At 36.2% G+C, this 72,089-nt stretch overlaps 1 pseudogene; it reads right to left on the minus strand.

Annotated features, from left to right (window-relative positions):
* Window positions 1-18,927: 18,927 nt before the first annotated feature.
* LOC137772253 (cytochrome b-like) lies at window positions 18,928-46,753 on the minus strand (annotated as a pseudogene).
* Window positions 46,754-72,089: the final 25,336 nt, after the last annotated feature.

Below are 72,089 nucleotides of genomic sequence, written 5' to 3' on the forward strand. Positions count from 1 at the left end.
CCACAAATAATTTAAAGATGACATTAAGGAGAGAGATCACTACCAACCCGTTAGGAAAATATTGATTGAACACTGACCAGTATTTGGCACGTTCTGTGCTCTTTGCTTGTACTGTACTATCTCATTTAATCCTTCACACTCTCATGGATTAGGTACCAAAGATAGCATCATCTTATATATGAGGAAATTAGGGCAAAAAGAAATGAAGTAGCTTATGTAAGAACACACTGTTACTAAGTGTCAGTGCTGAGATTTTAACCCAGGAATTTGGCCTCAGAGGCCATGATTTTAACCACTACACTCCTGCGTTGGAGTTTCAGACCTCACACTCAGAGGAGCATGGATGAGGAATAAGGGTGTGTCTCAGGGAAGTTGTGCAGATGGAGGATGTGTCAAATGCAAGGATTTGTGGACCATACCAGTGTCCAGCCCACAGTGAACATTCCTAAGGTAAGGGTTCAATTTTAAGATTCATTGAACTCACTTTTTGCTAAGTTAAGTAAGATATTAGATGAGAAGAAATGCCTCATGTAGCGTATGTAGAAAGACAAGAGGAATAAGAATAGAAAAAAATGTAAAGAAATAGACATTTCTCTCCTATTCAAAACACATCTCACTTACCACATAAAATCCTATCATTTTTTAATGTATGGCATGCATTTTAATAGCATGGAAGGCATTCATGCAGGGCCAGCTTCATGGGCACGTGTCTTATGCAGTCTCATAAGACCCTGCATTCAGAAGAGCCCCACACTTGGTTTAAGACTCTGGTGTCTCTATCATGAGTAAAGTCAGATGGGGCAATCGAGCATGCAAGTGAGCAGAAGAGATCTGTCCAATGCATGCCTGCTACCATTCCTGCCACCGTCTTCACGGAGAGCATTCGCAGTGCCCCAGGAGCAGAGAAATCTGGTGGGCTCACAATGTGTAGGGGTCCATCAAGGCTCAAAATGAGTACAAGGTGTGTTTGTATCACTCAGTGAGTAAGCTAATAGCCCCAAGAGGCTGTGTTTTCTGTTATAAACAGAACTTTCTTCAAATGCAGTAAGAAGACAGTGGAGCACTGAGAAACACAAGCAACAAAGGAAACTTGCCTTAGTCTTTCTTATTTTTTGTTACTTTTCTGTGTTAGCCAATCATGTACACTGAGAATGATGATCAAAGAAAGGGAAAGATAGCACAACTGAAAGTTCCTTTTCCTTTAAGTCCTTCCTTACTCATCAGTAGGGCAAAGGTAGAGTGTGTTGATGGAATGTGTGTGTATTAAGACATGAAATAAAAACATTCTAGTTACTTCTATGCAGTGTTTTCATGGTTCTGGTAAGAACAAAATATGTGTGTTTGTTGGAACTACTATGTACAAATTGTAATATTGGTGATTCCGCATATGAGTTAAATTCTCTTATATTTGCACTTAAAACTGACCTTACACAGTGTAAAGATAAACAGTAAAATTCATGTTAATAATTTAAAATTTAATGTTTTTCTTTACTTACAACGACATTAAATGAAAAATAGAAAATTCCATGGCCGTTAGAGAGAGGTCACAAAGAAAGGAAAAATCTTTATATTTTTGTACCTTTAACAGAAGGTTTTTTGTTTTTGCTTTTGGGATTTTTGTTTGGTTGGTTGGTTTTCTGTTGTTGTTGTTGTTTTGCATTTTGAACATCTTTATTTTGCACCAGGCCCCACAAATTATGTAGGTGGATTTGCATCCAGGGAATGCTGAGTGGCCCAACAATCTTGGGAGAATACCTACTCTAGTAGGTCTTTCCATGGTCATGAGGAAACTGCAATGAGTATTCAGAAAAAGGAATTCTGAATGAAAGAATATTCTGCATTTTTAGCCACTCCCACAGAGGAAACAAACCAGCAATTTGTAGGCATGGGGATTCACACAGCAGCAGAATTGGGAGGGCTTGATCAATGGGAAAGAAGGGGGGGAAGGAAGGGGTTTCCTAGCCACCTAGTAGGTTTAACAAGTTTTTTAAATCTTTGGTTAAGTTTATTAATATAGTAATATTTTGCAAGTATATAAATATGTATATATGATGGGAAAATATCACCAGCTTTAGTGATATGGAATTTCACTAAATTAATTCATTACACGTAAATAGCTTGCCACAAAGTAAGTGCTTGATAAATTTCAGTTATCACACCATGGTCATTATTATTTAACTCTCAAAATAACTCTGAGGAAATTATCATCATTATCTTCATTTTATAAATGATAAAGCTGAAGATTAGAGAGATTAAGTACCCTATCCACAACTCCATGTCTAGTCACGGGCAGAACTGAACATGAAACCCATATTCATAAAGAAGACTCTTTTGTGTTCCTTAAATGCCTCATTTCTAATGATGTTGTCCTTCATGCCATCTTAGCCACTGACATCTATGTTCATATTGTAGATCTTAATAATAGCAGATTGCACCTCCTCCATAAGCAGGATTTTAAGTACCTCACTCTCTGACCACTAATTTCTAATTTCCTGCTCTTTCGCTCTAGGTATTACTAAAAATTCTTTGTAACCACCCTACTTGATAAAATTTAGAGACAATTCTATAATCTTTTCCTGTTCATTCGCAGCCTCATGGTCTCACCTCTTTTTTGCATACAATTATAGTTCACTTACAAATTTCTCCCTCAATTACACTCAACCTCACAAAGTTTCAACTATCTTTTAAATCTGAGTCATTGCTGCTACACACATGCAACATAACCCTAACCCTAACCCTAACCCATCATGCTTTAAATTTGTTTTCTTGAATTTCAAGTTTCCCCTCAGTGACTTCTGACAATCTTCGTTTCCTTAGTTAATTCATTCTCCCACGCTCCAGAGGTGATCAGTTCACACCTTGTGTTTACTCCTCAAAATTCCAAAGATACTCCCATTCCTGTCTTCTTTATTCTTGGTTGTTGACCTTGATTCTTGAAAGAAAATATGAGCAATTAGAAGAGCTATTCCACATGCTGCCAGGACCGTCTAACCTCCCTGCATCTAGCCTGTGCCCCGTGCCACACCTCCTGCTTCTGTGGATGCTGCTGTTCCTCTTCCCTCCATTTAAAAAGGGAGGAGCCCTTCCCTCCAGGGCTTTATTTCTGAAATAGTTGAATCTCTTTTTTCTCTTATATTAACTTATTTTTCCCTTTCTACTGGATCGCCTCTATCATCAAAGCATTAATCTCTGTATTGTAAAAATAAAAACAAATTAAGAAAATGAAACAAACCCCTTATTTAACCTCACATCACCTTCCAGTTACTACTGCATAACTCTTTCCTTGTCTACAGTATAAGACTTTGAGTTTGAAAGTCCACTTTCACACCTCCAGGTCGATCTTGAATCCACTATGATCCAATTCTTATCTGCAACATTCTACTAAAAGAGCTTTTGTAAGAGTTATTGGTAATCTCCACGTTAGTAAATCCAAGGTACGTTTTGTCTTCATTTCTCTAAACTTCTCATCAGCAATGGAGAGAGCCGATCATTTTCGCATGTGATATTCTCTCTTCCCTTGAATTCTGGGTTCTCTTCCTACCTCTCTGGCTTGTCTTTCTCAGCCTACTTTCTTGGTTCAAATATCAAATTGCTGGAGGGCCAGAGAGCTCATTCTTCAGAACACTTCTTCTATGTATTCACTTCCTGCCTAGACAATCTGATCCAGTCTGCTTATTGTCTTTAAAGATTATCTTTATGTCGACGACTCCCAATTTGCATCTACAGTCTCCTCCTTTACCCTGACCTACAGAAAAACATATCCATTGCTGACGTGACCTTGTATTTAGATGTCCACACAAACCCTGTGAGTGTGACCTCATTTGGAAATAAAATTTTGCAGATGTAATTAGATAAGATAAAATGAGATTATACTGGATTAGGGTAGGGTCAAAATCTGATGTAACTGATGTTTTTATAATAGGAAATTTGGACACAGAAACACAGACTCTGAGGGGAGAAAGGCATGTGAAGAGAATGGTTGGAGTGATGCATTTACAAGCCAAAGATTGCCAGCAACCACCAAAAGCTCGAAAAGGCAAGGAAGAATTTTTTCCTGGATCTTTTAGAGGAAAAATGGCCCTGCTGATACCTTGATTTTAGACTTTTAGCCTCCAGAATTGGGAAAATACCTTTTCTGTTGTCTTAAGCCTTTCAAGGTTGTAGTAATTGTTATGACAGATCTAGGAAAGTCATTACATCTAGATATAGATATAGATAAACTAATTATATATATATGTGTATAAACTAGTTATATGGATAGATAGATAATCTGTATATCTCAGGTTTAACCTTCTGTGACTTTTTGAACATTAGTTTTTAAAAATTGTTAATAATAGTAATTAGCAATAGCAATTAATAGTTAATAAATATTAAACATACCAGGTTTTTTGATAAGTTCTTTTACATGTGAATGTTACTTAAAGGTAACATTGTCAGCTAGAGAAGAAGCTATTATTTTCACTTTTTAATTAACCAAATTGAGATTTAAAGTAGTTAAAGTAATTTCAGAAAACCAGCAAGTGGCAGAGCATGGACTCATATTCTGGTCTCTGTTGTTCCAAACCTCAGCTTCCCTATAGGAACACTCCATTTGAAGTAAGATTTTCAAGGTACAGTTAAATATTCATTTTAACTGCAGCATGTTTAAATATATTGCAACACTTAACTTTTAACAAAAGTTAGGCACATTTAGGCAGTCTGTAAATATTTATTGAATGAAAAAATACACCCAGCATTGCAGGATTTTTTATATGATAATATTTCTTTAAAAAATTATTTTGGCTGAAATGTGTAAAAGTACATTTTAAAGTGGGAAGAAAAACTGATTTTATGTCATCGTATCTGTTACCCCAAAACCAGACTTTTTTCCTAATGAAAGCAGCTGCTTCCAAAAAGTACAGAAATCAACACAAACATTTATAGGGGCCTCTAAGACCCATAAACTACTCACCAAGCACGAAGAGCTTTTCTTCTAAGAATGCTCAAATGGATTATAAAACAATACATTACTTTTATGTTCTCACGGCCCATTAAATCTCCTCTAATGCAGTATTCTTTTGAATCAGTAAGTTTTGAGTATGCAGAAGCAGTGGCACTCGCTCTGGTTTTCATTGCAGTGGAGGGTTATTGCTCATTTGCTTCTATCTTTGATTGTTACCTCCATAAACAGTATTAATTCCTCAGTTTATAAACATTGAAATAAGAATATCTATCTCTTTTTACTAAAGCAAGGAAAGAGTTTTAGTCTTGTTCCCTTGAAAAAAATGTGAACTCTGACTCTATGCTTAAGCCTATGGTCAGAAAAAGTAGCATGCAACTGATCAAGTGCTTGACTTCCTGAACATCATGGATTCAAGAATTTGCAAGTATCTCACTTGGGAATTTAACATATAAAGGAAATATCTGATGTGAGGTGAATTATATCCCCACAAAATATATATTGAAGTCCTAAGTCCCAGTACCTATGATTGTGACCTTATTTGGAAATGGAGGTTTTGCTGATGTAATTAAGATAAAGTTATGCTCCACTAGGATGGACCCTAATCCAAAATGACTGGTATTCTTATAAGAAAAGAAAACAGAGACAGAGGTGAGTGCCATGTGAAGACACAGAGACATAGAGGGAAGATGCTTATGTGGAGACGGAGGCAGGCATGGAAGTTATGCTGCCACAGACCAAGGAATGCTCGGGGCTCCAGAAAATGGAAGAGGCAAGGAGGGATCTGCCTGTAGAAGCTTCAAAAGGAGGAGGGTCCTGCCAAGACCTTGAAATTGAACTTCTTGCCTCCAGAATTTTGAGAGAGTAAATCTCTGTTGTTTTAAGCCACTCAGTTTGTGGTACTTTGTTATGGCAGCCCTAGGAAACTAAAACAGCATCTAAATTTTTGCCAGTATTTCCAGGCTGAAGTGATTATACACGTTAAGAATCTTAGTGTGTATGTTTCCTATCATTCTAAGGAATGTGGGGCCTTAAATCTAACTAAAAGAGTTTGTAGCTGCTGAAGAATTCTTGGTTTTCAATAAATGAGTAGATACTTATTACACAATATTAAGGCCTCTGGATTGACTTAGCTGCTACGAGGGAGCAAATATAAACCATGGATCACATTCCTCAGAAAAATCATGAGAGGCATACATGAAACACTTGAAACATGCTAATTTTTAAAAAATCAGTTCCCTTAGGTAGTTGTTATTCTGACATATTACATGTGGACACTGCCCTCTTCCTGCAATCTGGGCACCATCTGCAATCTAATATATTGAACATGTGGTATTACTTCCAATTCAGTTAGTAGAAGATACCTATTGCTGTTAATATCAATCATATTATTTGAATGTTGCAGTAGACCCCTAAAGAAGATGTCAAGGTGATTGTGGCTTGGTAATGCCAGCTACTGATGTCCAAGGAAGACAAACTGTATACAAATTTCAATCTTTGACTAAGCTAGACACATCTTCCAATCTTCCAAACAATGTGTTCCCTACTTCTGATCTTCATATGGCATCTAAGAAGGAGGCAAAGCCAGCCCTAAGTCTTAAACAAATGGTTCACAGTTCTTAGTAAATCTGCAGGACCTTAGCAAAGGCACATGGACCTCAGCAAAATCAAGGGCAGAGGCACTCTTCGAAGGTGGGGCTGAGCAAAAGTAAAGGCTAGCTTAACTGTACACTACAGTTTAGAGAAAAGGCATACTTTTTGCTGTTGTTTTTAATGTAGTTGACCACCATGGAAGTTATCTTTGCAGAAACAGGACTTGGAAACAATAAATACTAAAGCAGTTCTTTCCACGGTTAACATGCAAGGCATCTGAGTCTCATGTGCTCAGTCTATAGAACACACCGAGTTTTAGCAAAGTTTTAGGTTTGAATTTTATGACTATTCAAGATAAGTAGCAATACCTCAGCTGATCCAAACTTAATTCTTTATTTAGGATCATAGTGGAAACTTTCTAGAGATAAATTTTGCATTCAGGTTGAAGAGGCAACCTCACAACCTGATTTTAAGATAGCTCTTGATTTAAGTTAGCTTGGATGGAAAAATCACCCTTAAGATGTAGGTTTCTTAGGACTAAAGAACTGCATAGCAAGAAGTAATAGAAACACTCTGTGGCATGGGATGGAAAATACCCCCTCACAATCTAGTCATAGTGCAAAGCAGAAGAATTGAGGAATTTGACTCACAAGACAAATATGGGGGAAAAGCATTCAGTCTTCGACCGTTAAATATGATGTTGGTCCTGTAACTTCATAACTTGATGCGTGCTTATTTCGTTGTTGTTGCTTTTGTTTTGTTTATAAAAGGGTTTTAGATTTTGTCAAATGCCCTTTTTTTAACCAATTTCCTAATCATTACATCTGAGAAGATGAGTAGCTTAGCTGATTATTGGGTTTGGAAGGAGAAACTATGCATAGCAGCCCATGCCTCTTTTTTATCCTTCCTTTTAGAAACAGGCCTGCCTCTAGGAATCAAGATCTGTTCCCTTCCTCCAAGCTGTGAGTTTTATTAGAAAGTTACTCCTTGGTAAAGCCCCTCAGGAGTGAATAAATGGTTGCCTCATTATTACTTCCTTCTGTATTAATAAGTCTACTTGGCTTTAGACGAAACATTACATTCTTATATATCAGTGTTAGTTTTCAGTCTATTCAGAGGTTGTGCAAGAAAGTGGGCCATTTGTTTTAGACCTCTTCAAAGTCCCACTGTTAGAGTCTGTAGTCAATATGAAAAATAAAAATACAGAACCACAAGCAACCAATGTTATCAGACTTCATAAAAATTACAATAATCTAGGAAATCTTCTGTTCACAAAGATATAAGCTTGAGAACAAATTCTGCATCTTACTAGTTATGTGACTGAGCAGTTCATAGGAACCCTTCAAGTCTCCAGTTTCATCATCTTTCACATAAGAATATAGTGACACTGACTTTATCACATTTGGGGGTTATTAAAATGAGATAATGGTTCTAAAAATATGTTTTCATATTTAACAAATACCACAAACAAGCATATTGGCTCTGAGAGTTGGTGGATAGAATATACCTGGCCACAAATGAATGAAATGGAGAGTAGTCAACAAAAACATTGATTATGCATGAACAGAGGATATGAAATGGGAATGGTAAATCTAGGTAAGTTGGAAAAGAGGCATAGGTCTTAAGGAATAATTGTCCCATTGAACTTTAATTCTTTTTTTAATGTTTCTCTTTCCTACTAGACTATGAGCACGAATGTCTTATTTATCATTATTTTCCCAGAGCCTGGCACAGAATAAGCACTCAGTAAATATGGCTTCATTGAATTGACTGACTGAAGGTAAATAATCTGGCTAATGAATGCATGCCAGATCCTCTTTACCTGTAGGTTAAGCCAGGTAGAGAAGCAATTATGAAAGAGACTAGAAATAATGCCAAGCTTCAAAAAAAACAGGTAGGAGAGGACTCATTTATCCTGTGCTCTTATGCTGCCTATTCTCCGGTTTTAATTTATTTTAATTATCTATTATATTTTAGATACTGTGTCAGGTACTGAACATACAGAGAAGATTAAAAGGCATCTTTTGACCTTAAAAAGCTTAGATTCTTGTGATATAGAAATTGTTCTAAATGAAATATCCAAAATATGCATGAGAACAGCAATTTACCAAGCAGTTTTTTTGTGCCACACCTGTACATGGACATTTAGAGGATTATCTCTTTAAATTCACACAATAAGCCCATGTGATTGGTAGTTAATACAGTATTTTACAGATGAGGAAACTGAGGCTTAAAGAAGTTATTTAATTTTCACCTAGGGTATGAAGTTTTGGAAATAGCTTTGCCAACATTTGAAAGTAGGTTTGTTGAACTCTAAATTTTAGTGCTCCTTCGAATGCTACATACTATTTTCCATGAAGAAATCATGAAGTGCCTTGGGAACACAGAGATGAAAATGGGAAAATATAGGTTGATAAACTCAATGATAGGAAAAAATAGCATGATTATATGTAATCATCCTCAAGGAATATGCATTTTAAAACAGGATCATGGAGAAATGTCAATAAATATGATAACTATAGATATATTTGTGATAGAGCTTCCTTGATGAGGCTGTCAAACCATTTCATATGTAACCAGGCCCTATCATAGACCAGCCCTCTGGGAAGCAGTGGTGGTAGAGAGCATGAGGGGAAGTCACATTGCCTCCTACATGGTTCTGTGCCATAGAGGTGGCTCATAATCCCTCCTGGGAAATACTGGTAGTCAGAGAACAGTGCCAGAGACAAGAAAAGTCTCTTTCTGAGCCCTGTATAGAGGATTCCTTCCTGGATTTCCTATGACCATAGCTGCCCCATGGGATAAATTGCCCATGCGGTCAAAGAACCATGACCATCTTGTCACATGACTTCTGCTTCTAGACTTTTAGAGGACACCCAGAATTCCCAGCATGAAGAATACTTAGCTCGCTTCCCCAGAGCCTCTTCTGAGAAAGTAGGCCGTCAAGCACATCTCTAAGCATAGGAAATGGCCAAGGAGCAGTTAGGCATTTGTGGAGTATGTGAGCTTGGATGAGTGGGCTGTGGTATCCATGCATATACCTGAATCCCCTTGCAGTATTGAGTACAGTTCATGAATAGAAAGAGAAGGGGGCAGTTGAGTCAGGGGCTAAATTAGCTGTCCTTGTGTTACCTACAGAAGACTTTGAGAATTCTAATCTTGGCCTTTCAAGTGATTTTTAAGATGTGTTTTTGAAATATTTTAAGATTATTGAGATAAGATTACATTAAGAGAGAAGAACATTTTATTAGAATAGTTTTGAACATTTTATGTATATTTTATATAAATATATGTAAATATATGTAGATATTTATATGTATATATACACACACTAGTTCCATGTTGTCCTACAAATGTCAGGAGCAGAACTATTAGAAAGGATTCTGTGGAGTCCACTAAGGAAATCTTGCCCTGAGCCCTAGAATTTGAATTGGAGAGCCATTGTATTGAACTGTTAAATGCCTGAAGGGGGACTTTCTTAATTCTTCCCTCCCTCTAGGGCCTAAAATTTAAACCTATACCGGGGCAGAATTTCTTGTAATTTAGGTTGTACCATTTTACGTTTATTTCACTTCTACATTCTAAATTACTCTTTCCTCTGATTAATTTTTAATGTTATTTACTTGAAAATTAAGTGCAGTGTAATGTAGTTGCCAAGAAGTAGGCCAAGGGATTGAGTGAGTAGTAGATTTTCTGTTAACAATTCTGCATGATATATAGCATGGAAAAGTAATCAATTTTGATTGGAGATATTGTCTCCAGGGAAGCTAGTAAAAATGAGCTTTCTTTGCTTCTTGAAGCTACTGAGATTGGGATCATAGAGGTTGTTAGTTATGCTTTGGGGGCTTCCTCCTCATTACATCTAACTCTACATATCTGTTCCAAATGTGTACTTGCTACATTGTTTCAGAAGATTTCAGCATGTCTCAAACAGAATGTGAAAGAGCTTGTGCCTTTTGTTTTTATTTCCCCTTACATATCAGAGGCAAGGACATATCAAAACGGAAGTATTTACTGTAGCATAATTTGTGACTAATGCTTGAGTTATTGCTGTTAGAGTACAAAGATTTTACAAACGTGAAATTCATAACATCTAACATTAAACACAACCATAAAAATAAGCGAATAGTTACATTCGTTCCAGTTATCTGTCTGGTTAGTGATTATCCATTTAGGCAGGGTCTGTACATTGAATCTTGCACTTCTGTGGAGACTTGGTCAGCATCAGCTTCACCTCATATTATACTAAAAGGAGGCTCTTTCTTTGCTTATGTAGCATCACATATCTTCCAGTTTTCTTTACGTCATAAGACCTAAGATACAAAGATTTGTCTGAAATATATAAAAGACCTAGGCTTTGTCTCTGACTATAGTGTGAGCAGTTTGGGGGACCAGGTTTTTACTTCACTGTACTCCCCATCTCCAATAGTAAAATCAGGGAATCCTCTAATATTACCTTCTAAGTCTCATCTAGGTAGAAATATCTGATACCAATATTTTTTTCTCTCTAGATTAAGTAACAGATCTTGAGATGAACTTATGCATACCTACGCATACCTTGAGAGTATATTTTTAAAAAGCTTCTGTTACACAGTTTTAAAACACGTAAAACTGAATTTGGGCTGCATTATTGTTTCCACTTGTCACGTGAAGAAACTAAGATGAAAGAATAAATGATTTACAGATCACTCAGATCCATAAGAGGCAGAGCAGAACTTGTTTTCAGATTCTAAATCAAGTATTTTTTTCTATTTTACTATTATTTCCCATTTTGTTTGTGCATGTCATGTATCCTGATTTATTTTACAAATTCCTTAGTGGCATTAACTTAATTTCTTGATTTTATAGTATATATTATGACATATACTATAGGTTATAATTTATTATAATAATATGTATAACAATAAATATAATAATATATTATTAAATATAAATATTTAATATAACTTTTATAATAATTATAATACTGATTTTCAATATGTTTATAAGCATTGCATCAAGATAGCTGCCCAGCCGTGGTCTACTCCTCACCTTATTTTGATATACATCAAATATTTACCTCAGTCTAAAGATATGGTCCAAGTTTGATGAAGGTGGGAATATATTCTTACATTTGGGTTGAATTTATAAAGGAAACAGTTTTCAGATGGCCATAAAGGACTAAATTTTGGAGACAAACCAAGAAAATTCCCTAATGGTGTCGGGCATCACAGTCAACCATAAGCCATTATTATCATCTGATGGATCACGGACACGCCTTATTTTAAGCTCTTCAAGGCCTTCCATGCTGCCCAGTACCCAAAAGTTTCCCTTTTATTCCTCACTACTTTCTTACATTATTTAGTTCACAGATACTCTTTATTAAAATAACTTAAATACTTCCATGTATACTCAAAGTGAAGCTCAGGGCCCTTATTATGTTCCACCCACACAAAACTTCTTGAACTTCTTTTTATTCCTGGGACACGTTAAATTCATTCTCACTTTAATGCTTAACGCATACCTTTGCCCCTGCCTGGGGTGCCCTTTAATCAGAATTTCATGTGTCTATCTTCTTACTGTCATTCAGGGTTGAACTCATATGTCCTCTTTTCAGTGAGCCCTTCTCAACCACTTAATCCAGAGTAAAGCAATTCTCTTTTACCTCCTATTACTGTCACTCCTATGCATAATCCTCTTTTATATTATTTATTTATTTGTTTACTTGTGCATTGTATGGCTCCTGCATCCTCTACCTTTCAAGAATTTGAGCGTCATTATGGATGAGATTTTTTCTTATTCATGGTTATATTTGCTGCATCTGGAAAAGCCTGCCAAATTGTATGTGCTCAAGAAATATTTCTTGGATGAATGCATTAGGTTAAGCAGATGTTTAGCCTTTTTTCTATTCACACACACACACACACGCACCCTTCACATATCCTTACCAAAGGACAAATAGCACTCTTGAGATGAGGAGACTAGGACAACAGTATTACTCTCTCTGTAGAATTGTAAAAAAGTACATTCTCTAAAGTCATCTTACCACTCTTCTCATAAGAGAATGCATTTCTCTCATTGTGATGAAAGGGAGAGACACTCTTTCTTTTATGTACTGGTTGTGTGATGTGTCCAGTGATGATTCTGTAGATACTACCATGTTTTTACTTCACTGTACTCCCCATCTCCAATATCTAAAATCAGGGAATCCTATAATATTACCTTTTAAGTCTCATCTAGGTAGAAGTTTCTGATACCAATATTTTTTTCTCTCTAGATTAAGTAACAGATCTTGAGATGAATTTATGCATACCTACGCATACCTTGAGAGTATATTTTAAGAAAGCTTCTGTTATACAATTTTAAGACATGTAATAATGTTTGATTTGCATTCAATTGATGTAGGATATAGTCTTGCAATCCTTATTAGGCAGGAATTAAGTAAATTATACTTGCTTAGGGCTTTAAAGGCTCTTGGTCTGGTTTAACCTAAATTCCTATTCCAGTACTGATAGTATTGGTGTGAGGGGCAGGAGTATTGTGGATATTACCATCATGGTTGGTAGGAGGGTTATTTGTTTTGTAGAGTCAAACTGCCATTTTATTTTCATGTTGTTTGTGGAGGGGCACATGGTCAGTGCTGTGGAGTATGTGAGTCACATGTAGAAGTACAGGTTAAGTAGTGCTGTGATGGCTATAAGTGTGGGTAGAATAATATTATTGTTTTTTGTTATTTCTTGAATAACTATTCATTTAGGCATGAATCTTGATAGCGGTGAGAGTCCCCCTATTGATAGTAGAGTGGCTATGGTAAGGGTTGTGATAATAGGTATTTTGTTTCACGTGTGTGATAGTGACAATGGTAGTGGTGGCCGAGCTGTGAATGTATAATATGAATATAGTGAGGGTTATTATAATGTAGATTACTAGGTTTAGGGTTGTTATAGTTGGGTTGTATAGTAAGACAGCTGTTACTCATCCTATGTGGGCGATTGATGAGTAAGCCATGATTTTTCGGAGTTTGGTTTGATTTAACCCACCTCACCCTCAGATTAAGATGGACAGTATGGATACGGATAGTATTAGGCTTAGGTTGATTGATAGCGAGATTTGATAAAGGACTGATAGAGGTGCGAGTTTTTGTCATGTCAACAGGATTAGGCCTGCCATTAATGGGATGCCTTGTGTTACCTCGGGCACTCAAAAGTGAAAGGGGGATAGTCCTAGTTTTATGTCTAGGGCTAATACTTTTGTAATGGTTCATTGGCCGGAATATAGAAAGTTAATGATGACTGCTATTATAAGTAATATGGATGCGGTGGCTTGTGTTAAGAAATACTTAGTGGAGGCTTCTATGGCTCATGGGTTAAAGTTTTTTATTATAATGGGGATAATGACTAGTATGTTTATTTCAAATCCAATTCAGGCCAGCAATCAGTGGGAGCTGGTTATTACAATCATAGTCCCTAAAACGACAGTTGTTAAAATAATGGCAGAGATAATGGGGTTTATTAGTACGGGAAGGGTATAAACCAGCATTTTCGGGGTATGGGCCCTATAGCTTATTTAGCCAACCTTACTATAGAATGGGGTGTAATATGGTAGCATGGAGAATTTTGAATTCTCAAGGGTAGGTTCAATTCCTATAATTCCAGAAATAAGAGGGCTTGAACTTCTATTATTTATTCTATCAAAGTAACTCTTTAATCAGACATGTTTCTTATGTTTGTGGGGAGATGCTTGCTATTATGATGGGTAGTGATACGTGTCATATGCACAGGGCTAGTGTTAAAGGCAGGACATTTTTTCAGAGTAGGTGTTTTAACTGGTCATACCGGAATCGAGGGTAGGATGCTCGAATTCATAGGAAGGATATTGTTAATAATAGTGTTTTGATGGTGAAGTTGACTGTATACAGCTCTGGTGTCTGTGGGTTGTGAAATGCTCCTAGGAACAGGATTGTTGTGAACAATTTATTATAATGATGTTAGCATATTCTGCTAGGAAAAATATACCAAAAGGGCCTGCTACGTATTCTACATTAAAGATGGGTAAGAGTTCGGATTGTCCTTCTGTCAGGTCAAATGGGGCTGGGTTAGTTTCTGCTAGAGTAGAAATAAAGCATATCTTGGCTAGTGGCCATGATGGGAAGATCAACCATAGTTGTTCTTGTGTTGTGGTGAGGGTCGATAGGGTGAAAGACCCATTTATTAAGAGCACAGATAAGAGAATAATTGCTAATGTTACTTCGTATGAGATTGTGCTACTGTTTGTAGGGCTCCGATTAGTGCATATTTTGAATTGGAGGCTCATCCGGATCATAAGATAGAGTATATGGCTAAACTTGATATGGCTAGTATGAATAATACTCCTAGGTATATTAATGAGTGGATATGGCATGGGTAGAGGGATTCATATTGTTAGGGCTAGAGTCAGAGCTAGGATTGGTGCAATAACAAATATGGAGGTGGAGGATGTAGCTGGTCGTAGTGGTTCTTTAATGAATAGTTTGATTTCATTGGCAGTGGGTTGAAGTAGACCATGTGGTCCTACAATATTTGGTCCTTTCAGAGTTTTTGCTCTACTAATGTTAAAAATGCTACGGCTAAAAGAATAGGAATAACAAGCATTAGGATATTGATTATAAACATTCTGTTAGGGAGAGGGTTTGAACCTCTGAATATAAAGGCTTAAGTTTTATGCAATTACCGGGCTCTGCCACCCTAACTAAACCCTGGTCTCACATGGGCATTTTGTGTTTGCTTATGAAATTGAGATTACATCATTAATTGTTCTGAAGGCACTTGTTCAAAGTGGGCCTTATTTCTCTTGTCCTTTCGTACTGGGAGAAATACATAATAGATAGAAACCGACGTGGATTGCTCCGGTCTGAACTCAGATCATGTAGGACTTTAATTGTTGAACAAACGAAGCTTTAATAGCGGTTACACCATTGGAGTGTCGTGATCCAACATTGAGGTTGTAAACCCTATTGTCAATATGGACTCTAGAATAGGATTGCGCTGTCATCCCTAGGGTAACTTGTTCCGTTGATCAACTTTTTGGATCAATAAGTAATATTATGCTTTGACTAGTGGGTCTCAGCTTTAATCACTCGGAGATTTTTTGTGGTCTGAGGTCACCCCAACCAAAATTGTCAATCCATGTGAAATTTTGTTACCCCTTGGTGGTTTAACTATGTTTTTTTGGATTGATTAATTGAAGCGCCATAGGGTCTTCTCATCTTATTTTGTCATCCATGCCTCTTCACGGGGAGGTCAGTTTCACTGATTAAAAGTAAGAGAAGTAAAACTCTCGTGTGGCCATTCATACAAGTCCTTTTTTAGAGAACAAATGATTATGCTACCTTTGCATGGTCAGGATACCGCGGCCATTTAACAATTCTCACTGGGCAGGCGGTGCCTCTAATACTAGTGTTGCTAGAGGTGACGTTTTTGGTAAACAGGCGGGGTTTGTGTTTGCCGAGTTCCTTTTACTTTTTTAAAATCTTTCCTTGGGTGCACACGTGTGTTGGATTAACAATATGTTTAATAAATAGTGTTGGGTTATATTTATTTACTCCTAATTATCAGTATATTATTAGTTGCTGATGTAAACTTGTGAAAGGAGAAATACTTCCTGTTACTCATATTATTAACAGTATTGCTTCTATAATTTTATAGATTGGTCCGGTAATAAGACTATGAGCTGATTTATTTAATATTGAAATTAAGATATATTGTCGAGCTTGAAGGCTTTCTTAATTGGTGGCTGCTTTTAAGCCAACTATGGTGCTGTTTGTTTTTACTCTCTAGTTAAGGTTGTACCCATTTCTTAAAAGCTGTACCTTTTTAGACTAATGTTTAAACATACATTAAAACTTATAAGGGGTTCTTAGTATTATTTAACATTGAACTGAAATTCTTTTCCTGGACAACCAGCTATCACCAGACTCGTTAGGCTTGTCACCTCTACTTACATATCTTCTCACTATTTTGCCACATAGATGAGTTTTTTCTAGTAACTGTTCATAAGTAGCTTGTCTGGTTTCAGGTAGTTTAACTTAAGTTCTCTTTTTAAAAATTTTGCTAGTTAAATCATTATGCAAAAGGTACAAGGGGTAAGCTTTGCTTTTTGCTACTTTTAATGTTTCCTTCATCATTCCCTTATGGTACTTTCTCTATGGCTCCATTAGTATTTAAATTTCTATCTCCTATACTTTAGATGTTAGGTGAATGTTTTATTTGATTGGTTAGTGCTAGTATGATGGAGGGTTGTGGGCTAGATTTAGTACAAGGCATTCACAGGCTATGAAATCTTCTAGGTGTAAACTCGGTGCTTTATTTAAGCTATGCTTTGGTTTATCCAAGCACACCTTCCAGTATGCTTACCTTGTTACGACTTATCTCCTCTCATATAATCGACTAGCATCTGTTAATAAGTTGTGGTTTTGTCATAATACTTGAGGGAGGGTGACAGGCGGTGTGTGTGTCTTCATGGCCTTATTTAATTAAGCACTCTATTCTTAATTTACTGCTAAATCCCCCTTTGGTTTTTAAGGATTCATAAAAACTTTCGTGCAGATAAGAGAGTGTTCTTTGTGTAGAAAATGTAGCCCATTTCTTCCCACCCCATGGGTTACACCTTGACCTAACGTTTTTACATGCTATAGTTGTGCTTACTTTTGCTCCTTTTTAAGGTTTGCTGAAGGTGGCGGTATGTAGACTGGATTAGCCAGGGCTGCTGAGGTTTACCGGGGTTCATCGATTATAGAGCAGGCTCCTCTAGAGGGGCGTGAAGCACCGCCAAGGCCTTTGAGTTTTAAGCTGTTGCTAGTAGTACTCTGGTGAATAATCTAGCTCTTGTAATTATTTGGGTTTAGGGCTAAACATAGTGGGGTATCTAATCCAGGTTTTGGCCTTAGCTGTCGTGTAATCAGGATATGCTAAAGTCACTTTCGTAGTCTATTTTTACTTTAATTATGGCTTTTTACAGCTTAATTACGGTTTAACTTTATTTTGTATTACTCTTTAACACGCTTTATGCCGTATTTCTATTAACTTGGGTCAATCGTATGACCGCGGTGGCTGGCACAAAATTTACCAACCCTAATTAATATGACTTAGTCGAACTTTCATTTATGGCTTAATTTTTATCACTGCTGTCTCCCATGGGGGTGTGGTTGAGCAAGGCGTTGTGAGCTACTGACATAGTGTGCTTGATACCTGCTCCTTTTAATCTTAGTGATTTAGAGGGCATTCTCACTGGAGTGCGGATACTTGCATGTGCAATTCTATTAAAAATTAATAGAAAGGCTGGGACCAAACCTGTGTGTTTGTGGGGCTAGTAGGCCCATCTAGGCATTTTCAGTGCCTTGCTTTAGAGGTTGTTTAAGCTACATCAACTTGCTGTGTACAGGTGGTATTTATATGGCTGTGTTGTGCAGTTTGTGTCAGATTTAGTATTAAATTTTTGATAAAATGGCTAATGAATCTGGGGGATGTCTGTCTATATGGGTGGTGAATATCTAAGTAGTTTATTGGTATGATGGGAGTGTTTTTGAGGCTAATCTGTTTTGATGGGAGTTTGCTTTAGATGGGGGCGGGGGGAAGAGTGGAATGCTTTGCCTCTTGTACATGTATACACATATAATATTGTTATGTCCTGTAACCAATGACTGAATTACACACCATGAATTATTGATGCTAGTAAATAACTTTCAATTGAAGTCCAGCTACAGTTGGCTTGACTGTGTTAAGACCTTTTAAGGTCATAGCTGAGTCCAAGCATCCCCCCTAAAGATTAAAAAATACCAAGTGCATGAAATCACAGTTATGTGTGAGCATGGGCTAATTAGCCATTGGTTCATCGAGATGTCTTATTTAAGGGGAAAGAGTGGGCGATTTTAGGTGAGATGGCCCTGAAGTAAGAACCAGATATCTGATAAAGTTCATTAATAGAAACCCCGACAGATTTTGGGCCCAGAGTGAGAAGAGGGGTAACTGCCAAGCGGGTTGATGGTTTCACGCAGCCTGGTGATTAAGCTTGTGGTCTAATGGACGGGAAATGCATGTTGACTGGAATTGATTTGACTTAATGTACTATGTACGATTAATTATCTATATGTACTATGTAATACTAATAATAGGATGTACATGCTTATAAGCATGGGGTAAGTAATGTAATGTCTGATTATACATATAATGTAATGTACGTATAAGATGTATGTACTTATTAATGTGGTAATACAGGTATGTACTGTGTACATAATAGTTTATGATAAAATGGGCTGTTTTGATACTGATATAGTACTTAACAATTCTGTAAATGTCTTATAATATAATTTCAGGGAATAGTTTAAGTAGAATTTCAGGTTTGGGTGCTGGTGGCGAAGCTCGGGGCTTCTTCCTTGAGTCTTAGGGAGGTGTGTTGTTCTCCTTTTCTAGTTTACAAACCAGGGTAATATGATATATTACAAAAACTCTTCTTTTCAGGAGATTGTTTTCAATGACGCTATTTACTGGTATTAGTACTAGAATTAAAAGAAAGTATAAAATAGATGCGAGTTGTCCAATAATGATGAAGGGGTGTTCTACAGGTTGTCCACCAATCCATGTTAGTGTTAGTAGATCTGCCACTAGCACTCAGAATAAGAATTGGCTAAGGGGTCGGAATGTTACACTTCGTTGTTTGGATGTATGGAGTATTGGGATAAATGCTAGAATTAGGATTGAGAGTAATAGGACTAAAACTCCTCCTAGTTTTTTGGGAATTGATAGTAGAATTGCATATGTGAATAGAAAATATCACTCTGGTTTAATATGCAGTGGTGTGTTGAGTGGGTTTGCTGGGGTGTAGTTGTCAGGGTCTCCTAGCAAGTCGGGTGAAAATAGGACTAGTATTAGTGAGGCTAGGATTAGTAGTAGAGTGCCTAGGATGTCGGGTGGAATGGAATTTTGTCTGTGTCAGATGGGATTCCTGTGGGGTTGTTGGATCCTGTTTCATGGAGAAATAGTAGGTGGACAGCTGTTAGTGCTGTAATGATGAAGGGGAGGATAAAATGAAAAGCGAAGAATCACGTGAGTGTTGCTTTATCTACGGAAAAGCCACCTCAGATCCATTCGACAAGAGTGGTACCAATATATGGGATTGCTGAGAGCAGGTTTGTAATGACTCTTGCCCCTCAGAATGACATTTGTCCTCATGGTAGTACATAGCCTATAAATGCAGTGGCTATAACTGTAAGTAGTAGAATAATTTTCTACTTAACAATCCCTGCTTTAAGATGAAACATCAATCTCAAGGACAAAAAAAAAAAGAGAGAGGAAAATAGTAGCAAGCATGCTCAAAAGCATATAGTTAGGATATGAAAACAAGGAATTATTATTAAGAATAAATGAAGGGCTTCCCTGGTGGTGCAGTGGTTAAGAATCCGCCTGCCAATGCAGGGGACACGGGTTCGAGCCCTGGTCCGGGAAGATCCCACATGCCGCGGAGCAACTAAGCCCGTGCGCCACAACTACTGAGCCTGCGCTCTAGAGCCTGGGAGCCACAACTACTGAGCCTGTGTGCCACAACTACTGAAGCCCTCGCGCCTAGAACCCGTGCTCCACAACAAGAGAAGCCACCACAATGAGAAGCCTGCGCACCGCAACAAAGAGTAGCCCCCGCTCGCCACAACTAGAGAAAAGCCCGCATACAGCAACGAAGACCCAACACAGCCAAAAATAAAATAAATAAATTTATAAAAAAAAAAAAAGAGTAAATGAAATCAAAGTTAACACAGAGCATTTCTGCAAAAATATCTGAGAAAAAGTTGATAATGGAGATTAAAAAAATCCCACTTAAAAAATTGGAGGGGACGTGAAATCCATAACTATACTAAATACTGATGGTATCAAAGAGTTTTCAAAAATTTATCATCAGTTAAAATGTCAAAAATATGCTTTAAAATAAAAAATCTATCTTTCCCAATTATAATGAATATGGTATGGATAAAATAACATAGCACATTTAGAAAATTGAAAAGAAGGCCCACATCTCTGGTAAAACTAACATTATGACCTATTAGGCAAAGAAGGCCTAAAATAATTAAATCAATCATTTAAATATCTAATTGACATTGGATAAATAAACTAGGGTTATGTCTATACTTAGGACAATTTAATATTAGTCTTTTCAAAATAAACATTATATATTTATTTTCCTTTTTGAAAAAAGATGTCCACTCATTCATACTTAATTCAAGCATTTATTCAACAAATATTTTTCAAAGACCCAATGGGTGTCATGAAATATGAAGAATACTGAAAATTCAGAAGTACGTATGATTATGACAAAACCATACCCCTAAGAAGTTTCAACACTATTAAAGAAGGAAAGAAAAACAGAGGATGATAAAACAAAGCAGAAAAAAATGAGAGAAGTGCCTCCACAAGGAGGTTCCACCACAATATTACAGAAACTTAGAAGATGAGTAGCTAATGAAGAAAGCAATTTTGAGGCAGAACACTTTGAAGGATGAGAAGTCAAGGTGGGGATTGGGGGTGGAAGAGTAGAGGTAAGACTTTCCAGGAAAAAGGGATTAGTTAAAAGCATTGGTACACATATTTTGCATTTGTAGCCCATTTCAGAATACTAGATATTTTTTTAGTAGCACACGTAAAGTGATTAAAAATCTCATAAAAACATTATATGAGAGAATAATAAAGAGAACACAATCACCATACACTGTAACAGCATTCCAAATAGTCTATAAAGGTATCCACAGTTACTGCATTGTTGAATTGGTGGTCCTTCAATATTGTATTGCTTTTTGAGTTGAACTATTGACTGCCCTGACTGAGCTTTCTTATATACTTACAAAGCAATTATTATTAATCCCAGGGAGCAAGTATTTGTCCTTGGTGTGGTTTGACATTACATTTCTTACCTCTGTCTTATGGCAAATCACATTCTGTTCTACCCCACTTAGAATGACCTCTGCTAAATAGTCTCTCTGAGAGGCCAGATCATAACTGCAAGTATTTTTAGTTATATCAAAACACATTTTTTAAATGGATCAAAATTTGGCCACATACCTCTGAATTATTTGCTGCTCACTGATGAAGATACATTGTACTATATTTAATGCATGCTGAGAAGCTCAGCTCATCTGAAACCTATCAGAAACTGAATGGTTGAAGTTCACCTAGAGTATATATGAAGTTGACTGGTAGAAGTTTGGGAATAAAAAGGGATCAGATTGTAAAGTTTCTTGAATGCTCCACTAAGAAAATTAAGTTCTCTCTACTAAGCAATGGGAAATATAATCAAGCAAGGAATCAATCTACCCAAACTGTGCTTTAGGAAAATTAATCTATGAAGCTAAATATACTATGTAAGCCAAGATAAAATGGAGAGATCAAAGACAGGGTGTTCCATTAGAATGCTGTCTTTGAGAGCAAGTACCAATGCTATTAGCTTAAATAGAAGAGATGGCTGAGGGAATAAAATGAAAGGGAATGTCTATAAAAGTTACAACGAACCATATCCAGCACTACCTGGGATGTAGAAAATCTACAATATGTGCTCTGTTTGGTAACATTTGCTATGATAATTAAGCAGGAGGTGATATCACTTTTATCATTATCAAACCATCATTTTAATTATGTCTAAAATTTGTCTAGATTATAACCAAGTTTGAGGATATCAGTAAATTATGTCCAAGAATATTTTTCTATTACTCTTCAGAGTGAGTTATTAGCTGCTCTGTGTCTTGGGGGATTGCTAATCTTTAAGACTGCCTATGCATTAGCTATTATGGAATCTAGAAAACTATAAGTTAATAGCATTGTTTCCTCTGCTTAATGTGATTTAATGGTAATCAGTGTCACTCACCAACTCATTAAAAAGCCTTCTTCACAGCTCATCAAAAACTAAAACCTAGAGAATTTGAAACTTTCCAGTCAATTAAAAGACAACAGTACCCAACGTTTTTTCCAAATACAATTTAAAATGAGCATATAAAAGCGTAGCTAAGTGAAAATATTTATTAGTATTTGGAAACTCTGCTTTAATTTGATATCGATTTTTTTAAAGAGGCTTAGTCTTAAAAAATAAAAATATATAAATTGAAGCCTATTGTTCAAAGAAAGTTTGAACTTTCGGCACTCACAACTTAAACCAAGAAGTTTAGAACAGTCATGCAAAGTTAACTCTGTCAGGGAGGGGGAAATTTCTCTTTAGTTCTTGTGGCTGGACTAATAAAAAATTAGGCACAAGACAGATTAACAGGAGAAAAAGAAATACATTTCAATTCATGTTCATGGAGGTCCCATAGAAATGGGACCTAAGAAGTGCCAAAGCAGGCAGCTTTTATACTTTTTAGACAAAGAAACAATAAATTTGTTAGCAACTGATAGGGCAAAGAAACCTAGGTTTTGGGTGCCCACTTAATAAAGAATCTGAACAGAGTTTGGGCTTGAGGAAATAAATTAAAGAAGTACCAGGTTTGTTTATATAGGCTCCTCAGCCCCAAATTCCCTATCTTCCTATCTTTGGTGATAAGGGTATCCTTCTACCTTTAGATGCAGGGAGTGCACCTTTCACATGGGAGATTTATTCCTGTTTTCAGGGAGACAGAAAAGAGGGTGTCAGAGTGCCCCTCTTGTACTGGCCATTTCTTAAGTCACTTTAATTCAAAATAATAAGTATGCCATTTTGGGGTGGCCTTCCCTGGACCCCAATACTTCTAAACCGCAAAAAAAAAATCCCCTTCTCATTCTTAAGGGCATTTCCAGTTTGATCTTCAAAGTAGGGAGACAGAACTAAAAGACTATGACTCAAAAGTTGTATAATAACCTATTGTTGGTAAAAGCAAGTATAATACAACCCTACCCCAAAATCTGAATTAAATTTCTTGATTAATTCAGTGAAGTTAACTTTTTCATTGTTTTGGCTTTATTCCCTGTTTTGTCTCTGTAGTCTATAATACCATACAACCCACCATATTTTCTTGGAAATGTGGTCTTAACTAGAGGGAATATTTGTGAGATTTGTGGGGAAATTAAATAAAATTTACCTTTTCCTTCCCATAAGTCTTCATGAACTTTTTCCAGAGGAAAACCATTTTTCAAAGGAGTAAATAGGGACTTCCCTGGTGGCGGCAGTGGTTAAGAATCCGCCTGCCAATAGAGGGGACACAGGTTCGATCCCTAGTCCGGGAAGATCCCACATGCTGCGGAGCAACTAAGCCCGTGCGCCACAACTACTGAGCCTGCGCTCTAGAGCCCACGAGCCACAACTACTGAGCCCGCGTGCCACAACTACTGAAGCCCACGTGCCTAGAGCCTGTGCTCCGTAACAAGAGAAGCCACCACAATGAAGCCCGCGCACTGCAACGAAGACCCAACACAGCCAAAAATAAATAAATAAATAAATAAAATCTTTAAAAGGGGGTAAATAAAGGGATTTGAGAGCTATATAACTCAGCTGCTCTGTGTATACCTGAACACTCCCCACTGCTTCCAAGTGAAGAGGACTGCTGGAGGTGAAGTAGGAAGGGGATTTTTTTTTTCTTATATTGAAAGAGCATGCAGTTCTACAGCCAGTTGCACTGGAGCAAATCTTCTTGCTTTATTTGTAGGGAAATTTTAATTGCCAGAACACATAGGAAACTTGTCCTGTCTCACCAGAAAAACAAAACACAACAAAAAGCAACAACCAAACAGGATTTCCAAAATAGCATTGATTCAATGTCACAGAAAACTTTCCACTTATAGGCTTTTCTTCTATTTGTAGCCAACGAAATTTTAAAGTAAGATATGGAAGATACTCTTATAGTAATTGTGTTGATATAATTCCATGTTAGAAACTTGTATTGGAACATTAACTTGTAATAATTCCTTTCTTGGCAAATGTAAACACATTTTTATTAAAGATCGTGAGTGGTAACTCTCAGCTCTCTCATGGTATGTCTTAAGAAAGAACTAGTCTTTTAGTCTAAACTATTTTTTGAAGAATGGGAAAACACTAGAATGTTTTTAAAGCTATCACTTTCTTATTTATGTTACAATAGAGGTTGTATGGAAATATTTTCTGACAGTTTGAAATTAAATATAGGATGCTGGAATAACTAGTTCAAATTTCTTTTTGTGTCTTTTCTGGTAATTAGGATAGAAACAAATATCCAAAGGGGGAAACATACATATTGTACATATGTACATACATATACACAACTGGTATACTCTACAGAGCCAGTTAGAGGAAATGTCTGTAAAAATCTGTTCAAACTCCTGCTAAACACTCCTGATTTGAGTAAGTTCACTAGCTAAAACAAAAATTCATAGGATCAGATAAACAAAGTTCATATTAATGTAATGCTAATATTCAAGCAAAATTGTGATTTTTTTGTTTTTGTTATTGTACATAACTACATTAATTGTGGTCTGGAGAAGTAGCCATTGGAGTGGACATTTTCTAGTCAAACAAGGTAACATTCTCTATGACAAGTGGAGACACAGTTATCAGCTCCTCCACTCTCATCCTTTCAAATTGGATGACACCCTCCACTGTAATGAATTTCATTACTCAACAAGTTGCCTCCATTGCATATGCTTCTGTCTGCACAAGGAGTGGGGGAATGGGACAAAAAGAGAAAGACTATCTCACATATGACTAAGGTTGAGGAATTAAACATTCAAAGTTTTTACCACCCCAAATATTTCCACCAATGATGTATTTTTTTGTTTCTTTTCAAGTTATTACCAGAAAAATGTAGTCTACTAAAATATGTTTATTAAGTAACATTCAATTTTGTTTCTTATTTTCTCTTTGTCAAAGCCTTATGCATCTGCCAATCTCAGCACTTGGTCAGAATGAGATCACCACTTTTGCCACCTCAATTAAACTCCACCATCAAGTATGATAATACCAGCTGATAAGAATCTTATTAATTGCAAGTAAATGCAATATTTTAGTAAGCCTCTTTGGTCATGAAAAGAGGGAAATAAAAACAAAAGGAACCGAAAAATAGCTCCTCTGTGTGACAGGCACTGTGAAAAGTGATGATTTCATTGAGTCATTCCATCAACCAAATGAACCGAGTACTGCTTTTATACAGATTTTACAGTTGAAGAAATTGAGTCTTAGAGAACATATCTTCTAAGATTCCGGAGATAGTGAATGTGGGATACAAGCTTAACATGCATGCAGTCTGATGACAGAACCCCACACTCTTACTCAGTAAGATACATTGATTTGAACAGATTTATCACAGATAAGTATACTGTTTCCATTAGCCCTTAAAAACTCACATTATTAACTTACAGTTCTTAGGAGAATCAATGCTATAAACTGCTAAGTAAAAGAACTGCTAGTCCTTAAACCCTGCTTTCTCACTGAAATAATAAATTGGTTTAAGAGACGATCTCTAAGTTCTTTATTAAGATTTTTTTGCTTTTGTTAGTGTTTTAGTTTTTTTACGTGAACAAGCCAATGACTGGGCAAGGACACGAGTGAACAAGATTTAGATGATGTTAATTTTTTCCTGCAAAAGTTCACTATGGAGAGAAAAAGACAATAAAAAATCAAATGTCTGTAATTTATAAAATTGGAGATCCATTTTACAAAAATGTAAATAGCTTGAGCAATTTTTAATACTGCAACTCTGCTCTTTTAAAAAATTTTTGTCCTTTAACGTGTTGCTGGAGAGATCTGTTTCCACAGAAAAGCACTTGACATAGGTAAAACAATTTTACTACAACAAGACCTCTCTATTTTTTATTGTAATGGCATTCACTTTAGATGCAACTTTAGTGTTTACTTTTTTAGGGCAATCTTTTAAACCATTTATGTGAAAAGCTAACAGGGGCTTTGATACTAAAATGTGTTCAATATAACCTTAGTAGTGACTGTAAACCATTTTGTTCAATTTAACTTTAGCTCTAGGATATATGGAGCGAGCACTTATTCATTTGTAAGTCATTAAATAATCATTTATTGATCATGTCTTAGTCATTACGCTAGACAATGGGGATAATGACGTAAGAAATTAAAAATAAAATCTGTCGTTCATGATCATTATTGTTCTATAGAGTAGACAGATAGTTAAACAATTATCGTATAATATGTTCATTCTATAGTAGAATTTGATATAGGGTATTATGAGAACATTCAGATGAGGGGAGCTGATTTTGTTTAGTGTTTGTACTAGGTTACATAGTGCCCCTTCCCTGCCCCCCAACTCATGTCCATCTGGAAACTCAGAATGTGACCTTATTTGGAAACAGTCTCTGCAAATATAATTAGTTAAGATGAGGTCATACTGGATTAGGATAGGCTCTAAATCCAGTGACTTATGTCCTTATTATGAAGGGGGAAATTTGAATATAGAGACACAGAGAGGGAAGATAGCCTTTGAAGGAGGTAGAAATTGGAGTTATGCTGTCCCAAGTCAAGGAATGCCTGAGGCCTCTGGAAACTGGAAGAGGCAAGAAAGGTTTCTTCCTTAGAGCTTTCAGACAAAACCTGGCCTTGCTTATATCTTCTAGCCTCCAGAACTATGAGAGAATAAATTTCTCTTGTGGTAAGTCTCCTAATTTTTGGTAATTCCTACAGTGACCCTCAGAAACGAATACAGATCTCGGTACCAAAAGTTGTGTAGCTATTTAACAAACACCTAAAAATGTGGAAGTAGCTAGGAATCGGGTAATGGCTAGAAAGGCTGGAAAAATTTTGAGGAGCATGATTAAAAAATCTTAGGTTGCCTTGAGGAGGCGGTTTATAGAAATATGAATGTTAGAGGCAAATCTGGTGGGAGATCAGAAAGAGTACAGAATAAACAGTACATAAGAGAAATCTTCTGTTGTCTTAAAGAATTACATATATCATCATTCACAGAATCAACAGGTAGAAATATGAACATTAAAGATGTTTCTAGTGAAGTCTCAGAAGGAAAGAAGAAACTTATTACTGGACATTAGATGGCAGGTGATCTTTGTCATAGTGGCAGAAAACTTGACTGAATCGAGTTCTAGTATTGTGTGGAAAGTATAACTTGTAAGCTATGAGCTTGGATATTTATCTAAGGAGATTCCCACCAAGCTCTGGAATGGGTGGCCTGTTTGCTAATTTAGTTTATAGCAAAAAGATAAATTGAGAAAAGAACTGTTAAGCAAAAATGAACCAGTACTTGATGATTTGGAAATTTTTCACCCTATTGAGATAGAATGCTCTGGAAACGTGTCCACGGTTGTGCCTTAATAACTTTTGCTGAGGAGATTATGTGTGTGACACATGGATATAGTCACCCAGATCATGAGAAGTCAGGAATAGAGATGGGTTATGCAGGCACGATCTTTAAAGAACCTTCTTGTATAATGGTATGGATTCCTTATGGTATGGATTCCTTCAACATACATGGAAAACTGACAAGTTTTTTTTTTCACTTTCTCATCAATTCATGGGGGGAGGGGACTGAAAATACAAAGAGAAAAAGGAAATATGCAAACTGTCTATTAAAGAAGAGCTTGTTCTTGTATTTTAAAATGCATCCTAGTATAAAATCATGGCGGTGTTAATACTTCCTGCATTATATTTAAAATATGATGTGACCCGTTTAGTTTTAACACGTTACTATTTACCATATGCCAACCCCTGCAACGATTGCATAATGGCGACGGTGTTAGATGCCCACTTGAAAACATGTGAGGGTTACCTCGCTTTCCAGAAATTCTCTGAGAGGCGCTCAAACAAAACGGCCCAGGGCTTCCCTGATGGCGCAGTGGTTAAGAATCCGCCTGCCAATGCAGGGGACACGGGTTCGAGCCCTGGTCCGGGAAGATCCCACATGCCGTGGAGCAACTAAGCCTGTGCACCACCTGACAAAATTTTTGAGAATGTTTCATCAACAGAAACACTGTCAGCTTGAACTGAAGGGGACAGAAACAGCATGAAATGAAGGAAGGCAGTTGGTCTTCTAGGATTCTGTAGGCAGGAAACAAGTTGAAAAAACTATTCAGGTACAAACATGAGCTACCCTTCAAGAAAAAGCAAAATCACTTTGAGGGAAGAAGCAGAAGCCAGGTAGGTCGACCCAGAGGCACAAATAATGGACTTAGTTCTGTAGGCCCAGAGGATGAGCTATTGGGGCCTCCTTGCACCCAAAAAAAGACCTTCCGTAAATCCAAAGGGAGATCGAACCAGAGAATTATTCTCCAATTGTGAAACCTAACGGAATTTACTTTGCTAGATTCCAAAAATGCTTTGGATCAGTAACTCCTTTATTCTTTTCATGTTCTCCAGTTCAAAATATAAATGTCTATCCCATGCCAGTTCTTTAACTTGTAATCAGGTAATTTTTCCAGTTTCACAGGTACAAAGACAGTGAGAAATTTTCCCCCAGGATTGACCATACCCAGAATCCCACCTGTAGATGATTTAGATTATTATTAACTTTTTAAATTTAGATTACTTAGATGATGAAATTTGAACATTTTTAACTTGATATGTATGTGAGATTTTGGTATAGAGTTAATGCTCAAAGAGATTAAGACTTTTGGGATATTGGGATTGAATGAATGTATCTTGTATGTAGGTTGATGTGAATTTTTCGTGGCCATAGGGTGGACTCTACTGGGTTGAATAGCATCTCCTAAAAATTCATGTCCACCCAGATCCTCAGAATGTGACCTTATTTGGAAATAGGGTCTTTGCAGATTTAATTAGTTAAGATAAAGTCAAACTGGTTAAAGTGACTCTAATTTCAGTATGACTGGTGTTCTTTTTTTTTTTAAAGAAATTCACGTTCTTTTATTTATTTATTTATTTATTTATGACTGTGTTGAGTCTTCGTTTCTGTGCGAGGGCTTTCTCTAGTTGCGGCAAGTGGGGACCACTCTTCATCGCGGTGCGCGGGCCTCTCACCATCGCGGCGCGCGGGCCTCTCACCATCGCGGCCTCTCCTGTTGCGGAGCACAGGCTCCAGACGCGCAGGCTCAGTAATTGTGGCTCACGGGCCCAGTTGCTCCGCGGCACGTGGGATCTTCCCAGACCAGGGCTCGAACCCGTGTCCCCTGCATCGGCAGGCAGACTCTCAACCACTGCGCCACCAGGGAAGCCCCTGGTGTTCTTTTAAGAAGAAAATTTGGTTACAGAGAAAGAGACACACATAGGGAGAAGACAGCCATGTAAAGACAGAGGTTGAGATTGGAGTTCTGCTGCCCCAAGGTAAGGGATGCCTGAGACCACCAGAAACTGGGAGAGGCAAAGAGGGAGTCTTTAAAACCTTCACAAAGGACAGGTCCCTGCCAACACCTTGATTTCAGAGGTATAGCTTCCAGAACTGTGAGAGAATAAATTTCTGTTGTTGTAAGACAACAAGTTTGTGGCCATTTGTTTTAACAGTCTTGACTAAACTAATACCATGTAGAATAGATCAGGGAAGGCTTCACAGAGAAAGAATATTCAAATTGGCTTTTGAAGAATAATTATTTTTTTTACAGGCAGAAAAGACTAAGATGTTTAAGAAATGGATGCCCAAGTCTTAAGAAAAAAATAGAGATGTTTAATTTCTAAAGCAAATGGTGGCTTCAGGAGTTTCACAAGAGTAATACAAAAGTAATAACACGTCAACTGTCAGATTCATAAGATTGAATACCATTGGGGCAAATTTGTCATGAAACACCCAGCAGTACGGCCTTTGTATGTTTTAACTTTTTAAGAAACTGCCAAACTGTTTTCCAAAGTGGTGATATAATTTGAAATCCCCACCTGCAGTATATAATAGTTCCAGTTTTTCCACATCCTTGACAATTCATGATATGGATAGTCTTTTCAATTTTAGCCATGGAGGTAAAGTGGTATTTTATTGTGATATTAATTTGCATTTTCCTAATGACTAATGATGTTAAACATCTTTTTTATTTTTGCTATTTAAAAACAAAATAAAGTAAGTCGAATTCAAAGACTTACTTTAGGTAAGGTAGGTCTTAAGGTAAGACTCTGACCTCATTAGAAATAAAGCGAGACAAATCGTCTTTCACAAACTACTGCATTACTTCATTTTTTTGTTTGAATCCCTCTACTCCTGATCTAAACTGTCCCTAGAGTTTAGTAAAAAAAAAAAAAATGAAGACACGTGCGAATATTTTTACAAATATTTTGCTCTTAAAGACTTGCTCTCCTTGATACTCACTAAAGGATCTTATACTTAAATTCTCAATTTGGGCCCTTTCTGCTAGGTTTTTTTTTTTTCTTCCTTAGTTGCTTCCCAACTTATTTAAAGCATTCTTTTTCTCCTTTAATTTTTATTTTTTATTCATTTATTTTTTTAAAAATAAATTTATTTATTTATTTTTGGCTGTGTTGGGTCTTCATTGCTGTGCACGGGCTTTCTCTAGTTGCGGTGCACGGGCTTCTCATTGCAGTGGCTTCTCTTGTTGCGGAGCACAGGCTCTAGGCGCATGGGCTTCAGTAGTTGTGGCTCTCAGGCTCTAGAGCGCAGGCTCAGTAGTTGTGGCACACGGGCTTAGTTGCTCCATGGCACGTAGGATCTTACTGGACCAGCACTGGAGCCCGTGTCACCTGCATTGGAAGGCTGATTCTTAACCACTGTGCCACCAAGGAAGTCCCAATTTTTATTTTTATATTTTTATTTTTTTGGCTGTGACACACCTCTGGCGGGATCTTAGTTCCCAGACCCGAGACTGAACCTGCGCCCTAGGCAATGAAAGCATGGAGTCCTAACCACTGGACTGCCAGAGAATACCCCCTTGGGTTTTTTTTTGTTTTTTTTGTTTGTTTGTTTTTTTAAATTTATTTATGGCTGTGTTGGGTCTTCGTTTCTGTGCGAGGGCTTTCTCTAGTTGCGGCAAGGGGGGCCACTCTTCATCGCGGTGCGCGGGCCTCTCACTATCGCAGCCTCTCTTGTTGCGGAGCACAGGCTCCAGACGCGCAGGCTCAGCAATTGTGGCTCACGGGCCTAGTCGCTCCGAGGCATGTGGGATCTTCCCAGATCAGGGCTCGAACCCGTGTCCCCTGCATTGGCATGCAGATTCTCAACCACTGCGCCACCAGGGAAGCCCTTTAATTTTTAAATTTTATTTAATTTATTTTTTTATACAGCAGGTTCTCATTAGTTATCCATTTTATACATATGAGTGTATATATGTCAATCCCAATTTCCCAATTAATCACACCACCACCACCACCCCCGGCCACGTTCCCCCCTTGGTGTCCATACGTTTGTTCTCTACATCTGTGTCTCAACTTCTGCCCTGCAAACTGGTTCATCTGTACCATTTTTCTAGGTTCCACATATATGCGTTAATATACGATATTTGTTTTTCTCTTTTCTGACTTACTTCACTCTGTATGACAGTCTCTAGATCCATCCATGTCTCTACAAATGACGCAATTTCATTCCTTTTTATGGCTGAGTAATATTCCATTGTATATATGTAACACATCTTCTTTATCCATTCATCTGTCGATGGGCATTGAGATTGCTTCCATGTCCTGGCTATTGTAAATATTGCTGCAGTGAACATTGGGGTGCATGTGTCTTTTTTAATTATGGTTTTCTCTGGGTATATGCCCAGTAGTGGGATTGCTGGGTCATATGGTAATTCTATTTTTAGTTTTTTAAGGAACCTCCATACTGTTCGCCATAGTGGCTGTATCAATTTACATTCCCACCAACAGTGCAAAAGGGTTCCCTTTTCTCCACACCCTCTCTAGCACTTGTTGTTTGTAGATTTTCTGATGATGCCCATTCTGACTGGTGTGAGGTGATACCTCATTGAAGTTTTGATTTGCATTTCTCTAATAATTAGTGATGTTGAGCAGCTTTTCATGTGCTTCTTGGCCATCTGTATGTCTTCTTTGGAGAAATGTCTATTTAGGTCTTCTGCCCATTTTTGGATTGGGTCGTTTGTTTTTTTAATATTGAGCTGCATGAACTGTTTATATATTTTGGAGATTAATCCTTTGTCCGCTGATTCGTTTGCAAATATTTTCTTCCATTCTGAGGGTTGTCTTTTCATCTTGTTTGTAGTTTCCTTTGCTGTGCAAAGGCTTTTAAGTTTCATTAGGTCCTATTTGTTTATTTTTGTTTTTATTTCCATTACTCTAGAAAGTGGATCAAAAAAGAGCTTGCTGTGACTTATGTCAAAGAGTGTTCTTCCTGTGTTTTCCCCTAAGAGTTTTATAGTGTCCAGTCTTACATTTAGGTCTCTAATCCATTTTGAGTTTATTTTTGTGTATGCTGTTAGGGAGTGAATTCACCTGTGAAGCCATTTGGTCCTGGACTTTTGTCTGTTGGAAGATTTTTAATCACAGTTTCAATTTCATTACTTGTGATTGGTCTGTTCATATTTTCTATTTCTTCCTGGTTCTGTCTTGGAAGGTTATACCTTTCTAAGAATTTGTCCATTTTTTCCAGGTTGTCCATTTTATTGGCATAGAGTTGCTTGTAGTAGTGTCTCAGGATGCTGTGTATTTCTGCAGTGTCTGTTGTAACTTCTCCTTTTTCATTTCTGATTTGAGTCCTCTCCCTCTTTTTCTTGATGAGTCTGGCTAAAGGTTTATCAATTTTGTTTATCTTCTCAAAGAACCAGCTTTTAGTTTTATTGATCTTTACTATTGTTTTCTTTGTTTCTATTTCATTTATTTCTGCTCTGATCTTTATGATTTCTTTCCTTCTGCTAACTTTGGGTTTTGTTTGTTCTTCTTTCTCTAGTTCCTTTAGGTGTAACATTAGATTGTTTATTTGAGATTTTTCTTGTTTCTTGAGTTAGGCTTGTATAGTTATAAACTTCCCTCTTAGAACTGCTTTTGCTGCATCCCATAGGTTTTGGATCGTCGTGTTTTCATTGTCATTTGTCTCTAGGTATTTTTTGATTTCCTCTTTGATTTCTTCAGTGATCTCTTGGTTATTTAGTAACATATTGTTTAGCCTCCATGTGTTTGTGTTTTTTACGTTTTTTTTTCCCTGTAATTGATGTCTAATCTCATAGTGTTGTGGTCAGAAAAGATGCTTGATATGATTTCAATTTTCTTAAATTAACTGAGGCTTGATTTGTGACCCAAGATGTGATCTATCCTGGAGAATGTTCCATGCACACTTGAGAAGAAAGTGTAATCTGCTGTTTTTGGATGGAATGTCCTATAAATATCAATTAAATCTATCTGGTCTATTGTGTCATTTAAAGCTTCTGTTTCCTTATTAATTTTCTGTTTGGATGATCTGTCTTTGGTGTAAGTGAGGTGTTTAAGTCCCCCACTATTATTGTGTTACTGACGATTTCCTCTTTTAGAGCTGTTAGCAGTTGTCTTATGTATTGAGGTGGTCCTATTCTGGGTGCATATATATTTATAATTGTTATATCTTCTTCTTGGATTGATCTCTTGATCATTATGTAGTGTCCTTCCTTGTCTCTAGTAACATTCTTTATTTTAAAGTCTATTTTATCTGAAATGAGTATTGCTACTCCAGCTTTCTTTTGATTTCCATTTGCATGGAATATCTTTTTCCATCCCCTCACTTTTAGTCTGTATGTGTCCCTAGGTCTGAAGTGGGTCTCTTGTAGACAGCATATATTTGGGTCTTGTTTTTGTATCCATTCAGTGAGCCTGTGTCTTTTGGTTGGAACATTTAGTCCATTCACGTTTAAGGTAATTATCGATATGTATGTTCCTCTGACCATTTTCTTAATTGTTTTGGGTTTTTTTTTTGTACGTCCTTTTCTTCTTTTGTGTTTCCCACTTAGAGAAGTTCCTTTAGCATTTGTTGTAGAGCTGGTTTGGGGGTGCTGAATTCTTTTAGCTTTTGCTTGTCTTTAAAGCTTTTGATTTCCCAATCAAATCTGAATGAGATCCTTGCCTGGTAGAGTAATCTTGGTTGTAGGTTCTTCCCTTTCATCACTTTAAATATGTCATGTCAGTCCCTTCTGGCTTGTAGAGTTTCTGCTGAGAAATCAGCTGCTAATCTTATGGGAGTTTCCTTTTATGTAATTTGTTGTTTTTCCCTTGCTGCTTTCAATAATTTTTCTTTGTCTTTAAGTTTTGCCAGTTTGATTACTATGTGTCTCAGCATGTTTCTCCTTGGGTTTATCCTGTATAGGACTCTCTGCACTTCCTGGACTTGGGCGGCTATTTCCTTTCCCATGTTAGGGAAGTTTTCGACTATAATCTCTTCAAATATTTCCTCGGTTCCTTTCTCTCTCTCATCTCCTTCTGGGACCCCTATAATGTGAATGTGTTGTGTTTAATGTTGTCCCAGAGGTCTCTTAAGCTGTCTTCATTTCTTTTCATTCTTTTTTTCTTTATTCTGTTCCACAGGAGTGAATTCCACCATTCTGTCTTTCAGGTCACTTATCCGTTCTTCGGCCTCAGTTATTGTGCTATTGATTCCTTCTACTGTATTTTTCATTTCAGTTATTGTATTGTTCATCTCTGTTTGTTTGTCCTCTAATTCTTCTAGGTCTTTGTTAAACATTTCTTGCATCTTCTCAATCTTTGCCTCCATTCTTTTTCCAAAGTCCTGGATCATCTTCACTATCATTTTTCTGAATTCTTTTTCTGGAAGATTGCCTATCTCCACTTCATTTAGTTGTTTTTCTGGGGTTTTAATTTGTTTCTTCATCTGGTACATAGCCCTCTCCCTTTTCCTCCTGTCTGTCTTTCTGTGAATGTGGTTTTTGTTCCACAGGCTGCAGGATTGTAGTTCTTCTTGCTTCTGCTGTCTGCCCTCTGGTGGATGAGGCTATCTGAGAGGCTTGTGCAAGTTTCCTGAACCCATCTTTTCATTTGGGGATGTTCATATTATGATCTTGTGTCTCGGGAGGCCTGTTACCCGTTCAGAACTTGCCTGAGAAGACTGGTACTAGAAGACAATAGACATGTATGACCTCGTGCTGCCCTCTGCTGGTTTCCTGCACAACTGCACCTCTTGGATGGGGACAATTTCCATTCAACACAAATGGTAACTCTCCTGTTTCCAGCCTTGCTAGTGTTGTAGGTCTCCTGCAGAAGCAGGGGAGTGGCTGTGCCTCACCGCAGGGACAAGGACACTGGCAGCAGAAGTTCTGGGAAGTACTCCTTGGTTTGAGCCCTCCTGGAGTCCACCATTATCTCCACCCCCCATAGGTTTTTTTTTTTTTTTTTTTTTTTTGTATTGCATCTTGATTACATGCTAGATTTAGATTACATTAAGAAGTAGGGAAATTATCCTGAAGTATTTTGGTGTCACAGCTCTTCCAGGATTACACAATGCTACAGCCCCCTACAGTTCTGTATTAACAATACTGTGGTTCCCTAGTATACATTTGAATAGAACCACTAGGTGATATTATCTTGGCTTTTTAAAAATCCCTCTATTGCATTTTTGGTAACTTTGATTGACTAATGCAGGAGTGACCTAAGAGTTATCACTTTGTGACTAAATATGGGAATGCTTGATCAAGATTCTCTGGTTTCAAATTCCATCTCTACCATTTACTAGATGTGTGCCTTTGGGTAATTTGCATAACTCCTCTGTGCCTGGGTGTCCTCATTTATAAAATGGCGATTATAATGGTATCTTCCTCCTATGATAATTAAGCATACTATAAATAAATAATATATGTAAGTCACTTAGAATATATAATATGTACTAAGTACATGGTATAATGAGTCTCTGTTATAGAAAATGCAGTTAATGATTTTACCTTCTGGACACCAGTGTAGGATTTAATAAAATAATATAAGCAAAAGTACCTGGTCCATGGTGTTTCCAATAAAGGAAGCACCCTTTTCCTTTAATACACCATTTCCAATGCGATAAATTCCAAGAGGTTCTCAAATTATGTTTTTGTGGCTGGTTATTGCAAATCTTATCAATATGAAGAAACGGTGATACACAATGGTCTATTTTTTTTTTTTTATTATAAAGGTTACTCAAATTATAATAAGGCAATCTTGATAGATTTTCGTTATTCTCTTAACATCATTTTAGTTCAGCCATAAGGGGCCAAGTGCCAATTCCAAAGTATTTCCTGGAATGTCAGATCAATCAAAATGCCTAGTGTTCTCTCCACTTTTTTGATTCGTATATGTGGACACTAGAAACAAAATAAATGAATAAATGAATCAAGTTTCTTGATTGCTGAAGGAGTTGTAGCTTTGCATTTCTTAATTTCCATACACTTTTAAAGGTCAGCCACAACACTATATATGAAAGGATGAATACACACACTAAAATGATCTGTGGTTAATTAAAATTAAAAGGGATGAGAAACTTAAAGTTTTACTTTTTAACTGCTTAGAGGGTTCTCATCTTTTAATATGTGGTTGGGACAAATGCTTATTGATGCTGGTTGATGAAGGCATTGAAAGAGAGAATGAACTTTATTTGAGGGAAAAAACATTTTGATGGAAATACCTCATATTGTTTCCCCACAGGTAATTTTTACTTACAAAGAGCTCTGTAAAAAATGTATTTTCCCGATTTTAATTATGTGACCATTAAGAAGAATGGTTTTCTTTTGCAGGCAGCTAAGAGAATTTCTAGTGCTTTAATGTATTTGGAGAACCCAAAACGAGTTATTATTTTATTTTTAATTCAAACTTGGCTTTGATTTGGTCCTCTAGGAGACATACTGGAAGGCATTTGGTTTTGAAAAAATAATAAGAATAACAATATTAAGGGTTTATGTTGTCCACTACTTATTTTTTTTTCCCATCTCCTAACGGCTGAAGAGGCCTCTTGGTGAATTTTCCAAATATCTGCAGGTGCCGAATGTGTCACATTTGCACCTGCAGAGTTGCATGATTGTGCTTCTGTAAGCTTCATGCTGAACAGTATATGGTGAATGCAGTAGAAATAGAGGGACTGAGGGACAGCTGGAGTTTGTGAAGAAAAATGAAAATAACAACAGAAGTAACAACAACAAAAATCTGGCAAATATATCAATGTAGTTCTCATCTTTCATTGGATTAGGGAGTGCAGTAGGTATTTTTGAACATTGAATCAGCAGCAGTTGAATTATAACTAGGAGAGAAATTTCACAGACTCCTCAAATCAATAATGTAACTAAAGTAACCTGGAATAATGATGTATAATCCCAGGTGCCTCTACAATAAACTAGGCACAAGTCTCCCAGGGTCAGCTCTCAAACTCCACCATTAGTCTTGCCTTCTCTAAATTCATTATCTGTTGTATACTTTCATCAAGTTCTATAGATTCTCCCTTCAACTTGATCTGCTAATTACAGAAAGTTCCCATTCCCATAGCCAGCAATTAGCCTCCTCATTATTTCAAACCTGAGTTATTGCAAAGATGTCCTGCCGCTAGCAAGGCAAGATGGTGTAATGGAAATCATACATATTTTTTAAATATAGTTCTGATTGTAACTCTTATCACTTATTTGTTTAACCCCTCCAAACCTTAGGTACCTGTAATAAAAATAAAACCAACAATTCTTTTCTCTAGAACTGTGTAATAATCAAAGAGATAAGACAAATGAAGTTTAAGTTGCACAGCTAGTAATATACTAAACTATGGGTTAAAAAAAAAAAAAAAAAAACAGTTTATGTTAACAAATCCAATATAGAACCTAGTATCTTATGAAGGTTCCCTCTTACTTCTGACTCAAGCCAAAGGTTGATTTCACACAATATTCTGCATCTCACACACATGAAAAGATGCTCAAAGTCACTAATAATCAGGGAAATGCAAATCAAAGCCATCTCACACCTGTCCGAATGGCTATTATCAAAAAGACAACAAATATAAAGTGTTGGTGAGGATGTGGATAAAAGGGAACCCTCATGCACTGTTGGTAGGATGGTAAATTGTTGCATCCACTATGGAAAACAGGATGAAGGTTCCTCAGAAAATTAAAAAGAGAACTTCTATGTGGTCCAACAATTCCACTTTGGATATTTACCCAAAGAAAACAACACAGTGATTTGAAAAGATATATGTAACCCAACATTCACTGCAGCATTATTTACAATAGTCAAGATATAGAATAAACCTCAGTGTCTATCAATAGGTGAACAAATAAAGAAGATGTGGTATATATACACATCCATAAAAAAATAAAATAAAATCTTGTCTTTTGTGACAATGTGAATGTATCTAGAGGGTATTATGCTGAGTGAAGTAAGTCAGACAGATAAAGACAAACACCATATGACTTCACTTATATGTGGAATATAAAAAACAAAACAAATGAACCAACAAAACAAATCAAAAACAGACTCATAGATACAGAGAACAAATGAGTGGTTGCCAGAGGGGAAGGTGGTGAGGGGGCAAGTAGGTGAAGGGGATTAAGAGGTACAAACCTTCAATTATAAAATAAGTAAGACACAGGAATATAATACACAACATAAGAAATATGGTCAATAACAGTATCATAACTTGGTACAGGGGCAGAGGGTTACTAAATTTATTGTGGTGATCATTTCATAATGTATGTAAATGTGAAACCACTATGTAGTACACCTGAAACTAACATAATATTGTATGTCAACAACAACAAAAAATACATTCTACATCTCTTTTCCTTTGAGGCTTGAAAAAACACCAACATATTAAATATTAATTAGGGATGTAACAACGAATGTTTTACTTATCTTCCACTGCCTCTCCAAATCCATTCCCCATTATTAGATAAACTTCCATCTGCCCTGAAATAGAAGTGAAAGTGTCAAGACCAATTAGAAGGATATTATCATGATTTAGAAAACAGATAATGATAGTTTGAAATATAAATGGCTATGCTGAATTATGGTCAAATTCTAGATATTTGAACATTGAAATAAGAACCCATGCAGTATTAGAGAAAGAAGAACAAAAACACCCCAAAGTTAGCAGAAGGAAAGAAATCATAAAGATCAGATCAGAAATAAATGGAATGGAAACAAAGAAAACAATAGCAAAGATCAATAAAATGAAAAGCTGGTTCTTTGAGAAGATAAACAAAATTGATAAACCATTAGCCAGACTCATCAAGAAAAAAGGGAGAAGACTCAACAGAATTAGAAATGAAAAAGAAGTAACAATTGACACTGCAGAAATACAAAGGATCATGAGAGATTATTACAAGCAACTATATGCCAATAAAATGGACAATCTGGAAGAAATGGACTAATTCTTAGAAAAGCACAACCTTCTGAGACTGAACCAGGAAGAAATAGAAAATATATACAGACCAATCACAAGCACTCAAATTGAAACTGTGATTAGAAATCTTCCAACAAACAAAAGCCCAGGACCAGACGGATTCACAGGCGAATTCTATCAAACATTTAGAGAAGAGCTAACACCTATCCTTCTCAAACTCTTCCAAAATATAGCAGAGGGAGGAACACTCCCAAACTCATTCTATGAGACCACCATCACCCTGATACCAAAACCAGACGAAGACGTCACAAAAAAGAAAACTACAGGGCAATATCTCTGATGAACATAGATGCAAAAATCCTCAACAAAATACTAGCAAACAGAATCCAACAGCACATTACAGGATCATACACCATCATCAAGTGGGGTTTATCCCACTTGAATGCAAGGATTCTTCAATATATGCAAATCAATCAATGGGATAAGCCATATTAACAAATTGAAGGAGAAAAATCATATGATCATCTCAATAGATGCAGAAAAAGCTTTTGACAAAATTCAACACCCATTTAGAGGGAACTTACCTCAACATAATAAAGGCCATATTTGACAAACATACAGCCATCAACCTTCTCAATGTTGAAAACCTGAAACCATTTCCACTAAGATCAGGAACAAGACAAGGTAGCCCACTCTCACCAATATTGTTCAACATAGTTTTGGAAGTTTTAGCCACAGCAATCAGAGAAGAGAAAGAAATAAAAGGAATCTAAGTTGGAAAAGAATAGGTAAAACTGTGACTGTGTGCAGATGACATGATACTATATATAGAGAATCCTAAAGATGATACCAGAAAACTACTAGAGCTAATCAATGAATTTGGTAAAGTAGCAGGATACAAAATTAATGCACAGAAATCTCTTGCATTCCTATACACTAATGATGAAAAATCTGAAAGAGAAATTAAGGAAACACTCCCATTTACCATTGCAACAAAAAGAATAAAATACCTATGAATAAACCTGCCTAAGAAGACAAAAGACCTGTATGCAGAAAACTATAAGACACTGATGAAAGAAATTAAAGATGATACAGACGGAGAGATATACCATGTTCTTGGATTGGAAGAATCAACATTGTGAAAGTGACTATACTACCCAAAGCAATCTACAGATTCAATGCAAGCCCTATCAAACTACCAATGACATTTTTCACAGAACTAGAACAAAAAATTTCACAATTTGTATGGAAACACAAAAGACCCCGAATAGCCAAAGCAATCTTGAGAATGAAAAATGGAACTGGAGGAATCAGGCTCCCTGACTTCAGACTATACTACAAAGCTACAGTAATCAAGACAGTATGGTGCTGGCACAAAAACAGAAATATAGATCAGTAGAACAGGATAGAATGCCCAGAGATAAACCCACGCACCTATGGTCAACTAATGTATGACAAAGGAGGCAAGGATATACAATGGAGAAAAGACAGCCTCTTCAATAAGTGGTGCTGGGAAAACTGGACAGCTACATGTAAAAGAATGAAATTAGAACACTCCCTAACACCCTACACAGAAATAAACTCCAAATAGATTACAGACCTAGATGTAAGGCCAGACACTATCAAACTCTTAGAGGAAAACATAGGCAGAACACTCTATGACATAAATCACAGCAAGATCCTTTTTGACCCACCTCCTAGAGAAATGGAAATAAAAACAAAAATAAACAAATGGGACTTAATGAAACTTAAAAGCTTTTGCACAGCAAAGGAAACCATAAACAAGACAAAAATACAACCCTCAGAATGGGAGAAAATATTTGCAAACAAAGCAAGTGACAAAGGATTAATCTCCAAAGTTTACAAGCAGCTCATGCAGCTCAATATCAAAAAAAACAAACAACCCAATCCAAAAATGGGCAGAAGACGTAAATAGACATTTCTCCAAAGAAGATATACAGATGGCCAACAAACACATGAAAGGATGCTCAACATCACTAATCATTAGAGAAATACATATCAAAACTACAGTGAGGTATCACCTCACACCAGTTAGAATGGCCATCATCAAAAAATCTACAAACAATAAATGCTGGAGAGGCTGTGGAGAAAAGGAAACCCTCTTGCACTGTTGGTGGGAATGTAAATTGATACAGCCACTATGAAGAACAGTATGGAGGTTCCTTAAAAAACTAAAAATAGAATTACCATATGACCCAGCAATCCCACTACTGGGCATATACCCTTAGAAAACCATAATTCAAAAAGAGTCATGTACCACAATGTTTATTGCAGCTCTATTTACAATAGCCAGGACATGGAAGCAACCTAAGTGTCCATCGACAGATGAATGGATAAAGAAGATGTGGCACATATATACAACGGAATATTACTGAGCCATAAAAAGAAACAAAACTGAGTTATTTGTAGTGAGGTGGGTGGACATAGAGACTGTTGTACAGAGTGAAGTAAGTGTAAAAGAGAAAAACAAATACTGTACGCTAACACATATACATGGAATTAAAAAAAAAATGGTTCTGAAGAACCTAGGGACAGGAGAGGAATAAAGACACAGACGTAGGGAATGGACTTGAGGACATGGGAAGTGGGAAGGGTAAGCTGGAACAAAATGAGAGAGTGGCATGGACATTTATACACTACCAAATGTAAAATAGGTTGCTAGTGGGAAGCAGCCGCATAGCACAGGGAGATCAGCTTGGGGCTTTGTATCCATCTGGAGGGGTGGGATAGGGAGTGTGGGACGGAGATGCAAGAGGGAGGAGATATGGGGATATATGTATATGTATAGCTGATTCACTTTGTTTTAAAGCAGAAACTAACACACCATTGTAAAGCAATTACACTCCTATAAAGATGTTAAAAAATTTTTTTTGTAATAAAATAAATAAATAAATGCATAAATTCATATTCAAAACAAAAAAAAAGAGAGAACCCATGCAGTTTGAGAAGATATCCACTGCCTGGGAAGAAGAAGGTGAGGGAGGAGCGGGAAGATTCAAAGATGATTCCTAGGATTCTTGTTTGAGGAACAGAATAAAAGGCCAAGTGCTTTAGGAATTTGAGAAGCCTAGGGGAAGAACAAATTTCGGGGCAGATATTCATAAAGCTGGAAGGAAATAGAAGAAACAATTAGTTTTTCATCCACAATGGCATTATTTTAAATAGATTTCATTCCATTCTTCATATATCTGAACTTTCTGGATTTTAATTAGGAGGCATGTCTTTTATATTAACATTAACAACTCATCACTTTTTATGCTGTCCACAAAAAACTGACTCAGCACAAAGATAAAACACATTAAATATAAATAATAAAAAATATGCAATAAAAACACTAATCAAAAGAAATCTTGAGGAACTATGCTAATAAGTTAGACTTTAGAATGATGAATGTTACTAGGGAAAAAGAGGATTCCTTCATGTTAATGCACAGGCCAATTCATCAAGAGAATATAGAAATCCTAAATGTGTATAACCCTAGAAACAGTGCTTCAAAATATATGAAAATATCAAAATATACACAAAAACTGATATCATTTGAAAGGACAAATAGAAAAATCCACAATTATAGTACAGAATCTCATCACTCCTCTCTCAGTAATTGAAAGAACAAGTAGATTAAAAATCAATAAGCACATAATACACTTGAACACACCAGCAAGCAACTTGACATAATTAATGTTTTTAGAACACTGTAGCTGCCCATCAGAGGATGTATACTTTCCTCTAATGCACATGGAATATTCACTAAAATAAATCATATCCTAGGCCATTAAAGTAAGTCTTAATACATTTAAAAGAACTAAAACCATTAAATTATATTCTCTGACCACAATAAATCAAAGTCTAAATCAATAGCAGAAAGATGACTGACAAAACTGAAATACATTTTAAAATTAAACACCATCTTTTAAAATAAGACATATTTTGGAGGAAAAATCACAAAGAAAATTAGAAAATATTTTGAACTACATGAAAATGAAAACACACCCTATAAAATCTGTGGTATTCAGCTAAAGCATGCCTTACAGGGAAATTTGTAGTAGCGTTTATATTAAAAAAGAAAAGAAAATTAAAATTAATTATATAAGCTTCTACCTTAGGAAACTAGAAAAGGTGAGTAAATTAAATTCAAAGTAAGCAGAGGAAGAAACTAATAAAGATAAGGGTAGATACTAATGAAAGATAAAACAGAAAAAAACAACAAAGAAAATTAATGGAATAATTGGGTTGGCAAATGGAATTGTTTACAAGGGACATGAGAGTGATTAAAATATTTCTGATCTTTTTTGTGGTATTTGTTAAATTATTACATACCTTGGTCAAAACTAATCAAACTGTATCCTAAAAATGTATCCTAAAATAAATCTAAACTTTATCTTAAACTTTATACATCAAAAAGCATACTTTAAAAAATTATTTACATTATCCAATATATTCTGAATACAAGGCCTTTATTGTTTATGTGTATTTTAAGATATCCTTGTATTCAATGACTGGACTTTTTACTTTCTTGGAATATTTGTAATAAGCTTTTTATTTTAGAATAGTTTTAGAAATATAGAAAAGTTGGAAAGAGAATTTCTATACACCCCACACGTTGTTTTCCCTATTGCTAGTATCTTACATTAGTATGGTGCATTTGTCACAACTAATGAACTGATGTTGATATAGTATCATTAATCAAACTCAATACTTTATTCATATTTCCTTAGTTTTTACCTAATGTCCTTTTCCTGTTCCAGGATCTCATCCAGGATACCATGGTGCATTTAGCTGTCATGTTTGCTTAGGCTTCTCTTGACCATGATGTTTCTTAGACCTTGCTTTTGACGACTTTGTCAGTTTTAAGGAGTACTGGTCAGTATTTTGTAGCATGTCCCTCAATTGAGATTTCTCTGATGTTTTGCTTGTGTCTGGGGTTATGTATTCTTTGGAGGAAGACTATAGATGTAAAGTCCCATTTTTATTGCATTATATCAAGAGTATATACTATCAACATGATTTATCCTGTTGATGTTGTCCCTTATCATCTGGCTGAGGGAGTGTTTCTCCATTGTAGAATCATTCTTTTTCCTGTCTTTCCATACTGTACTCTTTGGAAGAAAGTCACTATGAGCAGCACACATTCAAAGAGCAGGGAATTGTGCTCAAAATCCTTGGGAGCAGATTTTCTATATAAATGTTTTGGAATTCTTCTCGACAAATCTGTCTTGTCTGCCACCATGCTATAATATGAATGTTTGTGTCTGCTCAAAATTCATGTTGAAATCTTAATGCTCAATGTGGTGGTAATAGAAGGCGGTACCTTTAGGAAGTTCTTAGGTCGAGTGGAGCTCTCATGAATGGGATTAGTGTCTTATGATAGAGGCCCCAGAGCTCCCTAGCCCCTTCTGCCATGTGAGGACACAGTGAAAAGATAGCTGTCTGTAAACCAGGAAGTTCTAACCAAACACTGAATCTGCTGGCCTCATCATCCTGGACTTCCCAGCCTCCAGAACTATAAGAATAAATGTTTGTTACTTATAAGGCACCCAGTTTATGGTATTTTTTTATAGCAGCCTGAATAAACTTAGATACCCCCATTTAGTTATTTATGTATTTTATCATTTATTTATGTAATATCCATGGACTCACGGATATTAATTTTAAACTTTGGGTGACCATCCAATGCATTAGTTATTTTGTTGCTTACATTGTTACAGCTTTGGTCACTAAGCAATCTTTCAATTTGCTCCTGTGCCCTTTTGACATAGTCCCTTGGTTGTGTGTCTTTGTCTGTTTGTCTGAGTGCCTTCTTATTTTCTGACACTAAAAGATGCCCCAGGCTTATCTTGTATGTTCCCTATCCCAGACCTAGAATTAGCTATTTCTCCAAAGAACTATGTTTCCTTTTATTGAAGAATGATATTAGAAACCAAGATCTGGGCATTGGTTATACTCATTTCTACCAGGATGTAGTTGTTTTTGTCAGAGCAAGAAACTATGAGTGTCTTTGTGAATTTTAATTAACAGAAATTTATACTTTTAATGTCCAAATTTTAAATTTGTTAATGCTCTGTTTAATACATCTTACACTTTTGCAAACCCAGGGTATTTATACTATGATTATTTTTAAAAAGCCTGTTGTTTTATTTTCCATACTTATTTACATTTTGATTTTCAATATTTCTGACTTTGTTATTTGTGTATATCATGATTTATGAGTCAAATTTTATTTTTTCCATATGGATATGTAATTGACCTAGAATAATTTATTTAAAAGACTAACCATTTTCCATAAATAACTGTGTAATGAGTTTGTATCCGGAATAAAAGCGAACTCTTGCAAAGCAGTAACATTAGGGACAATAACCTAAAAGAAGTCTTGTCATGAAACTTCAATTTTTTTTTTAAAATTTATTTTATTTATTTATTTTTGGCTGTGTCAGTCTTCGTTGCTGCGCACAGGCTTTCTCTAGTTGCGGCGAGCGGCGGCTACTCTTCGTTGCGGTGCGCGGGCTTCTCATTGCAGTGGCTTCTCTTGTTGCATGCAGAGCATGGGCTCTAGGCACGCGGGCTCAGTAGTTGGGGCTCATGAGCTCTAGAGCACAGGCTCAGTAGTTGTGGCACACGGGCTTAGTTGCTCCGCGGCATGTGGGATCTTCCTGGACCAGGGCTCAAACCCGTGTCCCCTGCAATGGAAGCAGATTCTTAACCACTGCGCCACCAGGGAAGCCCTCAAATTTTGTAAAATATAAATGAAGGGTTTATTACAAAATACAAAATATTAGTTTCTCATTGTCAGTGATTCAAGAGAACAAGGCCATGAGCCATGGGGAGCTGGGGGTTAAAAGCCAGGCTCAGGAGAGGTCCTACAGGCCACAGTCCCCAGCTGGTGGGTTCTCCAGGGCAGCTGCTAGCTGCTCCTTATCCCCAAGGGGCTTGTTCGTTGCATGCTCTGGTGTACTGTGCCCGTCCATCCTGAAACGCTGAGGAATGGATGGCTGAAGCTTGACTTTGGTGGACTGGCCAATAAGGGTGTCTATGCTGCAGTGCAGAACAATGGGTGTGAAGGCCACAGCCACCATGCCCTCAGGGTTACTCACCTGAACCTGGAGTTGCGGTACAAAGTTCTGTTCTTCTAGCATCAGTGGATGTTCTGGGTCATTGATGGAGCTAATCAGATTGAAGATCTACTGCATCAGTGCTACCTGGAATGGCTCATCTTCGTAGCCTGAGGTCACTGACCACTTTCCAGAGTGCTTGTAAATGAGGGGGTTACATTCAATTTTTTAAAAATCCTTGGAAATTATTCACTGATTAAAATATTTTATTTCCCTACTTCTATCTGTAGATATAGATATGTTTTCAAAATAGCTTTTTTTATCTGTATTCCATTCCATAAATAAAGTCTTCAATGGGAAATATTAAAGTGTCAACTTGCTTTGGTGTTTTTTTGTTGTTTTTGCTTTTTTCCTGATATACCTATATAGATATAGATGTTTATATATGTAATATTTTATGTATAAATAAGGATACTGCATATATATGAATATGTAACAAGGATACCGAGTTATAAAATAAATGTGATGTGAAAACTTCCTCTATTTTATTAGTTGTCAAGTAAATGAAAATTAAAATCATAATGACATACCATTACATGGTGATCAGAATCATTAAAGTTCAAAAGACTAAAAATATGTAGCGGTGAATATGTGGAGCAACAGGAATTCTTATTCACTACTGGGAAAAACTCTTAGCATTATCTACTAAATTTGACATACTTAGGTATATACTTTGTAGAAATGGTGCACCTGTGACCAACAGACATGTACGAGAATGGTCATAGCAAGTTTCATCATGTTATAGTCATACAATGTAATACTAAACTATGATGACAATAATGAGTAGGATGTGCAGACTTTAAACAATATGTACATTATAATTTCACTTAATAAAGTTCAGTGATAAGTAAAACATATATTGTGTTAGGAATCAGGAGAGTGTTTTCTTTGGGGCGGAAAAGAGACATATGCTTAGGAGGAGGCTTGTCTATCTTCTTGAGTGTTTGTTTATTTCTCACCTTTGGTAGTATTTACATGAGTGTATTTCAGTCAGTGATAATTCATAAATCTATGGGCTTAAAATTGTGAACTTTGTGCACGTGGTTCAATTAAAAAAACTAAAATGCATTGTGTAAAAATAGGAAAAACTGGAATTAGGAGATCTAGAAGCAAGGTGGTATGCCTTGCTGTCACTGAATATTATGGGATTTGCCTCATCTGCAAAACAAAAAATTGTCACTTGGAATAAAGATGAATTTTGGGCTTTGTGAGGCAAAGATGCCAAAGGCATACTCTTTTAGAGGTAAGTTGTGCCACAGAGAAAAGTGTCAGGAATTAAAATAAACAACAAGTATATTCTGATTTGAAGTGTGCTTGTTTTAAGGACCTGGCAAGTGTTACATTCCTCCCTTTAAAATGACTCCTAGATACAGAGAACAGCAATAAAGGCAATAATTACAAAGATTTTTTTCTTTGTAAATCCATATTTCCTGTGCATTAATACAACTTAATTTATAAGGATTAAGGATATTTTGATGAACACCAAAGCTATTAATGATTAATCTAGTTGTTTTAGAGTGTGTCTGCTTGAGATAATGTTTTGCAATCCTGACATTAGCACAATCCATCTGGCTCTTACATTTATGCATACTTAGATGGAGGTGCCTAGAATGTTGTATGCTGAACACTAATCATGTATTAACAAATGCATTATTGCCAAGTGACATATTTTTACTCGCTTGTTAAAAACATATCTCTTAGTAAATATCTTCATCTTTTTAGTCCTTAGGTGAGTTTGAGTTTATTTTGTATCATGAATTTAAGAAGTACAGCACTTTTATTTTTCTACTAATATAAGTTCATTTTTCCAATTTTTACCACCTATGGCCTAAGCATGAATAATTTCAGTTGGATATTATTCCATACTATAATAGTAATCCCTGACTTTATTTAACAATACAGTGAAAGACATTTCTTCTGATAATTGCTGAAGTATATATGATTACTTGTTCCACAATGCAGATAGTACTTTTGTCATTTTCTCCAATATCTCCATATTTTATCACTTTAACATGAATATCACCAATAAACATCCAAGTTCTTCCAATCTCTTATCAGCAGTACCATCTATAAAATGGAGTGGAACTATTTAATTAAGAATGATAAATAGTATGAAAGTTCCTCAAAAAATTAAAGCTAGAACTACAATGTGTTGTAGTATTCCCACATTGGGGTACTTATCCAAAAGAACTTAAATGAAAATCTGGAAGAGATATTTGGACTCAGGTTCATTGCAGCATTATTCACAATAGCAAGATATGAAAACAACATAAATATCCACTGGTAGGTGACTGGATAAAGAAAATGTAGCATGTACATACAATGGAATGTTATTTAACTAAAAAAAGGGGGAATTCTGCCGTATGCAACAGCATGGATGAACCTTGAGACACTATGCTAAGTGAAATAAGCCAGTCACAGAAGCGCAAATATTGCATGATTCCACTTACATGAGTTATCTAAAATAGTCAAACTCATAGAAGAATATAGTAGAGTGGTGCTTGCCAGAGGCTGGGGAGGGGGAGATGGGAAGTTGCTGTAAAACAGGTACAACGTTTCAGTTATGTAAGTTGACTCTGCTCTAGAGACCTGCTATTCAACACTGTGCTTATAGTTAACCATACTGTATTTTACACTTACACATTTGTTAAAAAGTTAGATCTCATCTTAAGTGTTCTCTGAACAATTTTAAAAAAGGATAAATTAAAAACTTAATGTACATAACATTCTGACTCAGAAAGCAAAGGATCAATGACAACATTTGTTACGTGCAATGCTGATTACATGTATAGGAAATGCTTTTAACCCACTTCCAATCACTGTTTCTAGATACAGCCCTGTCATTGGAACAGAATATGCAGTCATTGTACCTGCCATATTATTATTATTTTTAAGAGTTACTTTTTTAAATTTTTATTTTATATTGGGGTATAGTTCATTTACAATGTTGTGTTAGTTTCAGGTGTACAGCAAAGTGATTTAGTTATACATATAAATATATCTACTCTTTTTCAGAATCTTTTCCTATATAGATTATTTTAAGAGTATTGAGTAGAGTTCCCTGTGCTATACAGTATGTCCTTGTTGATTATCTATTTTATATGTAGTAGTGCATATATGTTAATCCAAACCTCTTAATCTATCTCTCCCCTGCCACCTTTCCCCTTTGGTAACCATAAATTTGTTCTCTAAGTAAGTCTGTGAGTCTGTTTTGTAAATAAGTTCATTTGTATCATCTTTTAGATTCCACATATAAGTGATATCATAAGCTATTTGTCTGACTTACTTCATTTAGTATGATAATCTCTAGGTCCATCCATGTTGCTGCAAATGGCATTATTTCATTCTTTTTTTTATACCCACATTTGTGTCTGTGTTACAGTTGTTTGACGTTGCAGAAATCTACCTCTGGATAGATGGACACATACTTTCTAAAATGATGAATTCTTAGCAAATTCAAGACTAAATATTAATTAAATTTCTATAACTTTTCTGAATTTTTCTAATTATTCTTTGGATCAAAATATTGTTATTTTTGTTATATCACTAAGTTGAGATTTCACAAAATAGATTGAATTTAAAATCTAGAACAGTCATTATGCTATATGACCTAACAAATTATCAAATATATTCCGTATTTTATTTTTATTAAATAGGATTTATTATTTGTTTTTCAGGTGATGAAAGACTGTCTCAAAGTTTTAGCAACTTGCCCAAAGTTTCTTAACTAATACACTGAGGAATTGGCAATGATTCAAAGATTGTCTTACCAAAGACAATGTCCTTTTCACTATTCCATTCTATTCAAAAGTATGTTTGTAGGTCATTGGTACTTCTGGATATTCCACCCCCTCAAAAAAGAGTTCTGTAATCAAATATATTTAAGAAATGATGCAGACAGCCTCGTCCTCTTGGAGACGTACACAACACATGAGTATTATTAAGTTTCAGAGAATTTCCGCAGTGAAAAACTTAACTTTGTTTAACCAAGGGATTTCCTAACATATTTTACTCCAATCCCTTTTCACCAAGTAATATCCTAATAGAACAAGTTTTCTAAGGAAAATGCTAGAAAACTTAGTGTTACATCACAGTTGCCTGATTTTTTTTAAAAAAATGATTTATCATAATCATGATTGGAATACTGATGCTTGGTATAACATAGATGAACTTGAAATACTATGTTAAGTGAAAGAAGCCAGATGCAAAAGGCCATATATCTTATTATCCCGTTTGTATCAAATGTCCAGAATAGAGAAATAATACACAGAGATAGAAAGCAGATGAGAGGTTACCAGAGGCTGAGTGAAAGGGGGAATGGGGACTGACTGCTAGGGAGTATCGTGTTTCTTCTTTTTGTGGCTATGAAAATTTTCTGGAATTATATAGTGGAAATTTATTATTTGAGGATTGTATTTCAATAATGCTGTTATTAAAAATTTAATAGAAGCAAGAGGAAATATACATGGTTATTAAGCATAGTAGTAACTAAATAAATCCAAATTCAGGTTGATTGGTAACATTTTTATTTAAAAAATTAGGGAGTTTGAAAAGTAACTACATTTTCCACCTATCATGGCCTTGGGAACCAGACTGATCAAGTTATGATATTAAGCCCAATCAGGCCTTAGCTCAAGAACCCAAAGCATTCCACCCATGAACCCTAATAAAGACATGTGCCTCAGGTCCTATCTGTCTCTCTGCCTATACCATGCCTTGACCCCCTGTGTTGCCCCTCAAAGCATGCCTAGTACTTCTTCCAGGACCAGTGAGTAATACATCTTTCTATTTCAGTTTTTCTCGTGGTCTTTGGTCTTTTGTTGAACCAGGGTTTAACATCCTGCACCCCAGGGCTCTACTTAACACATGTTAAATTTAACAAATTCATAACATAGGTGACTTATAATGATAAAATTGGAAACAGACTAAATGACCAACAGTAGGAATCTGATTAATCAAGTTATGCTTTATTTACCAGATGGACTATTATGCACTCGTTAAACTGTTTTTTTTTTAATATGATGATACACCAAAATGCTTTTTTAAAAAATACTAAGTGGATAGTTATAATAGAAAAGTTTGTGTATATAATGACTTAAAATATGTAAAACATTCATGAAAGACATGACTGAAAAAAACCTCACAAAGTCACCAAATTCAAATAGTGATGGTTTTTGATTGATGAGACTGTGCTTTTCTCTTGCTTATTGATAAATTTATTTCCAAAATTTGCCCAATAAGTATGTATTTTATAAATACATAAAATATTGTAGATACTCAATAGAAGAGTTACAATCTAACATAAGAGAATCTAGTAGGGTCAAATCAGATATGTTTCAGCAAAGTTTGAGAAAATAATGCCAAATACCAATAAAAATAAAATAATGTCAATGATTTACATTTGCACATGTATTAAACTATAGATATATGTTCTAAGAGGTTTATATGCATTAATTATCTAAATTATGACAACCACCTAATGACATAGTATTGTTCTCGACTTCATTTAACATTTTGGGAAGATGAAGCAATTTATGAATACGAAAATTTCTCAGCTAGCAAGTGTTGGTGTCAACATTCAAACCCAGGCAGTCTGGCTCCAATACGCTAAATGCTGCTAGGATAAAATCAGCAGTGTTTGTGCTCTATGTATTCTAGTATTCCTAATAAATTTTCTTACAAATAAAAAAAAAAACACTGACAGTATTTTAACCTTCAGAGCTTTAGTCAGTTAAAGAAATGAAGATTTATACACACACAAACACAAATATAAACATAATATTAATTTTCATGACTTTCTAAATGCCCTTTGTGAATAATTTACAATGAATGACTTATTTGCTCTGCAGAAAAGATTTACATTTGTTAATTAAACCTGACTTTATTTATATGACTTCTATTTTAAGGGTAAAATTTTGCCATAGAGCTTGTGATAATCAAGGCATTCAGAACCTAAAGATGGTGCCTTGAAAAAGGTAAGGACAAAATAAAATAAAACAGAAAGGTTCGAATATATTCAAGCACCTATTCTAGACAATTTGAGTCTAGACACATAAGAATCATTATTTTAAGTCTACAGTTCCTTTGTTAATTTACCTAATGTGTTTTCCAAGGACCTTACATCACTAAATTCTCAGACAATCCTCCTCCTCCATTCTAGATTTGAATTCTTGCCAAAAAAAGTGATAAAACAATCTGAAATTTCCATTATTTTAAAGAAAGTTCCAGTTTTAAAGTTATTAATGTCACATGAAATAGCTTTTCTTAATAAGCAATTCTTTACCACTTAACCTTGACTCTTACTCAAAACACACACACACACCCACACACACACACACGCACACTTCTAGATACAATTGCCTTTAAAATGCTCTAGTAAATGAGGGGGGTTGTGTATAGAATTCTAGTAGTGGCTAATCTCAACTATTAAATATATTATCTTTCTTTTGTGCCAAAAAGAAATATGATATTGACTTTGAAAGTTTGTGCATATATTTTATGTCTGTAAACACGTACAATGAGATACAGCAATGTGTGGGGTAGAGATTAAGAACTTCTTAGCTCTTTTTTGAGTCTTTCTTTTGGATTGTTTTTCCAGATCTAGCAGTATTACTTCATTTACTGAACTAGTTATTGTCTCATAGGGCTGTAGTGGACTGAAAGAGTTAATAAAGCTTCCAAATGACACAGAATCAGAAACAATTTATTACCAGTTGAAAGATTCTTACAGACTACACATTCCTAAGACCTTTATGGAACAGCACTTGATAACTTATAAGCAACCAACTCCCTAAGCAAAGCAGGTCTATTCAAATAAAAATATGATTTGTTTAGACAAACCTTGCAGCAAATCTTCCAAACTTCTAATCCTAGGAAATGCAAACCTTGCAGAAAAATTTCTGAAACATTTAATCCACCATATTTTTTTTCTGATATTAGTCAGTGTTAATTATGGGCTATGTATGCTGCCACATTTTTGCCCCACTTTTACTGACTGTATGAAATACTTAGGGATACAGAGCAACACAAGTAAAATGTCCCTTTGTAAAGAAGTGAAGAAACTCTGAAGCCAAATTCTCAGTTTTCTGATACTGAAAAATAATTTAATTATTCTGGGCTCTATTTTGTCGTTTCTTTTATAACATGGTTATTTCTGTGTTCTTTGCTAGCATTAATGTTCAGTGATTGTAATTGGGTTTGTGTGTGTGTGTCTTTAAGTTCCTATTTTTAGAAGTTGAACATTACATTAGTCATTGTCAAAACTGTTCTAGATGATAAACTCACACAATTAAATATCACATCATGCCACATCAACAACACTGGTCACCTTGCTTGCAGCAGTATGATAGGGTTTATTTTTCTTTGTCAAGCATGGTACACTCTATTTAAAACTCTTTCATTGTGTACCTCTTTTGAACACAGCACTCCCCAAAATGACGAAGAAGCCCAGTATATATATTTATGGTGTAGAGTCTTATTGTAATGTTGGATCAAAAAGTCAGGTAAACATTTACAGAATACCAAGAAGAGGGGGAGAAAGATATAATACACACAAAAATGGCATGGTAATGAAACAGGCATGAATTGAAATTCTCATTTGCTATCTTAATTGTGCAAATTTAGATCATTAACCTCACTTATTCTTGGTTTCCTCTGTTATAAAAGGTAGATGATAATAACTGAATTATAAATTTTTATGTAAGGACTAAAGGGGGTAATGTATAAAAAGTGTTGGCATATAATAAAGATGTTGCTTACAATTTTCCTCATTAGAACTTCCTCTTTCTCATTCTAGTAAATGGCAACTGCATCCTTCCAGGTACTCAGTCCAAACCTGCATTTACTACTGACTCCTCTGTATCACACATATTGCATCCCATGCCCACAGGAAATTTGTTTCACTTTCTCTGTATTTCTCTCTATCCACTACAATTACCCTGGCCCAAGCAGCCCTCATCTCTTATTTAACTGTCTTCTTTTCTACACAGTTTATTCTCAATACAACCATCAGAATGATGTTTTTAAAAAGTAAGTCTGATCAAGTCACTCACTTTCTTAAATCATTCTACCATCTTCTCAACTCATTTAGATTGAAAATCAAAGTTCTTAAAATGGCTTATAATGCTCTAAAAGGATTAGACTTACACTCTCAGTATCCCCACCTTTTTTCTGGTCCCATTATCTACCATGTTATCTCCCTGCTCCTTGTTCCAGCCAACATGGTCATATTCCTGAATATGCCAAGCAAGCTCCTGCCTCAGGACCTTTGCACTTGCTCTTCATCTGCTTTAAAGACATTTGCCTGGTATTTGTATGGCTCACTTCTTTCTGGTACCATTTTAAATGCTACCCTTTAGAGAAATCTTTTCTGATCATGTAATTTACACTAGTCACATGTCCTGTAATCACATTTTCTTTAACTGGCCTTAATTGTTTCCATAGTCCCACCTGACACAGCAAACATGTCCTTACTGGTTTATTTTCTGTCTTTTCTACATTAAATATGAGTTTCATGACGGTAAGGTCTTTTCTTTGTTTTGCTTTCTTCTGTAACCAGGCATCTGATGAACATCAATAGATGATAGGAGCATGATGAATAACTCTTTAAAGAATAAATGAGTGAATAGATCATACAGTAGAATGTACGTTTGTAATAATGTTCCAGGTGTAAAAGAAAGAATCTGAAACAAAAGAACTCAGAAGAGAAAGTAATTGTCCTTGGAAAACATATTCAAGGGAATTCAGATTTTAGAAGAACTGGTCCATCAGATAAACACACAGACACACACACACACACACACACACACACACGCACACAACATTGAAATAGTATCTCCTTCCTAAACATTAAACAGAGTACTACTAGCACAGAGAAGATGCTCAATAACAATTTGCTGAATGGATGGGTGAAGTAAAAGATGAATGGAGATGGATGGATGGATGGGTGGATGGATGGGTAGATGGATGACAAACAGAAGAAAGACACTAAACTAAAATATTCTTGTGTTTAAAATAAGTGAAGAAGAATGTGGAGGCATGCTAGCTACATTATCTCACATGAATAAGAACATGACCTTGAGGTAGGCCTGGACATAGTAAATATACTATTTTTCTTACTGGAGGAAGTTTATAATAACAGGCACTTAGAGAGACCTTCAAGATGGTGGAGGAGTAAGATGTGGAGATCACCTTCCTCCCCACAAATACATCAGAAATACATCTACATGTGGAACAACTCCTACAGAACACCTACTGAACACGGGCAGAAGACCTCAGACTTCCCAAAAGGCAAGAAACTCCCCACATACCTGAGTAGGGAAAAACAAAAAAGAAAAAACAGAGACAAAAGAATAGGGATGGGACCTGCACCTCTGGGAGGGAGCTGTGAAGGAGGAAAAGTTTCCACACACTAGGAAGGCACTTCACTGGCGGAGACTGCAGGTGGCTGGGGGTAGGTTAGCTTCAGAGTCACGGAGGAGAGCGCAGCAACAGGAGTGCAGAGGGCAAAGCAGAGAGATACCCGCACAGAGGATCAGTGCCGACCAGCCCTCACCAGCCTGAGAGGCTTGTCTGCTCACCCACTGGGGTGGGTGGGGCTGGAAGCTGAGGTTCCTGCTTCAGAGGTCGGATCCCAGGGAGAGGACTGGGGTTGGCTGCGTGAACACAGCCTGAAGGGGGCTTGTGCACCACAGCTAGCCAGGAGGGAGTCTGGGAAACAGGTTGGAACTGCCTAAGAGGCAAGAGACCATTGTTTCGGGGCGCACAAGGAGAGGGGATTCAGAGAACCACCTAAACGAGTTCCAGAGACGGGTGTGAGCCATGGCTATCAGAACGGACACCAGAGACGGGCATGAAATGCTAAGGCTGCTACAGCCACCAAGAAGCCTGTGTGCAAGCACAGGTCACTATCCACACCTCCCCTCCCTAGAGCCTGTGCAGCCTGCCACTGCCAGGGTCCTGTGATCCAGGGACAACTTCCTGGGAGAACACACGGCACTCTTCAGGCTGTTGCAACGTCACACCGGTCACTGCCTCTGCAGGCTCACCCCGCATTCCGTACCCTCCCTCCCCCTGGCCTGAGTGAGCCAGAGCCCCCTAATCAGCTGCTACTTTAACCCCGTCCTGTCTCAGCGAAGAACAGATGCCCTCAGGCGACCTACCTGCAGAGGCAGGGCCAAATCCAAACCTGAACCCCAGGAGCTGTGCGAACAAAGAAGAGAAAGAGAAATCTCTCCCAGCAGCATCAGGAGCAGTGGATTAAATCTCCACAATCAACTTGATGTACCCTGCATCTGTGGAAAAGAATTAAACAAGATGGACTTAATTGATATTTATAAGACATTCCATCCAAAAACAACAGAATACACTTTCTTCTCAAGTGCTCATGGAACATTCTCCAGGATAGATCATATCTTTGGTCACAAATCAAGCCTTGGAAAATTTAAGAAAATTGAAATCGTATCAAGTATCTTTTCCAACCACAACACTATGAGACTAGATATCAATTACAGGGAAAAAAATGTAAAAAATACAAACACATGGAGGCGAAACAATACACTACTTAATAACCAAGAGATCACTGAAGCAATCAAAGAGGAAATCAAAAAATACATAGAAACAAATGACAATGAAAACATGACGACCCAAAACCTATGGGATGCAGCAAAAGCAGTTCTAAGAGGGAAGTTTATAGCAATACAATCCTACCTCAAGAAACAAGAAACATCTCAAATAAACAACCTAAACTTACACCTAAAGCAATTAGAGAAAGAACAAAAATCCCCAAAGTTATCAGAAGGAAAGAAATCATAAAGATCAGAGCAGAAATAAATGAAAAAGAAATGAAGAAACAATAGCAAAGATCAATAAAACTAAAAGCTGGTTCTTTGAGAAGATGCACAAAATTGATAAACCATTAGCCAGACTCATCAGGAAAAAAAGGGAAAAGACTCAAATCAATAGAATTAGAAATGAAAAAGAAGAAGTAACAATTGACACTGCAGAAATACAAAGGATCATGAGAGATTACTACAAGCAGCTATACGCCAATAAAATGGACAACCTGGAAGAAATGGACAAATTCTTAGAAGAGCACAACCTTCTGAGACTGAACCAGGAAAAAATAGAAAATATAAAGAGACCAAAAACAAGCACTGAAATTGAGACTATGATTAAAAATCTTCCAAGAAACAAAAGCCCAGGACCAGATGGCCTCATAGGTGAATTCTATCAAACATTTAGAGAAGAGCTAACACCTATCCTTCTCAAACTCTTCCAAAATATAGCAGAGGGAGGAACAGTCCCAAACTCATTCTATGAGGCCACCATCACCCTGATACCAAAACCAGACAAAGATGTCACAAAAAGAAAATTGCAGGCCATATCGCTGATGAACATAGATGCAAAAATCCTCAACCAAATACTAGAAAACAGAGTACAACAGCACATTAAAAAGAACATATACCATGATAAAGTGGGGTTTACCCCAGGAATGCAAGGATTCTTCAATATACACAAATCAATCAATGTGATACACCATATTAACAAATTGAAGGATAAAAACCATATGATCATCTCAATAGATGCAGATAAAGCTTTTGACAAAATTCAACACCCATTTATGATAAAAACTCTCCAGAAAGTGGGCATAGAGGGAACCTACCTCAACATAATAAAGGCCATATATGACAAACCCACAGCCAACATCGTTCTCAATGGTAAAAAACTGAAAGCATTTCCTCTAAGATCAGGAACGAGACAAGGATGTCCACTCTCACCACTATTATTCAACATAGTTTTGGAAGTTGCAGCCACAGCAATCAGAGATGAAAAAGAAATAAAAGGAATCCAAATCAGAAAAGAAGAAGTAAAGCTGTCACTCTTTGCAGATGACATGATACTATACATAGAGAATCCTAAAGACGATACAAGAAAACTCCTAGAGCTAATCAATGAATTTGGTAAAGTAGCAGGATACAAAATTAATGAACAGAAATATCTTGTATTCCTATGCACTAATGATGAAAATCTGAAAGAGAAATTAAGGAAACACTCTCATTTACCATTGCAACAAAAAGTATAAAGTACCTAGGAATAAACCTACCTAAGGAGACAAAAGACCTGTATGCAGAAAACTATAAGATACTGATGAAAGAAATTAAAGATGATACAAACAGATGGAGAGATATACCATGTTCTTGGATTGGAAGAATCAACATTGTGAAAGTGACTATAATATCCAAAGCAATCTACAGATTCAATGCAATCCCTATCAAACTACCACTGGCATTTTTCACAGAACTAGAACAAAAAATTTCACAATTTGTATGGAAAGAAAAAAGACCCCAAATAGCCAAAGCAATCTTAAGAAAAATTGAATGGGAGGTATCAGGCTCCTGGACTTCAGACTATACTACAAAGCTACAGTAATCAAGACAGTATGGTGTTGGCACAAAAACAGACATATAGATCAATGGAAGAGGATAGAAAGCCCAGAGATAAACCCATGCACATAGGGTCACCTTTATTTTGATAAAGGAGGCAAGAATATACAATGGAGAAAAGACAGCCTCTTCAATAAGTGGTGCTGGGAAATCTGGACAACTACATGTAAAAGAATGAAATGAGAACACTCCCTAACACCATACACAAAAATAAACTCACACTGGATTAAAGACCTAAATGTAAGGCCAGACACTATCAAACTCTTAGAGGAAAACATCGGCAGAACACTCTATGACATAAATCACAGCAAGATTCTTTTCGACCCACCTCCTAGAGAAATAGAAATAAAAACAAAAATAAACAAATGGGACCTAATGAAACTTAAAAGCTTTTGCACAGTAAAGGAAACCATAAACAAGACGAAAATACAACCCTCAGAATGGTAGAAAATTTTTGCAAATGAAGCAACTGACAAAGGATTAATCTCTAAAATTTACAAGCAGCTCATGCAGCTCAATATCAAAAAAAAAACAAACAACCCAATCCAAAAATGAGCAAAAGACCTAAATAGATATTTCTCTAAAGAAGATACACACACACACAAAAAAGAAGATACACAGATTGCCAACAAACACATGAAAGGATGCTCAACATCACTAATTATTAGAGAAATGCAAATCAAAACTACGACGTATCACCTCACACCAGTCAGAATGGCCATCATCAAAAAATCTACAAACAATAAACGCTGGAGAGGGTGTGGAGAAAAGAGAACCCTCTTGCACTGTTGGTGGGAATGTAAATTGATACAACCATTATGGAGAACATTATGGAGGTTCCTTAAAAAACTAAAACTAGAACTACCATACGACCCAGCAATCCCACTACTGGGCATATACCCTGAGAAAACCATAATTCCAAAAGAGTCATGTACCACAATGTTCATTGCACCTCTATTTACAATAGCCAGGACATGGAAGCAACCTAAGTATCCATAGACAGATGAATGGATAAAGAAGATGTGGCACATATATACAATGGAATATTACTCAGCCATAAAAATGAACGAAATTGAGTTATTTGTAGTGAGGTGGATGGACCTAGAGTCTATCATAAGGAGTGAAGTAAGTCAGAAAGATAAAAAGAAATACCATATGCTAACACATATATATGGAATCTAAAAAAATAAAGTAAAGTGGTTCTGAAGGGGCAGGACAGGAATAAAGATGCAGGTGTAGAGAATGGACTTGAGGACACGGGGAGGGGGAACGGTAAGCTGGGACTAAGTGAGAGAGTGGCATGGACTTATATATACTACCAAATATAAAATAGATAGCTAGTGGGAAGCAGCCACATAGCACATGTAGATCAGCTCGGTGCTTTGTGACCACCTAGAGAGGTGGGATAGGGAGGGTGGTAGGGAAACGCAAGAGAGAGGAGATATGGGGATATATGTATATGTATAACTGATTCATTTTGCTATAAAGGTGAAACTAACACACCATTGTGAAGCAATTATAGTCCAATAAAGATGTTAAAAAAAGAGAAAAGGCAAGAGATTAAAAAATACTGGCAAGGATGTGGAGAAAAGGGAACCCTTGTACAATGTTAGTGGGAATGTAAACTGGTACACCCACAGTGGAAAACAGTATGGAGTTTCATCAAGATATTAAAAATAGAACTACCGTATGATCCAGCAATCCCACTTCTGGGCTTCCAAAGGAAACAAAACCATTATCTCAAAGAGATATCTGTACTCCCATATTCATTACAGCATTGTTTACATTAGCCAAGGTAATGGAAACACCTAAGTGTCCGTCAATAGCTGAATGGATAAAGAAGTTGTGGTATGTACATATACAAAGGAATATTATTCAGCCTTAAAAAAAGAAAGCCTGTCATTTGTGACAACATGGATGAAACCTGAGAGCATTATGCTAAGTGAAGTAAGCCAGACAAAGACAAATCGTGCATGGTATCACTTATACGTGGTATCTAAAAACAATATTAATAACTCAAACTCATAGAAATGAAGAGTAGAAAAGTGATTGTCAGGGGCTGAAGGTGGGGAAAACAGAGAGACTGATAAAAAGATACAAACTTTCAGTTATAAGATGAATAAGGTGTGAGGATCTAGTGTATAACATGTTGACTATAGTTGATAACACTGTACTGCATAATTGAAAGTTGTGAGGTGATGAACGTGTTAATTAACTCAATGGGGAGAATCTTTTCACACTGTACACATACGTCAACTCATCACATTGTATACTTTATCTTACAAATGTATTTGTCAATTATGTTTCAATAAAGCTGAAGAAAATCACAGGGTATGTGTAGTATAATCAACTTTTAAATTATTAAAGCATAATAAGAAATTTAAATAAAATAAAATGCCCACAGGGGAAAAAAAAAACGAACAGGCACTTAGGCATAGAAGAAAAGGTATGGGCTTGGGAGCTAAGTCAATTGGTTTCATTTTACAGGTCTCCAACTTTATATCTGGATAGCTGTAAGTTCATTTCTCAACCTATAAAAGCCTCAGTGTTCTCATCTGCAAACATAGGTATTTATGTTATATTGTTGTCATAAGGTCTTGATATAATGTATGAAAGGTGCTGAAATATAACAAGTATTTTTCTGTTGTAACTAATACTATTTGGTGAGGGCAACCATTGCCGATACTCTGTTGTCTTTGGTAAACCACCTAGCTTTAAACTCTATGGTGCCCTTTGAAAACAAACTTTTTAAAAAAATTTAACATCAGTAGAATGTCTAGTTTTTAAAAAACAAAACTCATTTAATATAACTACATTTTTCTGAACTGTTTGAATATTGCACTACTTTAGGGAATATGATTTTTTTTTTAAATTTATTTATGGCTGTGTTGGGTCTTCGTTTCTGTGCGAGGGCTTTCTCTAGTTGTGGCAAGCGGGGGCCACTCTTCATCGCGGTGCGCGGACCTCTCAACTATCGCGGCCTCTCTTGCTGCGGAGCACAGGTTCCAGACGCGCAGGCTCAGTAATTGCGGCTCACGGGCCCAGTTGCTCCGCGGCATGTGGGATCTTCCCAGACCAGGGCTCGAACCCGTGTGCCCTGCATTGGCAGGCAGATTCTCAACCACTGCGCCACCAGGGAAGCCCGGGAATATGATATTTTACACATCAGCTAGTTCCAGGTTAAAATGTAACATATTGGTTAAAACAGAGCCTTTATAAGCAGGCTTGCATTTCATTTCCGGCTCTGCCACACACACCTGTTTGACATTGGGCAAGTTAATTAACTTTCTAAGCCTCAATGATCTCATCTCTAAAATACGGATTAAAAACACCTATATCTTAGGGTTGTTGTGAAGCCCGAAATGTACATTTTATTCAAAGCTCTAACCTCATGTAAATGAGCTTACACTCAATTATTCTTCACAACAGACTCTGAGGTGAGTAATATTATTATCCCTATTTGCAGAGGAAAATAGGAGGCACTGAGTGAGGAAGTAATTTGCTCAAGGTCACAAACCTAAGGAAGTGAAAGGACTGGATTTGCGCTAGAGAATCTGGTTCTAGAATACTCTTAACCACTTCTCCATGCTCTTCTTGTAAGAATATGCAATGACATTGAAGCCTTTTGAAAAAGGCAGGAGGTGCGTTATTTTTTATATTCCTAGCAACTGGCAAAAGCCCCACATGTACTACATTAGCTAAAGGGCTATGACTTTTAAATTCAGGCTAAGCTTCTCTAACAGAAGATAGAAACTCAGAATAATGCAGATTGTTTTTCCCATGGGAAAGTATTTTCCATTTCATCTTAAAATTCAAAGGAATAATATGATTGTAGTAAGCTGTGACTTTCATTCAACTGCTGGATTTTATCTAGTCAGTAATGTGACAGATATTTATACTGATATGTATAGTATCTGGAAAAATGGGAAGTGGCAGGTTTTGAAGGAAACTATAACAAATTTAGTTTTACGACATTTGAATTTATGGTCATATTTTACTGTTTATCAGCTCCGTGACTTGGTGTGATTCCTTTCATATCTTTGATCTCCAGTTTCCCTGTGGGTAAAATCTGAACAAACAGTTGAGTCATCAAATGCAATCAACGTATTCTAACAGTTTTCAAAATGTAAACGCTGACTGATTGTTACCATGATTACTGATAAATCATTCCAATTTAAGTTTTGAATAACATATTCACCCCATAAATGAGACTTTACTCCTCCATCTTTGGGAGATGAATTTTTACCTGTGCAACATTCCCCTAAAGATTCATTTAAGCCATGAAACTTAAAAGAAAGGATAGGCTATTTTCCCCCTGGGAGATATTAATCTCTAATACTGGACACACTGTCATGCCTCTTTAAACATACTATATGGAACCTAACTTAGCTTTTTCTTAATGACTCATGGTTACGAGAAACAGGTGTGACTGACCTTAATACATGTAGTGATCCTGTCAGAGGTGATGAAAGTGAGGAAACAGCTGCGTGATACTAAATACCCTCTTTGTGTAGTCTTCACTTTTTGTATCTTTGATCAAGATGTCACTAATTTCATCTCCTGGGCCTAGAATCCTTAGTACTCAATGTAGCTTTCTGTCAATTCTTCCGACTTATTTTTTATAATCTGCGATGGAAGAGAATATTTCAAAACAAGTGCGTTAAGACGATTACAAGAGTCATTAAGTTTGGAGTGAGAGTTAAGAGTGTCTTCTAGAATAAGGCATGTGGGTTTTGGCAAAAAAGAAAAAAAAAATGATGGTTGACTGGTGAATCACCATGGAGATTGGGTCTTAGTTGGCTGGATGTTTTTGCAGGAAATCTTATCTTCAGGTAACTGGGTGTGTAATGCACTCCCCAAATGTTGACATCATCAAATACATTGGTGCAGTGAAAAAAGTCTATGGATTACTCTTATGAAAGATTGTAAAATAGTTCAGAAAATAGACGAAAACCCTAGGCTTCATTATTAAAACGATTCAGTTACTTTAGGCCAAAAAGAGTCCTGACATTTAGGGTATTCATAGAATACCCCGCTCCAGCTGAAGGTTGTTGCTTAAGAAAGAGACGAATTTAGTCTTTGTATCTAGAAACAGACCTTGAAAAAAGAAAGCGTGAATAACTGATTTGTTTGAATATGTATGCTGCCTGCCTTAAAAACAAATATTTTTAGATACTGAAAACATCATTTTCAACACATTTAGATATTTGGACTTAATATATGCAAACAGCTTTCTGAGTTCCAAAACAAGGAAAGCAGGGAAACATTTCATTTTAAAATATATTTGACAAGTTTACATTATTGGGAAGAAAACCCCTCTTCTGGGCTTTTGGAATTGTCTGCAGCATATGCCTAATTAACCCCTCTAAATATAGAAGGAGGGTTTTGTTTAGCCATATTTACAACGTGTTCTTACTTCCAAATTACACGCTTAACCACAGAAATGATAAGGCACAGTGAAGGTTACGTTGCTTTCATCCCAAATAGAGAAGGGAATAAAAAAGTAGATGAGTGAATGTACAATAGTTCAGTTATCAGGCCAAGTTCTACTACTTTGTTTTTCTACAAATTCTGCAAGTTCTTCTGTTATGCTCCATGCTTACCTACTAATGGAATATTACAAAGCAAATTAATTTTTGTTTGTCAGGATTATTTTAAAGGCACAGTGAAGCTAATGTGACTACTTTTCATTACAAAAATAGCTTGAACTGCAGGAATGATCTGAAAAAGTTTTCAGATAATAAATGCACCACAGATAAAATCTTCCTCACTAATGAGAGAAAGAAATATTAAGTTCTGCTGACCTGCGGTGGGTTTTATCTTCCTTCAGGAAAAGTGACTTTACTTGCATTTACTTTTCAAGCTGTTATTCATTATTAACTTCGAAAGATTTTGGAAATGATTATATACGTTTTGAGGTCACTATATTCTTAGAAGATGTCGAGTTACCTAAAATATAATAGAACAAATTATGTAAAATTATTGATGTCACAAATCATTGCATCTCACAGGTATTAGTCTATTTGTGATTTGTCAATAATGTAGAAATACCTCATTTCTCGTAAATCATTCACTTGATAAAAATGGAAGTTTTAATAAAATTTTTGAAGATGGTGGGTGGATAGGTGTGGCTACATCTGTCCTTGCATAACCAATTTTGATTGGAAATATCTTTAGCTGCCCTTGCAGGACATGTCTGTAGTCATATTACGTCTGCTTTGTTAAACAGTTATTTAAGCAAGTGTAAAGGTGAAGTGATGAAAGAAAAGAGGTATTATTGAGTTCCTCATTATTATTCTATCTGCTGCCTCTTTCCTTTCAGAATACAAGCAAAGTAATATTTATCACATGCTATAACCCTCCTGGAAGTATGGCAAACACTGACCTGAGGAGTACATTCTAAGAATATTTTATTTATTTAGTACATTAACATTTAATATTAGTAAAGGTTTAATTTTTGTCTTTAATTTCTGCCAGAAGTTTTAAGGATTTGAATTATGAGATAAGTAATTTCCAACTAAGATCATGTAATTGTAAAATTAAAGCTACAGAATTTACTGTTTAAGTCACAGCAAAGTATGAAACGATCCTCCTTACTTTTCCAATACTTATTATAGAAATGCCTTTTAGTGATTTTACAACTTAGCAATTCTTCTGCTGATTCATATCATTAACCTCTTCCAGATTGATCTTCCCCAAATACAGCTATTCTCAAAACAGAATTTCTCTGATCAAATGTCTTAAGATTCCCACTATACATTAAATAGACTCTAAAAAATTAGCATACAATCCAAGTCTTCAATAATGTTGTCCCAATTTATTATTCTATCCATATTGACCATTACTCCTTTTCCTATGTACCGGCTCTCCAGCTAAGTCAAGATACTTGCCCTCTGCAGATATACACTTTTTGTGTGTGTGCATTCTGGTACTTCTACCTGAAGTTTCCATACTCTATATTTCATAAATCATCTCAGCACATATATATGTAATATATGGATATATGAATATATGTGTGTATATATGTGTATGTTACACATATGTGTATATATATCTGTGTGTATATATATACACACACACACACACATACACAGAGATTTGTCTTCATAACATACACAACCTATTAGTCATGTTCAAAGACATATTTTCTTTATGCTTGGCTCTCATAGAGCCTAACATTATCATGGATATAGGCATGCAATAATAGTGAGTGAAGTAATGAATGAATAGCACATAAATACATTTTAACAAAAAATATTTTGATACTCTTTTTCATATCTCAACATATGATCATATGTCAGAGTGAATGATCTGTTTCCCTTCACTGAATCATTGCTCCCTGATTTAGTGATTCGAGTATAAAATTTTATGTTGTGTGTTGAATGAGAAACAGGATAGCATAATGGTTAAAGGTGCTGGGTCTGAACTCAAGGTTTAAATTCTGGCGGCTCTCCATAATGTGTGAGTGTTCTTGTGTCAGTTCTTTAACCTCCTTGTGCCTCAGTGTCCTCATGTAGAAAATATAATTAATAATAGTATTTACTTTATAGGGTCATTATGGATATTAGGGGAGATAATATATGTAAAAGTCTAAGGATTGTGTCTAGCATATACAATATGCTCAATAAATGTCAGCCATTATTATTGCATATCATAAATTAATATTATTTTATATATTGCATATATTTCACATGATTTTTATGAAATAAGTTTAGTACTTTTATTTGCATTGATGTACTTGTCATCAAATTGTTTTATACAAATGTCCTCATGAAGTATTTACACATAACCAAAAAATACATTCTTGTAAATTTGTAAGAAGTTTCAAACAGCTAACTGTGAGAAAAAATTATGTAAAATTTTATCAAAAGCAAATACCACTTTACTAATAGGCATGCTAGGAAAAAGAAACAAAACCCAGGCACAGATTGAAATAATCATTAGCTAAATGCAAAAAATGCTAGTTTGCAACAGAAACTATCAGCCCAAACATGTATTTAAAGGCAAACTACAAAGTTCCAGATGTTCTGAAGTTATGTGAAGCCACTGAGCTCCAGATGCTGCGGTGCAACCACCCATTTCCCAGCTGTGTCATCACACTTGTGGCATGTAAGAGGGGCCGACAGAGCTTCATGTTCTCCACGGTAGGACCAGCTCTTGAGCCACCTCCAACACCAGACCTCACCACTGTGACCTGTCTGCTATAATTAGAATAAAATATCCTTATTTAATTGCAAGACAATTAAGATATTCTTGTCTTACATACTTATTTACCCCAGTCCTGACCCAGTGCTCTAATTCCTCACCTGGATTTTTGTCCCCTGTCTACATCTCCTAATCTCAGACTTTTTCCCAATTCCTAGAACTGTTCCATGATGCCCTCTAATATATATGGTCTATCACCAGCCAGATCTTCTACCCCTTACACCTCCTCTCCAAATGTTCTTTCTCATAACACCTCTCAGTGAATCTGAGGGACGTTGCCCCTAGAGCTCCCTTCAGGGTGGCTTCTTATTTCTCTGACACCACATACCTTCCATGGGGCTGGGGCTGGAGGTGGAAGAGTGTTCAACGTGCTCTTCATTGCTGGTTCTACATGGTTTCTTCTCATTACCCCCTGCCTTAATTAGCTTGAGCTGCTATAACATAGCATCATAGACTAGATGGCTTAAACAACAGACATTTATTTTTCACAGTTTTGGAGCCTGGGAAGCCCAAGATCAAGGTGCCAGCAGATTTCGTTCTTAGTGAGGACCCTCTGCTTTGCTTTCAGATGGCTGCCATCTCACTGTGTGCTCATATGGTCTCTTTTCTGTTCACTCAAGGAGAGAGAGGGCTCCAGTGTCTCTTTCTCTTCTTTATAAGGGGAGGGAGGGAGACGCAAGAGGGAAGAGATATGGGAACATATGTATATGTATAACTGATTCACTTTGTTATAAAGCAGAAACTAACACACCATTGTAAAGCAATTATACTCCAATAAAGATGTTAAAAAAAAAGGGGGGGGGCAGTATGCCCATCATGAAGGCACCACCCTCATGATCTCATCTAACCTTAATTAACTTCCAAAGGCCCCACCCCCAAATACCATTTCAATGGCAGTTAGGGGTTCAACAACTGCATTTTGGGGGAGACACAAACATTAAATCCTTAAGACTCCCTTAAATCCCAATTCCTTTGAAACTCATGTTATCCGACTGCAGTATGTGCTATTTCTAAACTTAGTAGTCAATATAAAACCTACGTTTTAACACTTGCCATCCTTCTCTTTACTGCTTATAGTGTTGTTTATTATATGGTCTTCAACATCTGGGAAGTCAAAGGTGCATGCCATTGGGAACTTCAGATCCTTGGTATCCTCATTTGAAATAAGTGTTTCCTCCATTCCACGTATCCACCACATTTCATAGTCATTTCCTGGACTTTTGTTTTTACTACCAATAAGTATATGGCATCTAGAATGTTGATTTAAAGGAGACTTTTACTACCACCTTCTAACATTTCAACTCACTTTGCACACATTTCAAAAATTCTTTGATTTCCCTGAATCATAATCCATTGACTTTATCACTTTTTTTTTTTAATGTCTACCACCATCCCCAGGTCTGCAGTTTATTCTTGCACGCAGCTGATATTCTTTGGTTCTTATGCCTAAGAATTTCTTGCTTAATACACTCAAAACAAATAAGCCACTCTTCCTCTGTGTTTCTCAACTGGCAAAACCCCAACTATGATTACATCCAAAACTATACCTAATTTTCAGAAACAAGCAAAGATGCTGACTTGTCTCCCTTTCAATTTGTGACTACAAATTTGGCATGCATGATCATAGGAGTCTGTCAATAACACTTATTTTCATTGGCAATTCACTTTTCCTGTATAGAGACAATAATTCTACACTTTCTCCTCTCAAGGAGAAATTCTCAGATTGACTCTTAGAATTACTTGTAAATGTGCAACAATATTTTCTCCATAGGTTTTGGCATTGTGATTTCTTCTCACTCTGTGTTTCTGAAGATTACATTGTATATACTCTTTTTTTTGTATATACTCTTTATATTCTGATTCTAAACATTTGTAACTCATTACTAATATCTTTCTTCCACATTCTCTTCTCTTTCTTTCTCTCTTTCTCTCACTCATCCCATTGCATGTGGAGCAGGAGAGACAGTAAAATTATTTGTTTAGAACATATTGAACCAATTCTATTCTTTCTGGATTAAACATTTTATATACTTTGAGCATAATTATATATATGTAGATAACCCTAAAATCATATTTTGAGCTTTGATATTTTCCTATCCTTCAGGCCCTGCCTATTGCACATCATTACTTAAACTTTTCCAATCATGTCTTAAACTCAGCATATCCAGAGGTAAATTCATTTCTTTCTTAAACTTGTTCCCTTTTTAAAAACTACAAATTTCAAATAATTGCAATATGTTCTACCCATGTGTCCATTCCAGAAATCTAGTCTGAGCAACACAATTGATGCATCCTCTCCATCACCCTCAATTCTCACAATCAATCAATCAATCCCAGGCCACTATCATATATTATCATGTCTTACCTGGATTATGGAAACAGCATCTAATTAGATTCCCTGCTTCTAGTCTTTCCCTAACCTGGTCCATTTTTTCTAGGCATTTAGAGCTACTATTCTAAAATAAAAGTTTATCAAGTTAATATTTTACTTAAAAGCTGCAAGCCATTTTAATGCTCTTAGTCCACCATGAAAAGCATTATTGAGTGTGTAAACAACAGCTATTTCTTTTATTTTTCTTACCAACAGAGCCTATCTTCCACTGTACTCACTGTGAATGCCAGAAAGTTCCTTTCCCAGACATGTTTGCAGCTTGAGAGTAAGCAAATAACTCCATTTTGGCCAACTGAACCTGAGACAGAACCTGTTAGAGAGCTTCTCGCAAACATTTTCCTCCTTGACAGAATGAGAGAGATGAGTGAAGATTATTGTATTAGCTCCTACTGCCTCTACTGGCTCTGTCCTTGCTTCTCTTCGTCTTTTCAGAATATGGCAGCCATTTAAAAAAGAAGTCCTTGAAAAAGAAGTCAATCACCCCTCTACTCATAGCCCTCACCTGGCTTCCTATCTCCTGAATAGCAGTAAACATTCTCATAGTAGCCTATAAATCTCTACATAGCCCACACTCCCTTGTCCTTGCCCTGTGTTAACTCTGTGACCTCATCCCCTACTTCCCTCCTCCTTTCTAACACTGCTTCCATTAACAGCATTCTCTTTACTTTTCCTCCAACTTGGCAGGAATGCTCTTCTACCTATTGGACACCTCTGCCCCTTGGTGACTGCATGGTAACTTCTCTAATCTCCTTTAAATCTTAACTGCCATGTCACTAATCATTAAAACCTACCTCAGTTATACTATCAACAATTGCAACTCACCCCCTCTACAAAATTGAGATATGACACGTGCACACACTTCCAGTTCTCCTTTATTTTTTTTTCTTGTTGACATTTTCACTAACTAGCAGACTCTATATTTCACTTAGTTTTCTTTTTCTTTTTTTCTCTTTCTTCCTACCTCAAATATATATGCCTTGAGCATGGGATTTTGGTCTATTTTGTTGACTGAGGTACCCTTAGTATCTACAACAGTGCCTGACCACTGATTTTGAGGAATGAAAGAAAAGCTCATCTTGTTCTGATTTTGGATGAAGCTGTGTAAGGATGAGACACTTGGAGCTGTCTCAGGCATCTCTACCATGTGGAGAGATATAGCTGATACTTTAAGAATGGCAGACAGAGTGAAACGTTAGAAAAAGCCTGTGTCCTTGATATTGCTGAGTGATTTAACAAATCCTTGCATCATCTACCTTCAGCCATCTTCTTGTTATATGGGATTTACTAATAAGTCCTATTTTTTTATACCACCTTTACTTGTGGTTTTTGTTTTTGAAAACGAATCATGACATAACTCACAAGACTACAGCTGGCACAGCTGAAGAGAGAATTGATGACATGGAAAATAGTTTACAAGATAATATCCAGACTGAAACAAGGATTGTCTTGCTTGACTCACCACTATAAATATAGCAACTAGTATAATTTTTTACCACAGTAGGTGTACTACTGCTTCTACTACTAGTACATATTACTAGTACTTACTGTTAACACTAGTACTACTACTGCTGTTATTTCTACCATCAAAATTATCAGTTAATAATTATTGAACGCTCACAATGAGTTAAGCATGATTATAAAACCTTGAATATTTTAATATATTTGATTTATACTACAATCTTATTGAGTGAAAACTAATATTGTCTCCACTTTATAGATGAGAAACTGGAGCACAAAGGATTAATTAAGTTGTTTCAGGTCCTAAATTTAGTGAATAGTCAATATCAACCCAATCTCTTTACTATACTGATTCTCAGAAAGATACATTTTGATAAGGTGATGAAAGAAAGCAAAAAGATTTGGCAGCGGAGAAAGTAGGAAAGTGTGGGGAAAGGATGCAGACCATTTCTTGCAGCCTTATGACTTTCTGACTTATCGTTTCAAAGTTTTCATTTATTTTTCTCTGTCTAGAAAGAAGTGTTCGTATGAAAGTAAAATCTTGATCACATTGACTGCGTATTGGTTTAAGATGGGGAAAGGGAAAATGGAATTGATCTATATTCCTGACTTCGCCACCTATAATATTATTTAACACATCCTAATTTCTACAACTTTCAAAAATAAACAACTTAATACTAATTGTTCTATAGATTTTTGTACTAGGAATAGACTCACTTTTCTATGACTTGTTAGAAACGCTAGAATATTAATGAGCTAATATTGATACAGCATGTAAAATGCAAAGCAGACATTTGAGAGACACTAGATTTCTTTAAAAACAAGCAGAGTTCTATTGAAAACACATGGAATATATGCTGAG

The sequence above is a fragment of the Eschrichtius robustus genome, chromosome 11 (genome assembly GCF_028021215.1).
Source record: "Eschrichtius robustus isolate mEscRob2 chromosome 11, mEscRob2.pri, whole genome shotgun sequence".
NCBI classification, from domain to species: Eukaryota; Metazoa; Chordata; class Mammalia; order Artiodactyla; family Eschrichtiidae; genus Eschrichtius; species Eschrichtius robustus.